The 60,948-nt window shown below is 34.8% G+C and overlaps 1 protein-coding gene across 1 annotated transcript; it reads left to right on the forward strand.

Moving 5' to 3' along the window:
- Positions 1 to 27,665: 27,665 nt before the first annotated feature.
- On the forward strand, positions 27,666 to 60,697 carry ATP6V0D2 (ATPase H+ transporting V0 subunit d2). Its single transcript, XM_031946949.1, has 8 exons — positions 27,666 to 27,795; positions 42,896 to 43,067; positions 50,235 to 50,413; positions 53,178 to 53,257; positions 54,976 to 55,053; positions 57,864 to 58,040; positions 60,052 to 60,129; positions 60,363 to 60,697. The coding sequence occupies exons 1-8, from the start codon at positions 27,666 to 27,668 to the stop codon at positions 60,522 to 60,524; spliced, it is 1,056 nt and encodes a 351-aa protein (XP_031802809.1). The 3' UTR covers positions 60,525 to 60,697.
- The last annotated feature ends 251 nt before the right edge of the window (positions 60,698 to 60,948 follow it).

A 60,948-nucleotide genomic window follows, 5' to 3' on the forward strand; every position in this document is an offset into this window, starting at 1 on the left:
TTTACCAATGCAAGTCAGCACCTTTTCTACAAGTTTTAGAATTTTTTACAGTAATGTCGAACATGGATCAGTAAGCCAAATGCAACCTGTAAGAATCTAGAGCAAAGCAGAACCAGATTAAAATTTTATTGGAAAATATTTTTTTAAATAAATTAAAAACATAATGGAAGACAGATAATGTTAAGAGGTTTTCTAAGTCAATATTCATGCCAAAGAAATCCTTATGCATGGTTTGGTAGCCCCCATTTTTATTTGAGTTTGACACCAATGACAGAATAGTGAGAGGCTATTGACTTGCCCAAGATAATAGTGTTGGTAAGGCATCAGGAATGGGACTTGAATCATATAACCGTATTCCTTGGCCAGCTCACTATGCCATATTGTCTCCATCAACATAAAATGTTTCAGTAAATTGTTTTTTTTTAAAAATATGATTTAAAAAATAAAAATAAAATGCATATTGACAAACTAGCGATTATTCAGAGATAAGCAACCAGCATCATGAGAGAACTCAAAATTATTATTTGTAAGGGAAAGTTAAAGGAGCTGGTATGAGTCAGCTTAGAAAATAAGACTCATGGCTAAGAAATAGATTAGTTGATCAGTGGAACAGGTTAGATTCACAAGACAGAATAGTCAACTATAGCAATTTAGTGTTTGACAAACCCAAAGATCCTAACTTTTGGGATAAGAATTCATTATTTGACAAAAACTGCTGGGATAACTGGAAATTAGTATGGCAGAAATTAGGCATGGACCCACACTTAACACCGTATACCAAGATAAGATCAAAATGGGTCCATGATTTAGACATAAAGAACGAGATTATAAACAAATTGGAGGAACATAGGATAGTTTATCTCTCAGACTTGTGGAAGAGGAAGAAATTTGTGACTAAAGACGAACTAGAGACCATTATTGATCACAAAATAGAAAATTTTGATTACATCAAATTAAAAAGCTTCTGTACAAACAAAACTAATGTAAACAAGATTAGAAGGGAAGCAACAAACTGGGAAAACATCTTCACAGTTAAAGGTTCTGATAAAGGCCTCATTTCCAAAATATATAGAGAACTGACTCTAATTTATAAGAAACCAAGCCATTCTCCAATTGATAAATGGTCAAAGGATATGAACAGACAATTTTCAGATGATGAAATTGAAATCATTACCACTCATATGAAAGAGTGTTCCAAATCATTATTAATCAGAGAAATGGAAATTAAGACAACTCTGAGATACCACTACACACCTGTCAGATTGGCTAAGATGACAGGAAAAAATAATGATGATGTTGGAGGGGATGTGGGAAAACTGGGACACTGATACATTGTTGGTAGAGCTGTGAACGAATCCAACCATTCTGGAGAGCAATCTGGAATTATGCCCAAAAAGTTATCAAACTGTGCATACCCTTTGATCCAGCAGTGTTACTACTGGGCTTATATCCCAAAGTGATACTAAAGAAGGGAAAGGGACCTGTATGTGCCAAAATGTTTGTAGCAGCCCTGTTTGTAGTGGCTAGAAGCTGGAAACTGAGTGGCTGCCCATCAATTGGAGAATGGTTGGGTAAATTGTGGTATATGAATGTTATGGAATATTATTGTTCTGTAAGAAATGACCAGCAAGATGAATACAGAGAATCTTGGAGAGAATTACATGAACTGATGCTAAGTGAAATGAGCAGAACCAAGAGATCATTATATACGTCAACAACGATACTGTATGAAGATGTAATCTGATGGAAGCGGATTTCTTTGACAAAGAGACCTAATTCAGTTTCAATTGATCAATGATGGACAGAAGCAGCTACACCCAAAGAAAAAAAAAACCACTGGGAAATGAATGTAAACTGTTTGCATTTTTGTTTTTCTTCCTGGGTTACTTCTACCTTCTGAATCCAATTCTCCCTGTGCAACAAGAAAACTGTTTGGATCTGCACACATACATTGTATCTAGGATATACTAGGACATATTCAACATATATAGGACTGCTTGCCATCTAGGGGAGGGGGTGGAGGGTGGGAGGGAAAAATCGGAACAGAAGTGAGTGCAAGGGATAATGTTGTAAAAAAAAATTACCCTGGCATGGATTCTGTCAATAAAAAGTTACTATAATAAAAAATAAAAATAAAAAAAATTAAAAAAAAGAAAAGACTCAGTATAATCATTATCTTTAAATATTATCTCATGAATCATAAATGAGGAAAGGATCCACATGTGCAAAAAATGTTTGTAGAAGTCCATTTTGTAGTGGCAAGGAACTGGAAATTAAATGAATGCTCAACAGTTGGATAATGGCTAAATAAGTAATGATATATGAAAGTAATGAAATAGTATTATTTTATAGGAAATTATGAGCAGGCTGATTTCAGAAAAGCCTGGAAAAATTTGTGCTGAATGAAGTGAGAAGAACCAAGAACATTGTGCATAGTAACAACAAGATTATGTGATGATCTACTATAATGGACTTGATTTTTTTCAAAAATGAGGTGATTCAAGATAGTTTCAATGGACTTGGGAAAAAGGGTGCCATCTGTATCCAGAGAACTATAGGGACTGAGTTTTGATCAAAGCATGATATTTTCACTTTTGTTATTGTTGTTTGTTTGGGTTTTTTTTTTTTTTCTTTCTCATGGTTTTTTTTACTTTGATCTGATTTTTCTTACACAGCATGATGAATATGTAAATATTTTTAGAAGAACTGAACAATTTAACCCATAACAGATAGTAAGCAAGAGGGGAGGAAGAAAAGGAGAAAATTTTTGAATGTTGATTCCCATTATTTTATTTTTTTCTAGTAAATTTATTTATTTTCAATGCACATTACTTTATGGATCATGTTGAGAAAGAAAAGTCAAAGCAAAAGGGAAAAACTGTGGGAGATATTAAAAAAAAATAAAAATATATAGTATGTGGTGACTTACATTCAGTCTCCTTAGTTCTGTGGATGTAGATGTCATTTTTCTGTCCAAAGTCTATTGGGATTGCTTTGGCTCACTGAACCACTGAGAAGAACCAAGTCTTCCATAGTTGATCATCACACATTCTTGCTATAATTGTATACAATGTATTCCCAGTTCTGCATCTTTCATTCAGCATCAGTTCATGTAAATCTTTTCAGGCCTTTTTAAAAACATCTTGTTCATCATTTTTTGTGGAACAATAATATTCCATTATATTCATATATATCACAACTTGTTCACTCATTCCCCAACCGATGCGCATTTATTCATTTTCCAGTTCTTTGCTACCACAAAAAAAAAAGAGCTGCTACAAACATTTATGCCCATGTGGATCCAAAAGTGAATGTTTAAAACTGTCTTCGTGTATTTGGAAAGATAAAATACTCCTGAAAAATAAATAAATAAATATTATCACATGGTCAATTGTCATGTGGAAGAAGATATAGTTAATTGTTCTATAGGATATATGTAGGATGGATAAATGAGTGTTACAACTAGTTTTCATTTAGTTTAGTATAACCAAGCATTAGTATATTAGTATAACCAAAACATTAAAAATATCCAATAATGTAGTAAGATCCCTTGCAAGATAATAGAACTGTGGCAGTGGGAAGCATTCAAGAAGTATCTGATTCAACAGGGAAACACAAGAAGAAGGGGAGAATGAAGCAAAAAGTAAAGTAAATTAAGGGAAGAATTAGTCCCAAACAAAACAAACTCTAAGGACTAACAGTATAAAAATACTTACAGCTTTTTAGAGTAGCAAAGAATTGGAAACTGTGGAATTACCCATCAAATGAGTAATGGCTAAAAAAAAATAATAATAATATATGAATGTGATGAAATACTATTGAGCTATAAAAAAAAATTAGGAAGGGAATGGCTTCAGAAAAACCTGGGAAGACTTGGATGAACTAATATGGAGTGAAGGAGGCATAACCAGGAAAACAATTTATAAAATGACAACAATTTTATAAAAACAAACAACTTTGAAAGACTTAAGAACTCTGGTCACAGTAATGACGAATCAACATTTCAGAGGATTCATGAAGAAATGTGCTACCCACCTCTGGATAAAGACAATGGACTTAGAATCTAAATTAAATACTTTCTTTTTTTTTTTTTTTGGGGGGGGGTGTTAATGCATAGACATGTGGAAATTTTCCCTCAACTGTATATGTTTATAAGACAGGTTTTGTTTTTCTTAATGTATCAAGTGGAAAGGTGCGGAGAGGGGGGGAAGGGGAGGAAGATAGCAGCTTTTTACTCATTGGAAAACAGAAATTTTAAAAATTAGATATTTAAAAGTCTAGATTAGAATATAATTGGGAAATATTTAACAAAATAAATAGAAATACATAGAATATAGATGATTTATTCAGCCTTCCAGAATCCTTTATATAAATTTAATGGCCCCTTTCTGTCCCTATGAGAAGATTAGTCTGACAAACCATTGGTTAGATCTGAAAGAGAATTTACAAAGTATTAGGAAAGAGTCTGCACAAGGTGATTTCTAAAATCATATGACTCTATCCAATTAAATGCAATATATATATGAAAATAAAGTATTTTCCTTTAAGATTTTTGTAGAATTATAGCCCTTTCCCCTGGAGTTGTTTTTTCTTGTATTTCTATTTTGTTCTAAATATAATTACTTTATGCTATGATATCATTAATATCCCCTCTTCCCTAGTTTTTTCCTCCTATCATTTGTAAGAATAATTAAGTGTAATTATCTTACCAGCTCATTGTCTTAATGAGTAATGTCCTGGGAATGTTGCCATTTTGATGAAGAAAATAAAATAACAGAAAATAATTCAAGAAGAAAAGTCCTTTTAAGACTATGATGTTTTATACTGGGTTATTTGACATCTAGGGGAGGGGGATTAGGGGGAGGAGAGAAAAACTTGGAACACAAGGTTTTGCAAAAGTGAATGTTGAAAAATTATCCATACATATGTTTTTAAAATATAAAGCTTTAACAAAAAGATTTAAAAAGACTGTGGTGTTTTTAAGACACATGAACTGAAGGCTAAATATTTTCTTTAAATAAATGAAATATTTAAATTTTTTGTTTTTTAGTATTGTATGTTTTTTTTAAGTGGTATCTAAATTTTATAGGAATTCCTTAAAAACAAAAGGTATTATTTTTCTAAATGGAAAGAGTAAATGATGAGTTGATATGAGATTATTAGAGAAAAAAAAGGTTATTGGGGCAGTTGTTTAAAAGGGAAGATTGTTCCTCACTACCTATGTCTCCAAGTTGTTTAATAATCTTATCTGTGGCTTGAATTGATGGCATAAACAAAGCATGTTTAGCAGAATTACAGATGACAACAACTCTGGGAGGAATAGTTGCCCCGTAATAATCAATATTCAAGAAGTTCTTGGCAGGTTAGAGCATATAGTTGAATCTACTAAGATTAAGTTATTTTTTTAAAAAAAAAATTTTATTAAAGCTTTTTATTTTCAAAACATATGCATGGATAATTTTCAATATTCGTGGTTGCAAAAACTTGTGTTCCAAAATTTTTTCCCTCCTCTTCCCCACTTCCTCCTCTAGACAGCAAGTAATCCAAAAATATGTTAAAAACACGTGCAATTCTTCTAAACATATTTACACAAACTTCATTCTACACAAAAAAAATCAGATCAAAAAGAAAAAAAATGAGAAAGAAAACAAAATGGAAGCAAAAACAACAAAAAGAGTGAAAATGCTATGTTGTGATTCACATTCAGTTCCCACAGTCCTCTCTCTGGATACAGATGGCTCTCTTCACCACAAGAACATTGGAATTGTCCCAAATAATCTCACTATTGAAAAGAGACACATCCCATCAGAATTGATCATAAGATTAAATTAAAAAAAAATAAATGTAAAGTCTTTCCCTGGGGCTCAAAAATTCAATTTCATGAGCAAAAGATGGATGAAGCAGTTTTTTCTAAAAAGCCTGACCATTTTAGTGACAAAAAGTCAGGCTTGACTGAACAATAGAAACAAACAATATAAGAAGTCAACGGGATGATGTGACATGAAAAAAAATTAATGTGAATTTGAATTTCATTAAAAGGAGCATAAATTCTGGGAATAAAGAGATTATATTTCCTCTGTACTCTGCCCTGCTCAGACCACATCTAAATTACGGTACTCTTGGCAAGATACCATAGTTTATTTAAAAAAAAATTTTAAAAGGGGATAAGGGGGGATCTAAAGAAAGCATCCAAAGAAAGGCAGCTAGAACAGTGAGATGCCTTGAGTCTAGTCCATACCTTATTAGGATGAGTTAAAGACTCAGGAAATGTTTAGTTTGGAAAAGAGAAAACCATCTTTGTATATTGGAAATGTTACCTGAAAGAGGGATTGGGCTTCTATTTGACTCTAAAAGCTAGAACCAGGAGCAATGGATGGGAAGATACAGATAATGAACTTGGGGTTAATGTCAAGAAAAAAACTTCCTCTGTGTAACACTGGACAAGTCACAACCCCAACTGCCTTGACCCCCTCCAAAAAAAAACAAAAACCAACAGTCATCTTTCTGACAATTTGAGCTGCTTTTAAGTAACATGACCTTCTTTAAGATGGGGTAGTTTCCCTGTTTTTTGGACATCTTCAAGAAGAAGCTATATGAGTGATATTATTGTTCAGTCATTCCAGTCATGTCCAACTCCATTTAGAGTTTTGTTGGCAGAAATACAGGAATGATTTGCCACTTCTTTCTCCAGTTCATTTTACAGATGAGGAAACTGAGGTAAACAGGATTCAGTGATTTGCTCAGGGTCACCCAGTTCGGCCAGATATGAATGCTGGAAGATGAATCTTCCTGACTCCAAGCCCAGCACTCTATCCACTCTGCTACCTAACTGTCATAGTTGAATATTTGACTGGTGTAATATCATGGGAATTTCTTTCTAATACAAGGGTTGAACTAGATGGCTACTAAGATTCCTTCCAACTTTGGAATTTTGTGATTCTGTCAAGTCATTGGTTATGAATCATATCAAGGAGACATCTAGGTGGTGTAGTGGATAGAGCACCAGCCCTGAGTTCAAATCTAATCTTAGACACCACTTCCTAGCTTTGTGACCCCAATTGCTTCAGAAAGAAAAAAAAAAAGACTTATACCAAGTTTTCTAGAACTAGTCAAATATCCAACAACAACAACAAAAAAAAAAAATCCTTACCAAAATCACATTAACTCTTAAAGGTAGCTTTTTCTAATTATCAGTTATATATTTATTAAGCAAGTAGATGAAAAGAGACAAAATAGTACAGAATTAGGGTACTAATCCTGTGGTTAAGAACTAAAAATATTACTTTGAGGCAAGGATTTATTTGGATGCTTTAATGATCACCTCTGTCATTCTGTGCCATTAGGTGACCCAGTAGATAAAGCATTGTACCTGGAATCAGGAAGCCCTGAGTTCAAATCAGCTGTCAGACACTTAATAGCTGTGTAACTCTGGGCAAGTCATTTAAGCTCTTACCTTCAAAATCCTTATTTTAAAATGGGGATAAATAATAAAATTTAGGATTATTGTAACAATAAAATGAAAGTGCTTTCTGAATGTTAAAGCATATATAAATGCTACTTATTATCATACATTGTATAATAAGAGTTCTGACATAACCACTTGTATATTTGAACTTTTGAGATAATTAACTATTACAGGATTTTGAACTCACCTTTGTCCCACAGAGTTATGTAAATTCATGAATAAATCTTGAAATGAAAAGCTGAATGGACAATCTGGATTGGATTTTTTTAAAAATTTATTCATAGTTCCAAGAATTATTTTAAGGGAGGCAATAAGCATTCATATTATTATTATTCCCCTTTTACAGTTGAAGAAATTGAGATAGAGAGCTTAAGTGTATTTCCCAGGGTCATACAGAAAAGAAGTGTGTACATTTAGTTAAATTTGAATTGATATCAATCCCAGCATTCTAACCACTACCTTGTATAGCGACCTTTAATAAAGATGCTGTGAAAAGAAACAGTGTCCAAACACTTGGACAGTGTTAAAGGAATCAGCTTTTTCAGGGAATACTTACTCTGAAAATAAAGGTGGGAGCAAAGGGAGAGGTGCCTTTTAAAGATGCAAGGAAGATACTACAGATTATGTTCATGTGTTCTCAGGATCCTGTGCCATATGCTAGTTTAAGACAAATCAAAAATGTGTGACTCTTTAGTTCTCAAAGTCCATTTAAGTCCAAGAAAATATTGCTAGAAAAAGCTCTTTTCTGTTTCAGGTATAAATTAATAGCTTTTAAAAATACTATTTTGTTAAAACCACAAAAGCATATGGTACATTATACCATGTGAAGATTTTAGATGTTTGATTAACTTGAAATATTTTTTAGTATCTTTCTAATTAATAATAACCAGTGTGGCTTAAAACACGCACTATAAGTAAAAAATTGTCCCAGATCATGAAAAAAGAAATAAATCATTATTGCACATGAGTAGGGCTAGAGAGTTAATGACTGAAAAAGGGAGAGCTAAAACTTGTGGTTTTCTATTGAAAACCAGGATAGCTATTGTGAATCCATGTTAAGAAATATTCTGCTTTGCCTGAAGTGCTCATATGCAGGGAACAAAGAGTCACATGTTTCTGATTTGTCTCAAACCAGCACAAGTAGGACATGAGCTCCTGAGAACACATGAGCATGAGCTGTGTTGTACAATTCTTGTATCTTTAAAAGACCTTCCCCCCTCGGCAGATTATTCACTGCAAAAAGATGGTTCCCTTGGGAATATCTAGATGCTAGTCACTTGGGAAAAGGAGGAGGAAAAGGGAAAGGCTGATTCCACCTTGATTAACTCCAATCAAATATAATTTAGAACCAAGGAGAACAAGATTTATGAATAACTGTGCTGCAGCTCTCTATACTATCCATTTACTGAAAAAGTCTATCTTCTTCAAGGTTGTCATATACAGTCATGATTTCTAGCTTCCAGTTAAATGCAGAGAGAGGTGTAACCAGTGCTATGCTGATAAATGTTTAACCACCAACTAGCTCTAAAGGAAAAACACACACACACACACATATATACACACACACACATACACACATTTGTTAAATACAACCCCAAGGATATGTTTCTGAGGCAAATTTTTAAGATTAATCTGCATTATTAACATTTCTCCAACATTTCCTGAGTCCACACAATGAACAAAACAATAAATAAAACTGATTTCCTACCCTCAGGTATTTAACTAGCTGTGTTTTCCTGACCTGTCACTTAAACATCTGACTGCTCCAACTGTAAACTGGGGATAATATTTCTTAGGACTCTTGTGAAGACCAAATGAGATATTTGTAAAGTACTTCTTGGCACATTCTAGGTGCTTAATAAATGCTTGTTTCCTTCCCTTCCTTAAATTTATGTCTTCTTGAACCAAGTACAAGATCCTACTACTGTACCACCTTGCTTCTCACTGTTTGCCAAATACTGTAAAATGGAAGAGACATAATATTGGGGGCGGGGGGGGGGGGGGGGGACGGGGAAGGAATCTGTTCTCATGGAATTTGCAACTTGTTTATTCCAAAACATTCTTGCACTTTTGTGGGCACTCCCCAGGTACTAAGATATACAGAGCACAGTATGTCCTGATTCAAAGAGATGTTTTTGTACTTTGCTTCTTTCTGTATGTCAATAAATAACCCTTTGTAAAATTGAATACATGCTAATTATATAAATTAATATCAAGGCATTAATAATTGATTAAATGATATTAAATTGATATGGAGGAACTTACCAGATGGGAGGCTTATGAGAAATAGTACTAAAGAAAGATAACCTTTATAAAATGGTGTTTGGACTAGAAGGTTTTCTAAAAATTTTCCCAGTTTTAAATCTATGATAATACAACTGAAAAGTTGTAGTAATGATTCCAAAGCTTCTCCTTGAAACAAAGGCTCGTGTTTGTACTATCAACATTGTTCCATTATTATTGTCTGTCTGTAAGTAATAGAACACTATGATCAATGAAGAATTTAAATAGAGATTCACCCAAAAAGTAATGGTGAGGTATATGATAGATATGAATATTCTGCAATATGTCACAAATAATAAATTAGGAAGGTAAAGGATGTCATTAAAAATATTTGATTGAAAAAGATTGGTTGAACATGTAGTGGATATAAAAGATAATTGATAGACAGCCCAACAAAGCTCCTGTCACATTAGATAGAACACTGTAGTGAACTGATGAAAAGACATGGACAAGAGCTAGATAGGGTAGATAGCCATGGCTGGTGGCATTGTTGGTGGAAATATTTACCTTAACAAGGTCAATATCCATCTGAATATGATAAAACTGTTCATAAATTTTATGCTTCTTATAGAGAAGGCAAATATGATCCAAAATGTTTTTTTAAACATCCCTTTATGATTCTGTCTCAATTCATTGTAAAACAGGTTTACAGACTGAATATTAAGATTTAATTGGATCTCCATTCTGAGACAGTTCTTATGTCAAAGTAATCTTTACTTACTTGAATCCATACTAGTGGAATGCAAGTTTTAGTAGGTCCTACACCAAGCGGGAAAGGCTTCAAGTATGAGTTAGTAATATACTATTTGTCCTTGCCTTGAGAAATGATCATGTATCAAGGGGCTCATGCCAACGGATGTTGCTGGAGCTTTAGCTGCTCCTGGTACCAACTATCCTGGGCAATGCTGACAATCCTTGGAGATTGGGGAAGCAGTACCAGAGAGAGTGACACATTAATAGCATATAAGACCTGTCTTGTTGGAACATCCAGAAGTCTTCCATTTCAGTGAAGACCAAAGTCACAGATATCCTTTGGCCATTTCTGCTTTTTTTAGAAAAGAGTCTATCCCAATAATAATATCAATAATAATAATAATAATAATATCCATCTACTTTGCTGGGGATGATCTTCTATGTCTCATCTCCTCCTAATAGAACATAAGACCTTGGAGAACAAAAATTTACTTTGCTTTTGTACATGTATTTCCTTTGCTTTGCACATAAATGATCAATAATTTTTTTTTTCATTAATCATCAAGGTAGTCACTGGTAATCATTTTGTGTGTATCAGCAACTCAAAAAAATGTTTGGAAGGAGTAGTCACACTATTTGTCTTCGAGCTTTTGAAATATTGTTGAAAGAAGAAAAATCACAAGAAGAAAAATAAATATTTAGCTTAATTAGTGTAGAAATAATAATTTTGGCATAAAAATATAAAATGTAAAAAGAAAAATGAGAATGTATTTCATTTGAAGTTGAACTTATTAAAATCTGCCAAACTCACTACCAAAACTTGCCATTTCATTTGAATAAACAATTGTTCAATTGCCTACAATGTGCAAGGCACTATATAAAACTAGCAGCATTATATGTAGGTAGGTGTGTGGCACAGTGATTAAAATGTTGGATCTAGAATCAGGAAGACCAGAATTCAAATCCAGTCACAGACACTTACTAGCTGTGTGACACTGGTTAAGTTACCTAAACTCTGTCTTTCTCAATTTCTTCAACTATAAAATGGGGATAGATTTACTAAATTTGAGGAATCCCTAAGATTTTGTCTTTGTTCTTCTGCTATTTTCTCTTTATACACCCCCTTTAAGACTTTGTTCAATTCATTGACTTTAAATATTAATATGTTTATGGATGACTTCACTACCTCTCTAAACTCTCTCCAAAGTTCTAACAGGCATCTCCAAATGCTTATCAGATGCTTTCATCTTCCTTTGTTCCATTTCTACCTCCAAGATATCAAAACCCATAATTATTTTAATTATTATTATATTAATTATATTATTCTATAATAGAATAAATAATATAAGTATCATTATATTAAATAACTCATCTTCCCTCTGAACTGTTTCTCCCTTTGACCTCCATATTTCAGTATATGGTAGCACTATTCTCTCAATCTCAATGGATCAAGATTGAGTCATTTTTAATCTCTTCTTTTAGAGATATTTCACCTATCTATTCTCCCCTCCCCATTCTCACTGCAGTATATGAAAAGGAAGCCACAAAAAATGAATTAATATTCATCTTTAGTGAGGACCAAGTTGAAAATAAATAGAATTTTTCTGAGGTTAAGTCATAGCTAGGAAGTAGTCCCTTTCGGTCACAAAGATAGGCACCCAACCAATATAAACTATAAAGTTTATAGCTTTCTGTAATAGAGTTCAGCAGTCCAGGAACTGGAGAGGATAAAAAAAAATTTGGTGAGAATGACTCTAGTTTGTATAATGACATTAGTTAAAGAATAGAAGGTCAGTTAGGTACCATTGTGAAGATAACCCTGGTTTATGGATAAAGGAGGCTCATGGATTGTAATTCTGCCTCAGATATTTGTTAGGTTTATAAACCTAGACAAATCTCATATACAGTAATTACTCAGTGCCAAACATTGTGCTAAGCACTTTACAATTAGTATCTCACTAGATCCTCACTACAAACCTGGCAAGTAGCTGCTGTTATTATCCACATTTTACAGATAAAGAAATTGAGGCATATTGAGATTAAGTGACTTGCCCAGAATCACACAGCTACTCAATGTCTGAAGCTAATTTAAATTCAAGTCTTCCTGAATCTAAACCCAGTATTCTATCCACTGCACCACCTAAATGCCCCTCATCTATAAAATGGGGACAATAGGAATACCTACCTCATAGGGCTATTGCCAGGATTGAATGAGACAATGCATGTTAAGTACCTTGTAAACTTTAAGATATTATATAAATGTTAGCCATTGTTTGAGAGATGAAAAGATTTAGGATGTTAGGATAGCTTTTGAAATGTCTGACCAAGGTCTAGTATGGTAAGTGAAATGAGATAAAGGTTCCTTAACAATTAGATCTGGTAAGTGAAATGAGATAAAGGTTCCTTAACAATTAGATTTTTAAAAACTAGAGTTGGATTGCCTTTATTAGATAATGGAATTATTCAGGCAGGGTAGTTCTGTGAGGAAATCATTGAGTTTGCAATTAGAGGGCCTGGAATCCTTGATCTGTTAACCTCTCTTCTAGCCTCCAATGTAATATCTGTAGCTGTCTTTTAGATATTTTGATTTGGATGTTCCATAGACATCTTAAGTTTAACATTTCCAAAATAAACTTAGTATTTTTCCCCAAAACTTTTCTTTCCTCTTAACTTTCCTATTATTGTCTAGAATACCATATCTCCTCAGTCACCCATGCTCAAAATTTAGGTATAATTTTCAACTCTTCATTATTTTATCACCCTCTAGATCCAACCAATGATTAAGTCTTGCCCTTTCTACCTTCATAATTTTTCTAATATATATCCTCTTACCACTTCATTCTTATACTGTTGTAATCAGCTTTCTCCTCCTGCCTTAAGTCTCCCACTCCAATTCATCTTTGACTCAATCGTCAATGTGATCTTCCCCAAATGTAGATCTGTTCATATCACCTCCTCTATGTAATAAACTCTAGTGGTTTCCTATTATCTCCAAGATCAAATATAAAATCCATGTCTGGTTCCCAATCCCAGTGATCTCCTATCACCTCCAAAACAGAACAGAAAACTCTGTTTGGCATTTAAATTTAAATCTCCATCCTCCATATTTCCATTTTTTTATACCCTATACTACCCATGGACTGTGGTGTAATGACATTAACCTATAGTGTTCCATGAACAGGACATTCTATCTCCCAACTCTGAGCATTTCCCTTGGCTGGTCCCTTGTCTAGAAAGCTTTCCTTTAGCAATGCTATTTCTGCTTTTTTTTTTTTTTTCAATTTTAATTTAAAGTATCATCTTCTCCAAGAAACCTTTCCCCATGTTCCTTGTTCTTAGTGCTTTTCCTCCAAGATTATCTCCAATTATCATTAAACTATAATTTGTTTTCATGTAGTTGTCTACCTCATTAAACCTTTGAGGGCAGGGAATGCTTTGTGCATTTCATCGTATCCTCAGAGCTTAGTACAATGCTGAGCACATAGTAGGCACTTAATTGTTTATTGACCAACTAGCTTTTTATGTCCTGTACTTTCTCAATGTCACATCTTAAAACCCTTGGCTTCTTTCAGATCTTGACCCCCTTATAGATGAGACTTTCCTTAATGCTCCCAGCAACCAGTGTTGTACTAATACTCAGCCAAAATATACTTGTATTTCTCATATATTTAAATGTGTACATTGTTGTCTGGCAGCTGGATAGCACAATAGAATGCTTAAAGAGTCAGAATGATTCTTCCTCCTCAATTCAAATCTGGCCTCATACATTTACTAGCTATATGATCCTGGGCAAATCACTTGCTATTTCCTCATATGTACAGTAAGCTAGAGAAGGAAATGATAAATCACTCCAGTATCTTTTGCAAGAAAACCCCAAATGGGGTCATGAAGAGTAGGATAGAATTTTAAAAGAACTGAACAACAACAAAACACATTGTCTTTCTCCAATAAATTATAAACTCCTTAGAGATAAAGACTGTCTTCTTTTAACCTACTTAGTGCAATTCTTGACACATTATTAAGAACATTTGTTCATAGATTTAGTCAGAAAAGGCCTCAAAGGCTAACTAGACTGCCTAATTTTATTGATGAGGAAATAAACTTACAGAGGGAAAGTGATTTATCCAAGATCACAAGGATAATAAATGACCAGTAGTAACTCAATATAACATTTTATTGATTGAATCTAACTTTCCAGGGCAAATATTTGTTCAACTGTTTGATTTTTTTCCCCCTGGAAATGCACTGATAGTCAAACATAAAATACAAAGAAGTCCCAGAATATCTATGGAGTTATGGCATCTGATTACATTTAGCACTGTGATTCACTACTTTTTCAAACTAATGATCTATCTGGAGAGAACAAGAGGTTCTGTTGGGTCAGTAGCCAACAAATCAATCTTCTGGCCACTCTGCTAAAGCCAAACAGTCCTAATTCTGAAGCTGAAGCAGAAATTTCAAATATATTTTCAAAAATAGTTGAGAACTTTTGAAAAGATTTGCTATTTTGAACTGTTGTAAAGTTATAAAGAAACTTTTCAAAATATTTTTATGCTTTGGACTTTATCCATCAAGCTTATGCTTTATCTTGTCCAGAGTCAGACCTTCCCTGGCTATCTCCACATTAGGCTACCTGCTCTCCAGACATCATCCCCATTCCCCTCCCACTGGAAGCATGGACTCTGCTCTTGGGATCCTTTATTCTTATATGTGAGCTTTTGCCTAATTTTATTTAGAACTAGGTTTTTATATCATCTCTTCTTTTTCTCTCCTGCTTCCTAATCATATATATTCCTAATATGTTATCTTAAAGAGGCTTTTATTAAAGATACTTGATATAAAGATTGTTTCACAGTTTTCTGCTTTCCTTGGTTGCATTTTTTGTTTGTGTAAAACCTTATTAATTTATTAAAATCAAAATTATCTATTTTACATTTCATCATGCTCTCTATTTCTGATTCGATCATGAACTTATAATTGACAACTTCTTCAAGAATTTGGATACTACACTACTTGGTGCATATTTGTTTAGTTTTGATAGTACTTCTTTGTCTATCATACTTTTTAGTAAGATGTAGTTTCCTTCCTTATCTCTTTTAATTAGATCTATTTTTGCTTTTACTTTGTCTGAGATCAGGATTGCTTCCCCCACTTATTTTTTTTATCTTCAACTGAAGCATAATAGCTGGAAGCAACTTCCAACCTCTTACATTTACTCTGTGTGTCTCTCTGCATCAAGTATGTTTCTTATAAATAACAGGTTGTATAATTGTTTTTTTTTTAATCTACTCTGCTGTCCATTTCTTTTTTATGGGATATTTCATCCTAATCACATTCACAATTATAATTACTATTTCCCACCATCCTATTTTTTTTCCTGTTTATTTTATCTTTTCTTTCACCCTTTCTTTCCATGACACGGTTTTGTTTCTGTTTACCACCTTCCTCTGTTTGCTCTCTCTTCATCAGTTTCCTTCACCACTCAAAACTCTGGCACCTTTACTTAATCTCCTCCCTTCCTACTTTGCAGTCCAGCAAGATAGACATTGTTCCTCTTCTGAGTTTGTCTTGATCTTCTCTGTCAACAGAATGACTTTCTAGGGTTAGATTTTTTTTTTTATTCTTTTTCGTTCTTTTTTTTTTTTTCTGGTCTTTTTCCTTTCTTTTAAATTTAATTTTGCTCTCAGGATGGAAGAGACACTGTGTCAGTGGCTGCAGCCCCTGACTGTTTACCTGATTTTGTTCTCAGGCCCATAGGGTTCTCTTGTATATGATGCTCAGGGGATGGGGTGGTCGGTGCTGTAGGAGGTCATGAGGCAGTTTATATGGTGCAGAAGTGGAGTCCTAGTGAGGTATCTGATATAGACTGAGGCCAGTGAAGTGTTTATGCATTTCCTGGGCCTACACTAAAGCTCAGTGGAAGATGTCTATTTTCTAGGGCTCATTGTGGCTCTTGAAGCCAAAATCTGCCATCACCCCTGGGTCTGCTGATGCACATAGGGGATCCTGGTGTTGGTATTTATTTGCTTTACTACACTGGGGTTCAGGATCTCCTGTTGGTTTGCTGAGGTGGGGCTTGCTGTCCTGGACTGCACTGTAGCTTTTACCGGAGTGAGATAGACCTTTCTTGCCAATATTCAAAATTTCTTGGACTAAAAGAATTACATTGCATTACAACCTATATTTCTACAGCACCTCCAACATTTATTTTTTTTTTCATCAACTTTGCCAGAATCTCAGTTGTTTTAATTTGCAATTTTATTAGTTATTTAGAATATTTTTATGACTATTGATAGTTTCAGTTTTGTCTCTTGAAAACTGTCTATATCCTTTGACCATTTGTTAATTGGGGAATGCCTCTTATTCTTATAAATTTGAATTAGTTATTTATATAGCATGGATATGAGATCTTTACTAGAGAAATTTGCTTCAAGGATTTTTTTCCCCCTGTAACTAATTTCTCTTCTAATATTAGCATGTTTTAATCTATCTTTTTGCTGGTTCTGCCGTTTCAGAATTTTTTCTGGAACTCTCTTTTATGGTTGCTTAGATTTGAAGATGGAAGCGTTATAGCAGTTTATTGCCTTTCTGTTAATCTTTTAAAAATAGAGATGCAAGGAGTTTTATAGTAATGGAATATTGCATGATTTTTCAGATGAAGTCACTGCTTAATTATTTTACTTGGCTAAAAGCGACCTCTCATGGAGGGAGGATAATCTGTAAATGTTTGCAATATAAAAACAAAACACATCAGTAAAATTCTAAAATGTCAAAACAAAATACTTGGAACAAAAATGCAAATACATAGTAAAACAAAACAAATGTTCATATTAACAATTCCCAAAAATGAATGTTTCATTTAAACCTGGGCTACTCTTTGGTGATCTGAGCATTTGGTGATACCTTTTTATCATCTGAAGTCATAGTTGATCACTGCACTGATCAGAGTTCTATCTTTCAAAATTTATCTTATATATATAATGTTGCTATTTTATATATTGTCCTTTTGGTTTTTTCCTTTTTTTACTTCATATTACTCCATACAAATCTTTCCAGGTTGGGGCATCTAGGTAGTACAGTGGATAATCTACCAGTCCTGAAGTCAGGAGGACCTGAGTTCAAATCTGGTCTTGGACATTTATCACTTCCTTGCTGTGTGATCCTGAGTAAGTCACTTAACCCCAATTGCCTCAGGGGGGGGGGAAAAAACTTTCCAGATTTCTCTGAATCTTTTTCTTTCATCATTTGTTACAATGCAATGGTATATTCCATTAAAATCATATGCCATAAATTTGTCCAGCTATTTCCCAATTGATTTTCACCTTCTAAGGTGCCAGTTTTTTTCACTACAAAAGGAGCCAATATAAATATTTCTTACTTTCTTTGATCTCTTTTGATCTAGTAGTAGCATTTCTGGGTCAAAAAGTATAACCAGGGCAGCGAGGTAGATAAAGTAACAGCCCTGAAGTCAGGAGTACCTGAGTTCAAATCTGACCTCAGACACTTAACATGTCCTAGCTGTGTGACCCTGGGCAAATCACTGAACCCCAAGTGCCTCAGAAAAAAAAAAGAATAACCAGTTTAGTTACTTTGAGAGCATAGTTCCAAATTGCTTTCTAGAATAAAAAGACCGACTCACAGAGCTACCAACAGAATACTAGTGTATTTATTCACTTGTTGTTGTTTTTCAGTCTTTTTCAGTAGTATCTGACTCTTCATGACCCCATTTGGGGTTTTCTTGTCAGATACTGGAGGAGTTGACCATTTCTTTCTCCAATTCATTGTACAGGTGAGGAAACTGAGGCAACAGGGACCAGTGATTTGCTCAGGATCACATGGCTGTCTGAGGCCAGATTTGAATTTGAAAAAAAAGTCTTCCTGTTTCCAGCTTCAGCACTCTATCTACTCTATGTCATATCTATGTCAGCCAATGATAAATAATGTGACTAGTATAATCCCAGACTCACTCCCCATTTTTAGGCTCTAGATAGAATGGTGTTGTTAGGAGTAATTTTCCTACTTCTCTATTCCTTATTCCCAGTTCCATGTTCCTCATTCCTCTTCCTTATTAGGTAATCTAGAAAATATCTGCATTTTATTAATCCTATAGATAACAGAACAGTCTCATCATAATCATACTCTCTCTGTCTCAAATGACACATAAGGTAAAGCCTTGAGCTGTCTGAGCTTTTATTGGAGTATGGATCTCCTACCCCTCTGCTAATAGCAGCTGTTTTCTATTTTCCTTTGTAAGTAGCAATAAAGATTGTTAAAGCTACCTCTATGTTTTTTATCTAGACTTTTCATCCGGACTGTTTCTGCATTACAACCTATATTTCTACAGCACCTCCCACATTTGTTATTTTTTTTCCATCAACTTTGCCAGAATCTCAGTTGTTTTAATTTGCAATTTTATTAGTTATTTAGAATATTTTTATGACTATTGATAGTTTCAGTTTTGTCTCTTGAAAACTGTCTATATCCTTTGACTATTTGTTAATTGGGGAATGACTCTTATTCTTATAAATTTGAATTAGTTATTTATATAGCATGGATCTGAGATTTTTACTAGAGAAATTTGCTTCAAAGATTTTTTTTCCCCCTGTAACTAATTTCTCTTCTAATATTAGCATGCAGTTCTAAGCTTAAGTGGCTTCCTACATTTGATTTTGAAGTGCTGATAAAAGGTCTGACTACCCCAAATCTACCCCATCATCATAGAATTTAATTAGCTCATAGAAATCCTTTTTAAAAATGCAAATACCCATGAGACTACCAGAGCCCCATTAAGTCATTTAGTCAGTTACCTCAAAATCCCAAAGGAATGACACCAACAAGAAGCAGTGGCTTAGTGGGGAAAATAAAAAGGGGGGAGGAAAAGTCAGGAAATTATGGTAAAGAGTGAACAATGATTTGAAAGATGGAAACCTAGAGTCTAAAAGAAAACATGATGGCATCAACAGATATAAGAAAGTCAGGCGGAGGGTTTAGCAAGAAAGAGAGTTATAAGGATCAAATGAGATAACATGAACACACAATGCTTTGCAATCTTAAAGCATTAAATACATCCTAGCTATTTTAATACTTATTTTTATTTTAAGTTCATTTAGAGGCATGTTGAATTGACATGCCTGTGGAACATTCAGGTAATGATGTCCAGCAGCCAACTGAGAATACAGGACAGGAGCTCAGAGAGAAGACCTGAACATAGATTTTTAGTCTTACATACAGAAAATAGTTGAAATCAGAGGCAATCCTGTTATCTGAATCACATATCAGGATGCATGGTATGACTCTGAGAATTATTATTTAAAGAGGCAGAGTTTATATGTCTCATCATAGATTTAGAGCTGGAAGTGACTTTAGAGAAAATTGACAAACATTTTTTTCTTTTGGACAAATCAGTTGGGGTTCAGTGACTTGCCTAGAATCACACAACTAGTTAGTGTCAAATGTCTGAGGGTAGATTTGAACTCATTCATCTATTGCACCACCTAACTCCCCCAATAAGCATTTCTAAATCTTTTACTATCTGCTATTCCTTGAGTTGACTTGAGAATATAATAACAATGGTGAACAATCCACAATGAGCTTATATTTTAATGGTAAAGGCAAATATATGTGTGTGTGTGTATGTATATATGTGTGTCTGTGTCTGTGTGTGTATGTGTGTGCATGTAGGCTGAAATGTCTCCTCCTTTCTTAAAGAAGGATAGTGGGAGTAGCTAGAGGGTGCAGTGGATCACTGGCCCTGGAATCAGGAGGACCTGAATTCAAATTTGACCTCAGATATTTAGCACTAGCTATGTGATCTTGGGCAAATCAACCCCAATTGCCTTGCAAAAAACAACAGTAACAAGGATTTCCCAGAGTCAGGTTGAAAGAAATCCAGATTAGCCAGTGAAAAGTTTCAGAGATAGAAATGTAATGTGGTCTCTAAGGAAGAATACATAGGCCAGTATAGCTCTATGGGGACAGTATGGGGAGGAAAATAAAATGTAAAAAAAGTTGGAAGGGTAGAAAGAGTCTTACTTATGAAGAGCTTTAAATGAGAAAGGAATTTATATTTAATCCCAGAGTATATCAAGAATAACTGGAGTTTAATGAGTAAAGAGAGTGTGACATGGTTAGACCTGTTTAAAAAAAAATCATGTCAGCTGCTGAGTGGAGGAATAAAATGGGAATAGCTTTGAGACAGGTCGACTCCCCAGATCTCCCTTTGAGATCTTGGAAGGCTATTGTAATAGTCCAAGTATGAATTGATGAGGGTAGTGGTCTAATGAGTGGAAAGACAGTAATATATGGAAAAAGTGTTTTAGAAGAAATTGTAATTTCTGTATTTGACAGCTGATTGGATATTGGAATGAGCAAGAGAGACTGTCAAGGGGTAGCTAGTTGTAGTGGATAAAGCCCCAGCCCTGAAGTCAGGAGGACCCAAGTTCAAATCTGGCATCAGAAAATTAACACTTCCTAGCTGTATGACCCTGGGCAAGTCACTTAACCCCAATTGCATATGAGAGAGAGAGAGAGAGAGAGAGAGAGAGAGAGAAGGCAAAAATGACTCGGGTTATAAACCTGGGTGACTGAAAGAGTGGCTACTTCTTTGATAATATTAGGGAGGTTCAGAAAAGGGTTGAAATTAGGGGAAAGAATGAGTTCTGCTTTGACTATGTTGAGTTTAAGATGCCTATGAAATATTCAACAGGTGATTGAAGACTACTGCTCAAAAGAAAACTTAGCTCTATGTGAATATATCTGTGAATCAGCTGCAAAGATAATTGACCCCGTTAAGCCACAGTCAGGCGGCACAGTGCATAGAGTGCCAGGCTGGAATGAAGAAGACTGATCTTCCCAAATTAAAATCTAGCCTCAGAGACTTACTAGGTATGTGTCACAGAGCAAGCCACTTAATCCTGTTTGCCTCAATTTCCTTCTCTGTAAAATGAATTTGAAAAGGAAACAGCAAACTATTCCAGTATTTTTGCCAAGAAAACCCCCAATGAGGTCATGGAGAGTCAGATGTGACTGACTGAACAACAACAGACCATATAGTTCAATCCACTTTTCTTCTAACTGAAAAAAATGGGGCACAGAGAAGAAAAAGGATTTAGTACAGGGAATGTAGGGCAGAAAAGACAGCACTAGGATTCAAACTCCAGCATCAAATATAAAATACTGTTTCACATTTAAAGCCCTTAACAACTAGGCCCCTTCCTTCCTTTTCCAGTCTTAGACTGTGTTTCCCTCTGCTTACACTAAGATGGGGCTAAACTGGCCTACTTCCTGTTCTTCTCTTCCCTTCTTGTAGTCCATTTCCAGATTTTATAATTTTTCACTTGTCTGCCCCAAACACCTGGAACATGTTCCCTCTTCATCTCCATCTCCTGGCTTTAGTGACTGCCTTCAAATCTGACCTGCAAGAAGCCTTTCTACACTCCTCCTCCCCCTAATTAGCAGTATCTGCTTTTGTTTTTCTGAAATTAACTTTCATTTACATTGTATCTTTTGTTGATCAGTAAAAAATCGTTAAGTTCCTGCTACTGCCAGACTCTGTGCTAAGTACTGGGGAATTCAAAAAAAGGTCCCCCACATCAAGAAGCTAACAAGCTAATGGGAGAGATACTTGTTCACAAAGATATGTACAAAACAAACCATATACATGACAAACAGCATATAATTCACAGAGGCAAGGCACTGGAATTAAGAAGGATTGGAGAAAGCTTCCAGTAGAATAGGGGTGGGGAACTTTTTTTTCTGCCAAGGTCCATTTGTATATTTATAACATCATTCATCAACCACGCAAAATTATCAACTTAAAAACTCAAGCAGCAGGAGGTTGTTGTTGACAGAGCCAAACCAAATGATTTCCTGGGCCTTACACAGCCCATGGGCGGAACATTACCCACCCTTGCTGTAGAAGATGGGATTTTAATCAGGATTTAAGAAAGCCAAGGAGGTCATTAGTCAGAAGGAGAACATTTTAGCCATGGAGGACACCAGAGAAAATGTCCAGAGCTCAGAGATGGAGTGTCTTGTTTGTGGCACAGTCAGGAAGCCAGTATTACTGGATCAAAGAGTATATGTCAGGAAGTAAGGCCAGATTATAAAGGGCTTTGAATACCAAACAACATTTTCTGTTTGATCATGAAGGTAACAAGGAATCACTTTATTGATTTTACAGGGAGGGTAGGGTGAGGGGGATGCAGTGAGATGATCAGACTTACATTTTAGGAAAATTACTTTAGTGCCCGGATGAAGGATGGATTGTAGTGGGGAGAAACCTGAGACAGGCAGACCCACCAGCAGACTCTTGCTGAGTGTGAGGTGATGAGGAGAATCAGATATCAGAGGAGAGAAGAGATTTTTAGGAGAGAGGTTGCAAAGAATTAATCAACAGACCTTGGCAACAGATTGCATATGAGAGGTGAGAGATAATGAGGAATCCAGAATCACTTCTAGGTTTTTTGTCCAAGCCTGGAAGGATGGTAATACCTTCTATAGTAATAGATAAGGCGGAGGGGTGGAGGATGAGTAATGGTTTAGGAGAAAAGCTCCATTTTAGACAAAATGAGTTTAAGATGTCTCCTGGACATCCACTTCAAGATGTCTAAAATGCAGTTGGAGATGTAAGATCAGAAATTAACAAAGAGATCAGGTGTACATAGTTATTTATGTTATCTCCCCATTAGAAAATCAACTCTACAAGTGCAGGGATCATGTTTTTGCCTTTTTGTGTGTCTTCAATACTAAGTCAAAGCCTAGCTTAATTACTTAATAAATGCTTGTTGAGTGACTAACACTGATACCACAATAACAGTTTTGCCATATTACCATAATGCCTCTTTAATTGCTAACATATCTGGAAAGTAGGCTATATCAGACAAAAAAAAAAAAATCCCTAACACAGTAGGTGATTACAGTAGGTATATCTAGAGAAGACAGGTATATCTAGAGAAGGCAACACCTAGCTGCCCCTGTATTCAAAATTTTAAAATGAAAGTTATAAATTCCAGTTATTATTTTCTTCATCTCAGCCTAATAGAATCCATCTGCTTTCAAAATTCAACAATTCAACTTTAAATGCCAACTAAACTAAGCCTGTCCTGGTCTCCCTTCCCTCTCTCCCTTCTTGTTAACATCATCCCTCTCTCTCTTGATTTGTATTTATTTTATTTATATATTTATAGTTCTTTTTTCCTTTATATGTTGTTTTCTTCTTCTCTAAGAATTTGATTTGCATTTATTTTATATATATTTTAAGGCTCCTTTTTTTCTTAAGTGTTGTTTTTCCTTCTTGAGAAGGTGAATTTCTTCAGGGCAGAAACAATTTTTATACGTAATGGTTTGTATGTTATCTGTCTTACTAGATTTAGAGCTCCTTGAAATCAGGGATTGTGTTTTTACCTTTCTTTCTATCTTCAGTGCTTAACATGGTGATTGGAACACAGTAGGTGCATAATTCTTGACTTGCATAATGACTGGCAAGAAGTATATGCTTTATAAATGTGTATTGAAGTTATGGATGATTGTTTTGTATAATTTCCCCTGTGGTTTCTTAATGGGGCCTTGGAGTGGAGTTAAGGGAGAGAATCTGGAATTCAAAGGTTAAAAAAAAAAATGTAACAAAACTTTTAAATGTTTTAAAGTTTAACTGAGGGAAAATATTAAATAAACTTAAAAGAATACTTGAAAAAATTAAAAAAAAAAAGAAATTATGAATGATTGAATGAATGTCAAGAGAGATAAGTGGAGGTAAGAAAGCAAAAAGGAGAAATGAAAATCTATCCTAAGAATTGGTTCTACTGACGCACTAAAGAAGAGCTGAAAATGAAGTATCTGTGAGTTTTAAAGACCTGACAGAATTGGTTGACAATGACCCGGGCAATGAACCTGTAATGTTTATTGCTATTGTTCAGTTGTATCCAAATCTTCATGATCCCATTTAGGGTTTTCTTGGCTGAGATACTGGAGTGGTTTGCCATTTCCTTCTCTATCTCATTTTACAGATGAGGAAACTGAGGCAAACAGTGAATTGCTCAGGATCACCAGATAGTAAGTGTCTGAAGCTATATTTGAATTCAGAAAGATGAGTCTTCTTAATTCCAAGCCTGGCACTTTAGCCACTGCCCCTCCAAACCAGGAGGAACCAGGGCTGTCTGGCTCCATCTTATTTTTCTAGACAAGTTATATTATCTCCCTTTACTTAAGCAAGCTCTCATACATGCTCTTCCCCAAACTCAACATTCCATCTGTATCTTCAGTCCCATTGTATCATATATTGTTCCCATGCTGGAACATAAGATCATGAGATTGAGAAAGCAGAAGTCAGTGGGCGAGATTCAGAGCCAGGATTCAGAGAGAGTTGGAGGCTGAAGCTGGAAGAGACAAAAGACTAGCAGCAAGAAGTATCAGAACTAAGGAGAGAGATAGGTCTCAAAGAAAGCTAACTGGGCTATTTTGAAGGAGACAATAAAGGATCTGAACTTTTAATAGCTGGCTGCATTTGAAGTGATTATTGAACTGAACTGAAACTAAGGCTGGCTCCAGAAGCTCCCCAAGAAACCTGCTCCCAGAGAATTATTATATTTTAGAAAAGAAGAACATTACATTTTGCCCTTCCATCAAGACTAAGCTCCTGCCCTATCTCCCGCCTAAGCTCTCTCTCCCATTGTCAAATAGGAATGTTCCCTTTAGGAGAGAGAGAATGAAATTGATAAATTTGTGCAACTCTGCCTCACTTAACTCTAATTCACGTGCAATTGGTCCACTTTGAAAATGAAAGACAAAACCAAGAGACAGAGAAGTTCCATTTAAAATAACTGTAGAAAATATAAAATACCTGGGAGTGTACTTGCCAAAAAAACCCAGGAACTCTATGACAATTATAAAATGCTTTTCACACAAATAAAGTTATAGCTAAAGAATTAGAAAAATAACAATTGCTTATTGGCTGATTCTAATCTAACAAAAATATCAATCTACATAAATTAATTTACTTATTTAGTGTCATATTAATGAAACTAATAAAAATTATTTTATAGAGCTAGAAAAAAATAACAAAAAATGCATGGGGAAAAACAAAAAATCAAGAATATCAAGGGAACTAATAGAAAAAGAAAAAAGCCCACCCATACCAGATATCAAACTATATTATAGAGCAGCAGTCATCAAAACTATTTGATACTGGTTAAGAAGTAAGGTGATAAATAAATAAGTAGAATAGATTAGGTACCCAAGACACAGAGACACAGTAGTAAATGATCATAGGGTTTATTTGGTAAATCCAAAGAACTCAACTTCTGAGACAAAAATTCACTATTTGACAAAAAACTGCTTGAAAAACTGGAAAACAGTATGGCAGAAACTAGGTATAGAATAATATTTATACTGTATACTAAAACAAGGCAAAAATAGATGCATGATTTACACATGAAGGTGATGCCATAAGTAAATTAGAAGAGTATGGAATAGTTTATCTTTTAGATCTATAGAGAAGGGAAGAATTTAAGATCAAACAAAAGAGAGTTTTATGGGATATAAAATATATAATTTTGATTATATTAAATTTTAAAAAGTTCTTACACAAACAAAACCAATGCAATCAAAATTAGAAGGAAAGTAGAAAGCTGGAAAATAATTTTTACAGCCAATGTCTCTGATAAAGGCTTCATTTCTCAAATATATATAGAACTAAGTCAATTTAATTGATAAATGGTGAAAGGAAGCAAACAGACAATTTTCAGATGAAGAAATCAAAGCTATCCATAATAAGATTTAAAAAAATGCTCTAAATCCCTGTACATTAGAGAAATGCAAATTAAAACAACTCTGAACTACCACCTCATACCTATCAGATTGGCCAATATGACATAAAAGGCAAATGATGAATGATAAAAAGAACATGGGAAAATTAGGACACTAGAACATTGTTGGAAAGCAATTTGGAACTATGCCCAAATAGCTATATAACTGCATACCCTTTGATCAGATAATATCATTATTAAGAGGCAAGAAAAGATCATAATAAAACAGAAAAGACCTATTTGTGCAAAAATATTTCTAATAACTTTTTGTGGTGGCAAAGAATTGGAAATTGAGGTGCTGCCCATCGGTTGAGAAATGGCTAAAGAAATATATGAATGTAATAGAATACTATTTGTGCTATAAGAAATAATGAACAGACAGATTTCAGGAAAAAAAAAAAAACTGGACTTACACACATTGATTCAAAGTGAAGTGAGCAGAACAAGAAGGATTTTGTACACACTATCAGCAACATTGTGTGATGATCAATTACGGACTAATTTAGCTCTTCTCAGCAAAACAATGATCCAAGTCAAGTCCAAAAGACTCATAATGGAAAATCAAAGCATATTATTTTCACCTTTTTTTGCGGGGGAGGGGTGTTTTTTCCCTTTCCTTCTGTTTCTTCTTTTATAACTTGACTGATATGGGTATTTATTTTACATGATTGTACATACATGACCTATATCAGATTATTTGCCATCCTGGGGAGAAGGGAAAAATTTGGACTTTAAATTTTATTTTTTTAAAAGAATCTTAAAATATATAATAAAGTTATATAAAAAAATTTTAAAAGAAAGGAAGGGGAAAACCAGGACAAAAAAACTAGCAGCAAGATTTGGGAGAAATAATTTATTTAATCTCTCAGTTTTCTCTGGGAATTCTCCAGGACAATAAATTGCAAAGCATATGTAGAGTGGATACTCTCTTTACTAATTCCTTACATTAGAGGTGGGACAAGATAACCTCAACTTTAGAAGGTACTAAGATTGGATTAATTTAAAAAGAACAAAAACAAAAAACAGATTAGAAAATGCTCAACATAGTGCTTTGAACATAGTAGGAGCTTAGTAAATATTTGATGAACTGAGAAGTCAAGGAAGGGGGCAGTCAGAATTAGTTATATGTGATGTGGATTGGTATAAGAGTATGAAATTATTCTCCCAAAGAAGGACTCTACTGCCTAATAGGAGGCTAGGTTTGTAAATCTGACTGATTAGCTATTGTTGTGTAAGCAGGATTGAGCTGTAGGCAATAGGAGCTGGGGGAAACTAGTCAGTGAAACCCTTACCATCAGCTGACCATCTTTAGTTCCTCCATCTCGTCTATCACCTTTCCTACAGGAGTAGAACGCTTCTGTGGCTGGCAAAAAAAGGATTAGAGGTCTGCTTCTGCTTTAATCAACTCAATTATTTCCTCCATGCTACAACTTGCCGAATTTTATTTCAATGTGGACCATGGCTACCTGGAGGGTCTGGTCCGAGGACACAAAGCCTGCCTCCTGACCCAGGATGACTACAATAACTTGGTGCAGTGTGAAACTCTCGAAGGTAAGTGCTGTCATTTTCAAACTTTTGGGAAAATAAACAGGAGAAGATAGAGCTCTCTGTAAATTAAAACAAAACAAAACAAAACCTGCTTCTAATGGCATGAGAGCCTGAAGAACTTTGTACTAAGTCTAGCCTTAGGTCTGATTTTCTGAATAGTCTCTTCTCTCAAAAGTATAAGAAAAAAAAAAATTAGAATTTGCCTCTCCACCCTCCCTGGTAGTGAGTTCACATTTTGAAGTTCTCCTGAGATACTGCTAAAATTTTTGCAAAAAGTACATTAATGTGCAGGACTGGCTCTAGAGTAAGGTCTGGCTTCTAATACTGGTCTTTTACTAGTTTTGACCTTGGGCCTCTTGGAGCATCAGTTTCTTTTCTATAAAATAGGGTTGATTATGATTAATTAGCCACAATCACTGTGTTTTCTTGAGAAAAGTGACTTGCCAAATTTTAGGCAAAATAAATGTGTTTATTCTCATTTTACAGATGAGTAATTCAGGCCGAGAGAGGACCAAATGACTTACTCATAATCATGTGCTCAAACCTAGCTCTTTTGACTGTAACCACTACTTTTTACACAATGCCAGACTACCTTTTAATTTCAGCATAATTTTGATATTAGCCTATATAAAATCGATCACTGTGGATAAAGCATACTAGAATCATAAAGACGTGGTTTCAAATCCAGCCTCAGACACTTAATTGTGTGACTACGGCAAATAAATCATTTAACTTCTATCTTGCCTCCGTTTCCACATCTGTAAAAAGGGAATAATAATAGTATCTACTTTTAAAGGTTGTGAGGGCCAAGTGAGTTCATATTTGTAAAAAGTCCCTGGCACGTAGTAGTCTCTATATAACGCGTATTCCCTTCCTTTTCCATTCTTTCCTAGCCAATCCCCACTTCCCTGCAATTTGGGCTAATTCAAGAAACTGACCTATGCTGTAAGGAGAGGAATGAAAGTTAAGAAAAAAAGCTCTTTGAAGGTGACTTTGTGAACTGCTTGAGTGAAAGTAGTAACTGCCAAGCCATGGCCCAGACTGGTTAAATCCTGAACCTGCAGAACAGCAGTAACAACAGAAAATCTGCAGGTGCTTTCATTTGAAATAGGAACAGAAACTATAATGATAAACCCAATTCCATTTTCCATAAATTCATTGCAATAGTAGCAAATAATCCGAACTGAAGATTGTTAATTACCTTTATGCTACTAATGTGCTTCAATGGTGGCAAATTGTAGTATTTCTGAGAAGGGGGAGCTAAGTGAATTCCTTTTTAATCTGTGACTAGTTTTTGAAGTGAACCAAGATTGGAGAAAGTTAATGAGATCAGGGTTTGCACCAAAATTCAGAAAGCTGACTGGCTGCCTTCCTAGGTTTCTAGGTAAAGAGATAAGTATCTAGAGATAAGTTTTTGCAGAAGCCGTCCCTCCCTCCCTTTCTTGCTATTTGGTTAATTTTTATGCCTTTAGGGTAGTAGTTTAAAGCCAGTTGTTCTGTTTCAAAGGTAGGTGTGGAAGGGGAGTAATCATCATTGTTATCATCTTCAAAGTCTTGTGGTGTCCACCACTTAGTGGGTACTATAAAATAAAGACGATAACGATGATTAATCACTGAGCTAAGTCCTTTATAATTATTTTATTTGAACTTTACAGCCCTTAGGAAGTAGGTTCTATTATTATCCCCATTTAACAAATGAGGAAACTGAGGTAAACCGGTCAAATTACTTGTTCAGCGTCACATAGCTAGTGTCTGAGGTCAGGTTTGAACATGAATTCCTGATTCTAGGATCTTTTCAATTGGGAGCAACACCAGCTGCAATATAATGGGGGTAGGCAGGTATTACTTCCTTCCTCTTATGCTTTACAGATAGAAAAAGATATAGGCTCTCTCATGACACTTGTAAAGAATAATAAGACAGCCAGAGTGCTCTCTTCACACCCTTTCAAGAGAAAAAAAAAAAACCTCTGGATGGCATCTTGGGTTGGAGAGACCTCCTGGGAAAAACTTAGTGTGACATATGGAAATAGCATCACAAGATGGGGAAGAATGAATGGATTCTGACTTACCATTTGGGATGAGAATGCTGAAGAGGAGGGCTTCTTTTCTTTCTTTTAAAAATACATTTTATTTTTATTTCATTAAATGTTTCCCAATTGCATGTAAAAACAATTTTTATCATTCATTTTTAATTTGAGTTCTAAATTCCTTCTTGCCCCTTTTCACCCCTTGATAAAGTATATCTTATTAGCTATATTGCAAAAGAATACATACCTACAAAGAAAAGTAGTTTAAAAGTATGATTTAATCTGTCCTAAGAATTCATTAGTTCTCTCTCTCTGGAAGCAGATAATATTGTCACCTTAGATCCTTTGGAATTGTCTTGTATTATTGTCTTGATCAGAGTAATTAAGTCTTTTCATAGTTGATCATCCAAAAGAGGGCTTTCTTAACCATTTTTGAGGCCCAGACCCCTTTAATAACAGTAGAGAACTCTGCTCAGAATGTTTTTAAAATGTTTAAAATACATAGAATGACAGAGAAAATCTATCTTATTGAAAAAGAACGACCAATTAAAAAAAAAAATTTTGCAGAGACCAGATTCAGAATTTTTACTTAAAGCATTGTTTTATATCTATTAACACCAGGTCCCAGGATTTTTTTCCTCAACTTCACTTTTTTTCTTTCCAATTTTCAACAGATAATTCCTACTCTGTTCTCTCTTATTTACTTGGTCACTAAACTGCTTTCCATAACATTTTCTTTATTTTATTTGTTCCAATTACATATAAAGATAGAATTCAACATTCATTTTTATAAAAGATAGTTTTCAGCATTAATTTTTTTAAATAAGATTGAGTTCCAGATGTTTCTCTCTTCCTACCCTTCCCACTCCCCAAGACAGGAAGCAAACTAATACAGGTTATACATGTACAAAATAATCACATTTTCATAGTATTTAAGGCTAAAAATAGTATTTTAAAATACAATTTGTAAATGAGGAATTTTCAAAAAGTAAATTCTAGATCGGTAGAATCTGGAGCACAAAGAAGCCTCACTGTTACCTAGTCCAACCCAATCATTTTACTTACCGGGAACCAATAATCCAGAGAATTAGCCCAAGTCTCAAAGTCCATGGTAGAACCTAGGCCTCCTCCCTGGTTTCTAATCCCATGATCCTTTACCAGTGTTACTCAATTGGTAATTTAGTAATTTAGTACTCACAATTAGTAATTTAGGACACATAAATACTTTTCCAGGTTCTGTGTAGATTTCAGCCTCATCATCATTCTAGGAATCATAATAATGGCTCTTCTCTTGACAGCTCTCCCAACAGCTATGTTGGGAGATAACTTGAAAAAAATGATAGGCAAATTATGTGCGAGAGAATAGATCTCCCAAACCATTTTAGCCCAGTATGTAAAATCGGACACTTTTTGGTAATTTATTGCCATGTCAGAAAAGAACTTTTAATCCTAAAAGAACATCTTCCCCTGTGATTCCAAGCTTTTAAGTATTATTTTAGAAACAACTTCATGGACAGATGTAAATATCAAAAAATAAATCTACAAAGATAAAATATAAGGTCACACCACCAAAATAAATATTTTAGGAACGATTATTCACAAACTGTCTGGTCTGAGATATTCCAAGACTTGCTACTGATTGACTCATTCAGTAACCACCACTAAACGCTTAGTTTTCCTACCTCTAAAATAGGGGAACTGGTTCATGCTGTTTTTGTCACTGGGGACAATCTTGTTACTGGGATTAATAAAAGCTTGGGCTAGATAAAGGCTGATCCATTTTGCAGTATTCTCTTATCCTTAATCCAAAAGGTGTCTTTGATCTTATAGAATTCCATATCTAAGGGCAGGTAGATGGCTCTATGGGTACAACACCAGCTTTGAAGACAAGAGAACCTGAGTTCATATGTGACCTCAGACACATAGACTCTAAAGAAGGTCAATTGTTTTTATTACACCCCCCTCCTCCCCCCCCCCCCAAAAAAAAAAGATCCTATATCTACAGCTCAAAAGAGAACTTGGAAAACATTTTGTCCAGCCCACTCACTCCTCATTTTACAGTAAACTGAAGTTCCAAGATTTCAGTTAAGTGACTTGCCTGAGGTCATACAATCATTAAGTGACCTAACTGGAATTCCAAGGCTAGTCCTACAGATTATAGAGCTAAATTTCTTTAATCCAACCTGCTCATTTTATAGAAGAAATAGCCCTAAGGAAGTGACATAAACTTTCATTTGAATCTAGAACTGCAGGTGTTGAGGTTTAGATTTGGGGTACCTAAATGAAATTAGGGTTTAGTTGAGGTCTAGTGGCAGGTTTGGGGAACAGGAAGTCAAGCAAAGCTCCCCTGCAACCCCCTTGGATTCGGCGCAAGGATACGGCGGTAAATGAGGTCTAGTAGCGGCTCAAGTCCCCAATAAAAGCATTTATTAGCCCGAGAGCTAGATTGATAGAAGAGGTTTATTATTGGGTTTGGAAGTAAGAGATAGGGAAGGTAGAGATAAGGAGGGCACTGGACAGAGGGTCCAGTGGACAGAGGGTCTTCACATGCCTGGCATGTTTGGAATCTCTGCAAAGAAGGAGTCCCAGCATCTCCCTTTTATAATGAGAGACTTAGCTCGAGGGGCTTTTGGGTGTAGCCCCAAATTGGCTCAGATCCGGATGGGGCTGGGACAGGTCCTGATCTATTGGAATTCCAGGATCTGTGAGTTAAAGCTCAATTACATTCACTAGAGGGGTTTGGGAATCATAGATAGGAATCTTTTCCACATCACAGGGCCAATTCTTTATATCATACCATACTGTCTCTAGTCCAGGCCTTCCCACCACCATATCTCAGGAAGCTGAGGCCCAGAAAATTTGTGATTTCCCCCAAAGTCACACAAGTAGCAAGTTGCTTTCTTGGTCCAAATCTATTACTCTTTCAATTATACCAAGTCCTTAAAATGATTTAATTAATGAAAGTAGTAATTTCTTTCTGCTATTGTTAAAAATATTATGACCTTTCTTATTCATGATCCTCCTTAATGTCTGTCCTGTGACAGTCTGGATCCACATAGTGTCACTTTCCTGTTTAGATGGTACTGCTTCTCTTGGTTCTCCTTCTTTCTACCCAACAACTCTTCAGCTGACTTTACTGATTTTTTCCCCCTTGGTCCTTTTGTTGCTTCTACCCTGCAAAAGCTTTCTAACTGGTCCTCATTTCTCAGGTGCATCCTTATTACCCAACCCCCAACCATTCTCCACTTGACTGCCGTCGAGGTTTTTTTTTTTTTTTTAATAAATTTTAAAAAATAATTAAAAAAATTTTTTTTGATAATGGCTTTTTATTTTTTCTAAATACATGCAAAGGTAGTTTTGAACATTCATCCTTGCAAGTTTTTCTTCCTCCCTCTCACCTCGCCTAGACATCAAGTAATCCAATATAGGTTAAATATGTGTAATTCTAAACATATTTCCACATTTATCATACTGCACAAGAAAAATCAAATCAAAAAAGAAAAAAAAAAACAAGCTAGCAAACAAAAATAACAACAACAAAGGTGAAAATGTTGTGATCCACATTTAATCAAGGTCATTTTCTAAAACTTAGGTCTGACCATATCACAGACACCCCCACTGCCTTCAGTGGACTCCATTGACTCCTTATTTCTAGGATCAAATCACCTCTAGACTTAGCTTAAATCCCACCTTCTTTGTGAGATCTTTTCCTTTTCTTTTAGATGTCTCCCTCCTCTCAGACTATTTACTTTCATTTACTTGTTTGAATTTATTAATTAGATTCTCTTCTCCAGCAGTGTGTCTGTCTGACCTTAGGCAGATACCTATTTACTTCGGTTCCATAACAACAGCATCTATCTCCCTAAAAGAGTTGTGAGGATCAAATGAGAAAATTGTAAATGTATTTAGCACGTGCCTGGCACATAATCACTATAAAACTGTTAACTACCATTGTGATGGTGAGGATGAGCTTCTTGTGGCAGAAACTTTCCCCCTCTTCCTTAGAGTTGAGGAGTGGTCTGGTAAGCACTCCTTTATTGAATTCTATGGCTTGGATTGTTTTAGAAACTTTGTTATTACTGACCAACAAATTGTTATTTGGCAACCAGCATTGTTTGTGGGATTATAGCACTCCCAAGGCCAGGTAGCCTTAGGGTTATTGCTACATTTTCTCTGGGACCTACACTACTTCAGTCTGAGGCACATAGAAAGTGTTTAATGTTTTGACTATTGTAATAATAAACATTTCTTCAGTAATAACATCATTTTTAAATTTTGCATATGCATCCATTTCTCTTTCTCCAGAACAGTTAGACAAGGTAGCAAAAGAAACATAAAAACTGGTATTGCTCAACTCTCCATTTGTCCATCTCACATCCTTGGGAATTTTTATTAGTATCCAACATATTTTTTCAGTAAGGAAGAGGCTTCATAGTGTGCAGGGTGAGAGTGGACCCAGGTTCCCTTAGCTAAAATCCAATCTCTTTTCTTTTCTTTCTTCCAGTAGGTTTTTAAGTAATGAAAGCATCACAGCCCTAAAATTCTCACATCTTATCTACAGCTAATTTTTGTGTTGACTCTTTCCCTTTTCTTGTTGTTCCTCTAAATTCTCTGGGTAGAAAGCCAAAATGTCCTTCCCCTACTTAGCTTCTATCAAATAAATAAAATACCTCCACCCATTTCATTGTTGTGCCAACTGCTTGGGACTGGATTTCTGGATTTTAAACATGCATTTCCTTTTGGGTGGAGTGAAATGGGTTTGTTCTAATGACTTTTAGTTCCATGCAAATAAATCTAGATAAAAAAAATTAATACCCAGGAGACTTGAAAATATGGTACATGATTAACTATACATTTGTTGCAGGTCCATATGGTTTTTATTCAAGTAACAATTTTTATTTGAGCTCCCTTGACAACTCACCAATCCCTTATTTTTCACCAAAGTGATTTTCTAAAAGCTTTAGTCATGATGTCTCTATTTTCCTCAACAAATTCCTGTAGCTCACTATTACCTGTCAAATATAAATATCAAATATAACTGGAATTTAAAGATCTTCACAATCTAATCTGTTCCTACCAGATCTTTTATACATGACTCCTATTCTTATACTATGTTTCCACCATGTCTGTACCCTTGCACTTTTGTGGTTCCTTTCCCTAATCCTTCAATGTACTTTCTCCTCTCCCCTTCTAGGAATTACTGGTTTAAGGCTCCACACCAGTGTTACCTTCTAAGCAAAACCTTGCTAGATAGAATACATAAACTGCAAGTGACTTCTACTTATAAACTTCTTTACATTACTTTTATTTAAATATCTCCCATATTCCAATGTAAAATTCTTGAGGGCAGGAACTGTCTCATATTTTATCTTGGTTGTCACATTATTGAATTTATCCCACTTAGAACTCTTCTTTTGTGTTATCTTTGACCATTATGAACTTTATTATAAACAAGAAACTTTTGGAGAGCTAACACCCTTGCTCCCTTATATTTGTATCTTTAATATTTAGAATTTTGTGACAGATAGCTAATACTTAATATTTTATATTCTGCCTGTACCTTACAAGGACATCTGGGTGATTAATAACTGCTTGTTTTTTTTTTTTTTAATTGAAACTTTTTATTTTCAAAGCATATGCATAGATGATTTTTCAACATTCACCCTTGCAAAACCTTGTGCTTCAAATTTTCCTTTCCTTCCCCCCACCTCCTCCCCTAGATGGCAAGTAATCCAATATGTGTTAAACATGTTAAAATATGTTAAATTCAATATATGTATACATATTTATACAATTATCTTACTGCACAAGATAAATCAGATCAGAAAGAAAACAAAATGCAAGCAAACAACAACAAAAAGAGTGAACAAAATGCTGTGCTGTGGTCCACACTTGGTTTCCCACAGTCCTCTCTCTGGATGCAGATGGCTCTCTTCATCCTAAAATCATTGGACTGGCCTCAATCATCTCATTGTTGGAAAGTCACATCCATCAGAATTGATCATGGTATAATCTTGTTGCTGTGTATATTCTCCTGGTTTTTCCCATTTCACTCAGCATCAATTCATGTAAATCTCTCCAGGCCTCTTTAAAATCATCCTGCTGATCATTTCTTAGAGAATATTAATATTCCATAACATTCATATACCATAACTTGTTCAGCTATTCTCCAACTGATGAGCAGTCACTCAATATCTACTACTAAGTGATTGTTTCTGAATGGTATCATTTTAGTCTAAGGGAATAAAGAAATTCAGTGGAATGTTCCTTAAGGCTCTGAGGATTTTTCTGTCTTCATTTTTTCCTTAGAAAGCTATTCTTAGAAGTTGACATAATGCCTGGCACATGGTGCTTAATGAACGTTTGTTTATGTTGTTAATGATGATGGTGCTGGTATTTGCTGAATTGTTTAGTTGACTACTGTGGGAAGAATGTACAAGGTCACCTGAGTCACTTTCCCCTCCCAAGCCATCTGGGTGCAGTGGAAAGATAAAGATCTGGACAAGTGGATGCAATGGGAGACTGATCTTTTTTAAACTAAGTTCTTCCACAGGTTTAGGTTTGACTGGAGCGGCACCCATTTAGTTATTTAGACTAGATAGCAATTGAGGCAAAGAATCTCCCCTTTTACCTGATCCATAAACAAAACAAAATTTTAAAAATCCCAAACAAACCCATAAATAAATAAATAAGTCAGGGAGGGGAAGATCCTCAGGGTTTCTGACTTTAGCAGAAACAATTGCTATTTACATTCAATCTGAGTCTATCAGGACTCAAACTATAACCAAATAGGACTTGGCCTGGGACCTATTGATGGTCAATTAATGAGAATCTAAGTGGTTTTGGTTTAAGACATGATCCTTATGAAGAAATCCAGTCTGAAAACCCCAAAATATCTTGGGAGGGTTCAGAAATCCAAAAAGAAAAAAAAAAAAAAAAGGCATCTTTTAACAGCATCTGTAGGTAAGGGCATAATACCTTCTGTGGACAGAGGGAGGGGAGGGGAGAAGAAAGGAAGGAGAAGAGAAGAACAGAAGCTGGGGAGGAGGGGGGAGGAAGGAAAGGGGGTTTTTCAACTAACTGTTCCAGTTTGTAGGCCAGCTCTACTCACAGAAGTTGCTGTATTTAGAAATAAAGCAGAGGAATCAGAAGAGATAGGAAATAAGAATATACACAGAGGTTGCTGAGGTTGTTATTTGTCCTTCATTCTCAGAGGACCTGACATCAGGAAGGGGATGCCATGACATGTGAGTGAATTGAATTTAAGGGAGGGAGGGCAGTGCAAGGGCACCTGCCTCACTTTCCCCTCCAGGGTCACCTGAGTCCAGTGGCAGGATATAGATCCAATTCATTTTCATGTCATGGCGAGAAGGAAGGATGAACAACAAGTTCTGTGAGTAGAGTTGGCCCACAAACTGGAACTGGTCAGTTGGAAAACTCCTTCCTTCCTTTCTTCTTTCCTTTCCTCTTTCCCTTCCTTCTCTCTGCCCACATAGGGTATTATACTCCTGATGAGAGATGAGAAAGTGGCAAGGCCTGAGAAACCCTAAGTCCAGCTGACCTTGTGGGCTTCCTGAGAAGCTCTGAGACTACCTGACCTTGAGGGTCACAATTAATGCTGGCCAATAGCAGTAATTCAATACTAATTCTGTTGGTCAGTGAGCTGTAGAACTCAATGATGGGAACTGCCCCACTCTGAGGATTTGTACCATTACACCACAATATTAGCACATCAACCTAATCTTTGCTTCTCTTTCCCATAAAGTTGGGAATCCCTTGTTTCTGCCCCTTTGCTAAACTTTGGAACTTTAGCCTGCTGTCCAACAGCATATAAATCTTTGCTCCTTAACTTGGGACTGAGTATGTGAATTCTTTCACCAAAGTCACACTGATTTGAGATATAACCTAAATTGTATTGAAAAAATGCTCTTGGGGTAGCATTCTAGATCCCTTGGATGGAATCTATTTGGAGCAAAGGAATACATAAATGTGTTCAGGGGAAATTGTCCAAAGTGTTGTCTGATATAATGGTTCTGAATTTGGAATCAGTAACTAATATGACCTTGGTTGTTGAGTTGTTGTTGAGTTGTGACTAACTTTTATGCCCCCATTTGAGGTTTTCTTGACAATGATACTAGAGTCCTTTGCCATTTCCTTCTCTATGTCATTTTCCAGATGAGGAAATTGAGGTAAACAGTGTTAAATGATTTGCCAGGGTCACACAGTGACCCAGTGTCTGAGGCCAGATTTGCACTCAGGAAGAGGAATCTTCTTGACTTCAAGCCCTACAATATGCATTGTGACACCTATTGACTTTAGACAGTTCACTTTATGAACATGAGTTACTTTATAAAACAAGGGAGTTGGACTAGACAACCTCGAAGTTCCTTTCAGTTATACCAACCTGTTTATACTCCGGGAATTTTCTCTAGTTGTCCCTCCTACCTGAAATGTTACCCCTCCTACTCCAACAAATTACCTCCTTGGTTTCTTTGTGTTCTCAACCGAACACTTTCTACTGGAAGCCATCTTTAGCCCTTCTTTCAAAGCTATCCTTTTAATTACTCTCTTTTAATCCTGTACATAACTTATTTTGTATTTATCTGTTTGCATATTGTTTCCCTTCTTATTATGTAAACTTTTTTCTTTTGCCCCTTTTTGTATTACCACCTTTTTGTATTTTGTATCTTAGAATAGTACCTGACACATAGTAGGCCTTTAATAAATATTGATTGATTGATGCTTTGATCTCCAGAACAATGTAGGAAACATGTTTACAACTGAGGACTAAACACCTGTCCCGTTAATGTTTAGGCCATGGTCACTTTTCCTCTGTAATGCCAGAGAAACTGAGGCAAGATAGAGATTAGAGAGTTTTTAATATTTAATATTTTATTTGGATTTCTGAGAGGGAGAGATTGTGCTGGGGGCATGATGCCCCCAGGGCTGATGACCAAAGCATCCGGCTATGAATGTCCATTTACCATGAAATATACACCCTTGGCTCTAAGCTCTGGTAGCTAAACAAAGGCAGGGGGTGGAGTCCAAACTCTGGTGATCAGGAATTTCCAGGTAGGGACCATCAATCCAGTTCCAACAGACTGGAGGTAGGGGGTTAGGACCATATATTTTTACTAATTGGGAGTTAAGGAGGTGTTCAGCTACAGCCAGAAAGTCTGAAACTTAAGCCTTATAAACAGTACCAATTAGGTACCTGAGATAGGACATCTGGAGTTTTATCTTTTGGAATGTCAGATCTCCACAGCCCTAATTATCTCAGTTCTAATAAACAGAAAAGGGGGTTGCAACCAGGTAAACTGAGGCAGAACAATTTAGGGAAACTGAGGCAGGACAATTTAGGGAACTGTGGTACAACACTCCAGACCAATAATGACAAACTTACATAGAAATAAGGATCACTAAATTATATATAAGGATGCCTGTTGACAGAATATTGACTTAGATCCTATATTAACAATTATCTATGTTCTATTGTATTTTATTTATTTTTGCTAAATATTTCCCAATTATATTTTAATCTGCTTTTGATCCCATTGGCCCAAGGACCCAACCGTTTAACACTGCTACTCTGGACTATTGTAATAATTTCTTGAATAGTCTCCTTTCCTCCTGTCTGCTGCCCAATCCATTCTTCACACAACTGCCAAAATAATTTTCCTAATGCATTGTTGTTGTACAGTCATTTTCAGTCATGTCCAACTCTTTGTGACCTCATTTGAGGTTTTCTTGGCAAAAAAACTAAAATGGTTTGCCATTTCCTTCTCCAGCTCATTTTACAGATGAAGAAATTGAGACAAACAGGATTAAGTGGCTTGCTCAAGGTTACAAAGCTTGTAATTGTCTGAGGCCAGATTTGAACTCAGGCAGAAGAATCTTCCTGATTCCAGGCCCAGCATTCTGTCAACTTTATCACTTAGCTATTTGTCTTAATGCACAGAACTTATTATTTCACTCCTCCCTTATCCACCAAAAACCTTTAAGTGTGTACCTAGCTCTCTAGGATAGGGTTACAAACTACCTTCCCAACTTGCCTTCAAAGCACAGTTCAGGTGTCACGTCACCTACAAGAAACTTTTTTCTTGATTTCTCCTTCACCTGCTTCCTATTATCCTGTTTACTCCAATTACAATGTATTTATTCTATAAATTTTATATAGGCTTTTGTGCACTGTTTTCACTCAGTAGAATGTAACTTCCCGGAGGTCAGGAACTATTCTTGTTTTTTACTTGAAATCAACCTGCTAATCATTGCATACAGTGCAATAATGTGTCATTACATTCATGTATTATAACATACTCTGGGCTAAATATAAATATATATAAATATAAATCAACATGGTGTTGTAAAAGATCGCCAGAAGTCCTAGAAGGAGGGTATGTAAACAACAGTCACACATATGCCTCCTTCAGCAGTCAAGAGATAGTCCAAAACCAATCTATTGTCCATTGCTTCACATGTCAGGGGATCCAATGATCCCCACAAGTTTTTGAAGTCTTGCAACAGTCTTATCAGGTCTCAGAGAATCCAATGATTCCTGAGGGTTTTGAATTCCAACAATTTTTGATGTCTATGATTCAAACGCCATAACTGCCATATTCATTAAGTGGTGGACACAGTCAGCAATGGAACCACCTGATGTTTCTTGGGTCTTCTCCTTCCTTTCAAGGGTCTGCTCTGTCTCTCTGCGATGGACAAGGCGAATATGGCTCGTTGGCACCCATCTGATTCTTTCTCCACCTGTAGAGATACAAGCAAACCCTCTCCCCCAAGAAGTTAACCTATCTTGTCCCTTCCATTCACCACTTTCTGGGTCTCTCCACATCACCTGGCGATTATCTAAAGATAGTGGAACTGCTCGCACTGGACACCGGACACTTTGAAAAAAAAAATCAGAATATTTGTAGGAAGAATAAGGAGTATGGGTTAAGGTTTTGGATAGTTTATGAAATGGAATAACTTCAAATTTCTGAAAGACTCATGTGGAACAACAAGCACTTAAAATTAAACAGTGAAACTAGAGAGCACAAAACTCAAACCATTGCTACATGTATTTGTGGAGTATCTACAAGAACAAGAAGATATTTGAAAACTTGAAGTAAGAACAATAAAAAGCTTGGTAATTTTCTTAAAAAAAAAAAACATAAAATAGAAAACATTTTTAGAGCTAGAAGAGGCCTTAGAGATCTAAATTTCAGTCATACTGTTCACTTTACAAATAAGAAAATAACCCGAAAGAAGTCAAATAACTTCCTTGAGAGCATTGTTTGTGATTTATTTGGAAACTTCAGCATGAAAATTTTGGTAGACTATTATAGTCCCCAAACGATGAAATATATAGTAAAACAATTGAGCAAGTCATTTAAATTTTGCATTTCAATATTCTTTATCTGCAAAATGAGGATGTATTCCTGTCCTGCCTATCTCAATTCAATTCAACCAGTATTTTTTAAGCCCCTGTTATGTGAAAGACAATGGAGATACAAAGATTAAAAAAAAATTTTTAATGTTTTATAAATTATAAAGCATTAATACATATGAGCTGTTTTTTTCTCCTTTTTTTTTTACATTCAGAAGAGAAATATTGAGATTATAACTGAGAACCAGGTTCTCCTTTTTAGCTTCCAGAACTTTTTCTGTTTCTCATCTTCTACTAGCTAAAATATTTTTCTCTTGTCTCACTTGTTTCTTCTCCTTAAATCCTACATCTTCAGGAAATCTACCCAGACAATAGTTATATTTAAGATAAAACCAAATATTCAGCTAGAACTAAGAAAAATTCCATGTTTGAATCTAGGTATTAATACATTCTCAAAATTTGTATAAATAATCAAATTCTGAGGGTTTGCACTAGAATGATGATCATTTGAGTGAAATGAAGAGAATGGACGTGTAAGATGTATTATGAAGATAGAATTTATAAAACTTGGCAGCTGATTAGATATAAAAGATGATACAAAAAGTTGCAAATATGGGTGATGGACGAATGGTGATGCCATCAACAAAAAATAAGGAGACTAAAAAGAAACAAAAGTTTTTTTGGGAAAAGGTAATAAGTTTTGTTTTGGACATTTTGACTTTGAGATACCAGTAGAACACCAGTGAGAAAAATCTTATAGAGTTAGTAATACTCTAGTAGAGAGTTCAGGAGACAGACTGGGGTTGCACATATGGGAGTGGAAATCATTAAAAGATATGATACCTTTGTTATAAACTAATAAGATCACCAAAATAGAAAGAGTCCTTTTTATCTGATATGTTTCCTAAAACTAATTTTCTCAAACTGCTCCTTCTCTATTCATTTTAAAGATATTGCTTTTTGTTGTTGTATTAAACACAGTACTTTCTTGTTTGCAAAATTGTTTCATTTTTCTGTAATCAAACTAATTGACTTTGCCTCTAAGGATGTTTTTGATTTGTTTGATTAAAATGTCACTCTTTTCTTAATTTAAATAAATAATCACATTCTTGATTTTTGATCCACATGTCAAAGTATGTTATAAAAATATAATCTCTATCATGTAGACATGTAGACAATATAACGGATATTGAAGATCATCGATGGAAGTATAGCACTAGGTTTTGGGCTTATGTTAATATTAGTAATTTCTTTTCTGGGATTATATTTTATTTATTCTTTTTATATTATGTACATACATAGTTATTTTCATATTTGTTTCTCACATTTGAATGTGAGCTTCTTTTTTATTTATTTATTTAATAGCCTTTTATTTACAGATTATGTGTATGGATAACTTTACAGCATTGACAATTGCCAAACCTCTTGTTCCAATTTTTCCCCTCTTTGTTCCAATTTTTCCCCTCTTGAATGTGAGCTTCTTGAAAGCGGCAACTGTTTTAACTTCTCTTTGCATTCTTGGCCCATAACAGTATCTAGCATAGAGTAAACACTTAATAAATGCTTTTTGATTGCTTATAATAAATATTATGCTTATAATAATAATCAATTGAATGAACATATACAAGTTAAGTAAAATGAAGATATAAATGAGCAATCTTCTAGGGACTAATGCACATTTTATTGTTTTGTGTTTCAGACCTGAAAATTCATCTTCAGACTACAGATTATGGCAACTTTTTGAATGAAGAAACTGTCCCACTCACAGTTTCTACCATTGACAACAAAATGAGGAAAAAATTATGTAGAGATTTTGAGCATTTAAGAAACAATTCCCTGGAGCCGCTCAGCACATTTTTCACATATATGACGTAAGTAAAAGTTAGCTCTATATAGATCTTAAGCTGCCGTTTTCTTAACTGATCCCTCCTGGCTATTTAAAATGTGAGACAACAGAATAAATTCTATTACCTTTTCCACTGTTTATACATTTTAATATATAAATGTTAGGGACAATCTGAGTTAGCAAAAAAAGCCTTGGATTTGGAGTCCTGGTCAGACAACTTATTAAGTTTCCTTATCTGTAAAATGAAACTACATGACATCATTATAAGTGTATTGATATAAAGAAGATGGACTTTTATGGTATATGAATGTTATGAAATATTACTGTTCTATAAAAAAACAATCAGCAGGATGATTTCAGAAAAGGACTAGAGACACTAACATGAACCTATGTCAAGTGAAGTGAGCAGAACCAAAAGAATACTACACATAGCAACAACAAGATTATGTGATCAATTCTTTTTTTAAAAATCAATTAATACTTTTTTTTTAATTAAAGCTTTTTATTTTTCAAAACATATGTGTGGACAATTCTTCAACATTAGCCCATACAAAATCTTGTGTTCCAATTTTGCCCCCCTTTCCCTACATCCTCCTCTAGATGGCAAGTAGTCCAGTATATGTTAAATATGGTAGAAATATATGTTAAATCCAATATATGCATATATATTTATGCAATTATTGTGACGCGCAAGAGGAAAAAGTAAAGCAAAATAAAATGCAAGCAAATAATAAAAAGAGTGAAAATGCTATGTTGTGAACCACACTCTGGTATGGCTCTCTCTGGGTGTAGATGGCTCTCTTCATCACTGAACAACTGGAACTGGTTTGAATCATCTCATTGTTGAAGAGAACCACTTCCATCAGAATTGATCATCGTATAATTTTGTTGTTAAATCTCCTGGTTCTGCTCATTTCATTTAGCATCAGTTCATGTAAGTCTCTCCAGGTCTTTCTGAAATCATCCTGCTGGTTATTTCTTACAGAAAAATAATATTCCATAACATTCATATACCATAACTTATTCAGCCATTCTCCAACTGATGGGCATCCACTCAGTTTCCAGTTTCTAGCCACTACAAAAAGGGCTGCCACAAACATTTTTGCACATGTGGGTCCCTTTCCCTCCTTTAAGATCTCTGTGGGATAAAAGTCCAGTAGAAACATTGCTGGATCAAAAGGTATGCACAGTTTGATAACTTTTTGAGCATAATTCCAGATTGCTCTCCAGAATGGCTAGATCCAGTCACAGTTCCACCAACAATATATCAGTGCCCAGTTTTCCCACATTCCCCCCCAAGATTCATCATTATCTTTTCCTGTCATCTTAGCCAATCTGACAGATATCTAGTGGTATCCCAGAGTTGTCTTAATTTGCATTTCTCTGATCAATAGTGATTTAGAGTACTTTTTCATATGATTAGAAATAGTTTCAATTTTTTCATCTGAAAATTGTCCATTACCTTTGACCATTTATCAATTGGAGAAGGGCTTGAATTCTAATAAATTTCAGTCAATTCTCTATATATTTTAGAATTGAGGCCTTTATCGAACCTTTGAGTGTAAAAATGTTTTCCCAATTTACTGCTTCCCTTCTAATTTTATGTACCCTTGCCTCATTTTTTACTGAAGAGAATGCAACCATTAATCAATAGTTCTCTCTTCTCCTTTCTCAGCTCAAATCACTTAGATGTCTTCTACTTTCTCACAAGATAATGTGGCTCTTCCCCTTGCTAAGGCAAACTTTTCCACATGTACAAATGACTGCATCTCATTCTGTTTTCTCCAGCAAATTACTACCTTTACCATCATGACTAATTTATATTCAATCTATTCTTGTCTACTGATTGTTTCCCTGCTGCCTACAATGTCTTCTCAGCCTCCAAGAAACCCTCACTTGATCCCTCTAACCCTGCTTGTTATTGCCATATAGCTGTTCTCTCTTTTGTGGCTAAATTCCATTAGAAGGCTTTTTTATAATTTGACACCTCTTCTTAAATCTCTGCAATCTGGCTTCAAAGTTCATCATTCCACTGAAACAACTTCCTTCAAAGTTATCCATTTTAATCACCAAATCTAATGGCCTTTTCTTAATCCTTATCTTTGACCTCTTCTGTGCCTTTTACACTGTCAATCATCCTTTTTTCTTTGTTATTGTTTTCTTTCTAGGTTTCTATGACTTAGCCCTCTCCTGAAACACATGCTACCTATCTGTACTTGTCAGCCTCTTTTGCTGAATCTTCATTCAAGTTCTACCCACTCACCATGGGTGCTCCCCAAGATGTTGCTCTGGATCCTTTTCTCTCTCCTATTTTACTTGGTGATTTTATCAGCTCCCATGAATAAAATTGAATTTTTTATATAGATGGTTTGCAGATCTATTTGTCCAGCTCAAATCTCTTTGCTGACTTCCAATTTCGCATTTCCAACTGCCTATTGGAAATCTCAATCTAGTTATTTTGTGAACATACTAAATTCAACATTTCTAAGACTGAGCTCATTATCTATTCTACACATTTTCTCTTCTTCTAAAAGTTCCCTTTTACTGTCAAGGATACCACTATTCTTCCAGACAATGCGAAACTTAGATGTCACCCTCAACTCATCATGTCTCTCTCACTTCTCATAACCAATCACTTTCCAAGACTTGTTATTTCTACTTTTGTAACATCTCGATGTTATATTCCTGAGTTGAGGACCTTCATTACATTCCCCTTTACAGCTTCCTTTTGTATGTTGTCTTTGCTCCTTTGATAAGTTCCTTGAAGGAGGGTATTATCTTTTTGCTTTTATTTGTATGCTCAGCACTTAATACAGTGCCTAACACACTGTAAGCATTTAATAAATATTTGTTTTCCCAATAAACGCTTTTTAATTATGCTATGTTATTTCTCTCCTTATAACACTAACACCCTGGTACAGGTCCTCATCACTCTTTTCCTAGACTAATCCAAAATCCTGCTGCTAGGTTTCCCTGCCTCAAGTCTTTCTCCTCTCCTAGTCTATCTTCCACTTCACTTTTTGTTTTGTTTTGTTAAATTTTTAAAGCTTTTTATTTTCAAAACATATGCACAGATAATTTGACGACATTGACCCTTGCATAGCCTTATGTTTCGGATTTTCTCCTCCTTTCTTCCACCCCCTTCCCTAGTTGGCAAGAAATCTAATATATGTTATACATGTTAAAATATATGTTAAATCCAATTTGTATAAACATTTATACAATTCTCTTGCTGCACAAGAAAAATCAGATCCAAAAAAGAAAATAAATGAATAAGAAAACAAAAGGCAAGTGAACTACAACAAAAAGAGTGAGGATGTTATGTTGTGATCCACACTCAGTTCCCACAGTTTTCTCTGTGGGTATAGATGGCTGTCATCATCACAAGATCATTGGAACTGGCATCAGTCATCTCATTTCTGGGAAAAGTCACCTTCATTAGAATTGATTGTAGTTTAATATTGATATTGCCATGTACAATGATATGATTCTGCTCATTTCATTCAGCAATCAGTTCATGCAAGTCTCTCCAGGCCTCTCTAAAATCATCCAGCTGATCATTTCCTATAGAACAATAATATTCCATAACATTCATATACCACAATTTATCCAACCATTCTCCAATTGATGGGCATCCACTCATTTTCCAGTTTCTTGCCATTACGAAAAGAGCTGCCACAAACATTTTTGCACATCCTCTGCTCCACTTTTAAATTGATCTTCCAAAAGTTCAAGTCTGACCATGGCACACCCTCATTGAATAAACTCCAATGTCTCCTTACTGCATCCAGGGTTAAATACAAAATCTTCTGTTTTGACTTTTAAAGCCCTCCATAATCTGACCCCCTTCCACCTTTCTGTCTTTCTACCTTGCTTTGCTTTGTGTTCTTTGTGGTCTAGTAGTACTGATTTCTTGGATGTTCCTTGCACATGATACTTCATCTTTTGATTCAGGGCATTTTCATTGGCTATTCCCCATTTCTGGAACTCTTTGCTCATCTCCATCTACTGGATTCCCTGGCTTCCTAAGTCTCAATTAAAGTCCCACCTTTTACAAAAAGCCTTTATCAGTCTCCTTAATCTAAGTATCTTTCTTCTAATTTTACCTCCTGCTTACCTTGTACATAACCTCTTTTTGTAAAGCTATTTGCAGCACAAGACTATGATCTTCTGGAGAGCAGGTAGTATCTCTCTCCACTTTTTTTTTTGGGGGGGTATCTAAATATATAGCAGAGTGACTAACACAGAGAAGATACTAAATGTTTGTTAGTTATTATACTAGTGGAATCATAAATCCAGTTTATATCCCTATCCAAGATCTCTTTACAAAAAGAAGCTATCAATTAATTAACAAGTATATATCAAGTACTTGATTGTATGTGAGTTACTTTGCTGGAGTCTGGGGACATAAAAGACAGAAGTAAAAATCATCCTTGCCTTCAAGAAGTTTAGAGTCTTTTTTTTTTTTTAAATTTATTTTATTTTATTTTTTAATTTAATAGCCTTTTATTTACAGGTTATATGTATGAGTAACTTTACAGCATTAACAATGCCAAACCTCTTGTTCCAATTTTTCACCTCTTACTCCCCACCCCCTCCCCCAGATGGCAGGATGTCCAGTAGATGTTAAATATATTAAAATATAAATTAGATACACAATGAGTATACATGACCAAACTGTTATTTTGCTGTACAAAAAGAATCAGACTCTGAAATATTGTACAATTAGCTTGTGAAGGAAATCAAAAATGCAGGTGGGCATAAATATAGGGATTGGGAATTCAATGTAATGGTTTTTAGTCATCACCCAGAGTTCTTTCTGTGGGGAAGTTTAGAGTCTTACAGAGGAAACAATATAGATAGATATAGATATATGTACACATATGAGAAAGAGAGAGAGAGACAGGGAGGGCATTTTACAAAATATATACAAGGTGATGATGTAAGAGAGGTACATAGGAGACATCAGATAAGGTCTCCGCTAACTGTATTATATATTTTAAAGGATTAGCAAGTTGTACATAATAGTCATGCAGTTTTTTTATTATACTATGTTATGGAAATGTTTTATTACATAAATTAAAAATTGACTAACCAAATGAATATATAAATACATAAATACACATGGATTTGGAGAGTTGGAAAAGAGGCAGGAATATGTTCTAAGTATAGGTGACAACCAGTATAAAAAGAAGAAATAATGAATGTCAAGAATGAGGAATAATAAGAAAGCCTATTTGGATGTACTACAATGTTCCTGGAGAATAGTAAAAGTGTTACAGGTCTGGAAAGATAGGATATGGCTATTGTGAAAGACTTTAAAAGCCAAATAGGAGTTTATATATTTATATTTGGTCTTAGAGATAATAAGGAGCTTAGAGTTTACTAAGCAGTAAAGTAACATGGTCAGATTTATGTTTTAGGAATATAAGTTTGGTAGCTTTGTGAAGAATATATTGGAGAAAGAAGAGATTTGAAAGTAGAAAGATCAATTTTAAAGCTAATAAAATAGTTCAGACCAAAGGGTGATAAATGGCTTAAACTAGGGTAAGTAAATGTAAAAAGAGAGAAGAATACAGATATGAGGAAGGAAATAATATTTTACAAGAGATGGGATATGTGAAGTAAATAAGAATGAGGAATCTACATTGTACATAGCAATAGCAAGATTATACGATGATCAATTCTGATGGACATGGCTCTCTTCAATAATGAGATGATTCAGACCAGTTAGTTCTAATGGTCTTGTGAGGAAGAGAGCCATTTATACCTAGAGAGAGAACTGTGGAAACTGAGTGGTTCACAACGTAGCATTTTCACTCTTTTTGTTGTTGTTTGTTTGCATTTTATTTTCTTTCTCATTTTTTTCTGGTTTGATTTGATTTTTCTTGTGCAGCAAATATGTATGTATATATTGGGTTTAACATATATTGCTACTATATCTAATAAATTTGCCATCTGGGGAGGGGGTGGGGGAAGGGGGGAAATTGGAACACAAGGTTTTGCAAGGATTACTATTGAAGAATTATCCATGCATATGTTTTGAAAAATAAGCTTTAATTAAAAAAAAAAAAAAAAAAAGACAGAGGAATCTAGAATAATGTCAAGGTTTCAAACCTTATTTGGTTGACAAAGAGGATGGTGCCCCTTGACAGGAATAAGGAAATTTTGAAGAAGAGTAGATTTGGGAGAAAGATAATGAGTTCTCTTTTGGACATGTTGAATTTGAGATATTTCTGGAGACATCCAACTGAAAATGCCCAATAGTCACTTGGCTAAATGGAATTAGGGCTCAGAAATTAAAAGACTTTCTAAAGACTGGCTTTCTAAAATATAAATCTGGGAGCCATCACCATAGAGCTCTTAATTAATGAAACTCATGTGAGTTGATGAAGGCACTGAGAGAGCATAAAGAGAGAAGAAAAGAGGGCCCAGGACAGAGCTTTTGTATATACATAACTAGTTATGTTCTCAATAATGATTCAGCAAAGGAGATTACCATGGAACTATCTAACAGATAGAAAGAGAACCAAGAAAGAACAGGATTAAGAAAACCAAAAGAGGAAAGAGCACTTGGAGGACAACAGGGTCAACAACTTTAAATGTTACAAATAAGTGAAGAACTGAATAAAAAACAGCAAATGGTAAATCAGAAAATCCTTGGTCACTTTGGAGTGGGCTATTTCAATTGAATGATGAAATTGAAAATCAGATTACAGATGATTTAGGAGTGGAAGGAGAGAAAGAGAGAATGCTATAGAGATAGCTTTTCCAAGGAATTTGGCTGAAAAAAGTGAGGAGAAATGTAAATTACAAAGATGTTAGGACCTAATGGGCTTTTTCAGGATAGGGAAGACTTGAGTGAGTTTACAGGTAGCAGCAAAGGACAATATTAGAGATTAATAATAGTCTTCTCTTAGACAACTATTTGGGAGATTTTCCTTATATCAAGCAAATTCTCCCTCTAATTTTGCCTTCTGAGGTAGGTGAGGGCTTTTTAAACACCCAAAGACAGCTCTCCTATTGCCTCTTTTCTTCACCAAGGTGAACATCCCGTGTTCATCATCCTGACTGAGCTCCTTGGGACTTTCCAGTTTATCCATGTCAGTGAACTTAATTCTTTCAGGGATAGTTTTATGGATCTTTGGAAGTCATTATTATGCATATATTTAACATTCACTCTCCAACTCAGGTGCAGTTATATGATTGATAATGTGATTCTGCTGATCAATGGTGTGCTACAAAAGAAATCTGTCAAGGATATTCTTAAGAAGTGTCACCCCCTGGGAAGTTTTTTGCAAATGGAAGCTATCAACATCGTGGAGACACCCTCAGATCTGTTCAATGCTGTTCTGGTTGAAACACCTTTGGGTATGCAAGTGTATACAATGCTTGATTTCGCTATAGATTTCATTTTTTTTTTATACAGACAACATCATTGAAATCCATACCTTACTTTTCCATATTTGATTAGTTCATGAATTAGACTGCATAGCAGGTGAATTCCAGTATTTTCCATTTTTAGGGAGGACTTTATATCACTGGTTTCTTAACCTTTTATTAAAGCTTTATGTCTATAAAAATCACAAACAAAGCATTATAAGTATATATAATATACAATATAAGTATATAATAAAGTATAGATATGTATATGTCTGTGTCTGTATGTATATAATATGTAGCCTTTCGGAATGAGAACCTTAGAGTTTCTAAAAAATAACCTGAAAGAATATTTTTGTCATATTTTGCATTGGGTTATAATTAATGTTGCTAAAAGCAGTTTTAATCAATTCAGTGCTAAAGGGATACTTTTGTAAGTATTATCCATTTAATATTTGTTAGGAAAAGTGAACAGTGATAGTTTGCTATGAAGATTGCTCACCAGTGTGGCCAATTTCTATTACAAAAACTAAAAGAGAGTAATTATTATAACAATTAATCATCACTTAATTTCATAGTGCACTATAGATTATTCCTTTAGTGTCCCATCCTTCCTCTGAATTAGAGTTATAGAATCATGGAGTCGAAAGCAATATTTAAGATCAAAACCTTTTCAATAGTCTTAGGAAAATCTTGTCTTCTCCTCCCCCCAAAGCACAAGATAAGACAAATTATATTCTTGCTTTTATTCTACAATCTTTCAATATAGTCTTTGCTTCAAAACCTCTAGCGACAGGGAACCTATTCTCTCCAGAGACAGCCCTTTCCACTTTGTGATAGCTCTAATTGTAGGGAATGTTTTTCTTACATTAAACTCAGATCTATAATTTCTATCCATTACCCCTAATTCTACTCTAAGAGTCAAGAATAAATTTAATCCCTTTTCCATAAAACAGTTCTTTATATGCTTAAAGATAGCTTTCATGTCTTCATCATTCATCTCTTTTCTGGGCTAAACATTTCCATTTTCCTCAAACCATCCTCATGTCATGTGCCCTAAACCTTTCATCATCCTATTTTGCAAGTGCTCCAGTTTGGCCTGGAGAAGGAATGGGCAGAGGAATGCCATAGTAGCTAGAGTGCAGGGCCTGGAGTCAGGAAGACTCATTTCCCTTAGTTCAAATCTAGCCTCAGATCCATACTAGCTGTGTAACCCTGCGTAAGTCACTTAACCCTGCTTGCCTCAGTTTCTTCATCTATAAAATGAACTTGAAAAGGAAATGGCAAATCACACCAGTGCCTTTGCCAAGAATACCCCAAATGGGATCAGAAAGAATCAGGCACAATTGAAATAACAATCCATTTTATAGATGTGTAGGAAAAGGGTTGACAAACCCTAAGTGCCTTTTTACCTTAAGAATAGCCTAACTTTCCCTTCTCACAGAAGCTGAGGTTGAAAAAAGACAGTATCATTGTAGCATGTCTTTTATAATGTATATTTTTAATATAATATAATTTTTTATAATATAATAATCTTTATTATAGAGGATTCCTGGGTGACAAAGCTCCTATTAATACAGCTTTTTCATTGTAATTAATAGTCTTAGAGTATTGCCTAGGACAACAATAAGCAACTTGTGAAAGATCAAATAGCCACTATTTATCAAACTTGTCTAAGTTTTCCTAGTTTTGAGGCCAGATCTCATCTGCTCATGTATATAGAATATGAAAGATTCACAATAGACTCTTGCAGAAACTGCAAGACATGATTTCTGATCTCCAAGAGTTTATTGTGATTGTGAGATAAAATATGCATTGGAAATTAAATAACAGCCAAAGAAAGTATAATTGTCAAATGAGTACACAAATTATAAAGACTTTAGAACTTCAGAGGAGGAAGGACATTACTATGGGCTGAAGTGATTAAGAAAAGCCTCATGGGAGAGAAAGAATTGTATATACAACACCTTCTATATGCCAGACACTGTACTAAATGCTGATTACAAATATGCCATTTGATTATTTTTCTTTTCTTTTTTTTGCTGAGGCAATTGGGGTTAAGTGACTTGCCCAGGGTCACATAACTAGGAAGTGTTAGGTGTCTGAGGCTGGATTTGAACTCAGGTCCTCCTAATAGTTCAGGATTTGGTGCTCTATCCCCTGCACCACCTAGATGCCCCTCCATTTGATTCTTACAATGACTGAGAAATGATTGCTATTGTGATATACATTTACAATTGAGGAAAGTGAGATAGAGCTTAAGTGACTTTCCTACTGTTACATAGCTAGTTGTTATCTGAGGTCACATTTGAACTCGGATCTTTTTGACTCTAACCACTATCCTCCCTAGCTGCTTTATGAAGAAATGGGACTTAGTTATACTTTGAAAGCATGGGTACAATTGTGCAAGAGCAGCACTGAATAAGGAGCCAAAAGACATGGGTTTCAATTCTCTTAATCAACATGTCCTTAAGCAAATCCCACTGTCTCTCCATTTCATTTTCAAATAAGAGCCCTGCACAAGGCAACCTCTAACATTCCTTATGTCTCTGAAGACTCATTGGTCTGTGACTATTGCTTTAGGAAAGGGTAATGCATTCCGGTAGCATTCAGCATGAGCAAATGGCCTAGGATTAGCATCAGAAATAAGTGAGATATGTTTGATCAATACTAAGTCAGTATCAGTCACATTTATCAATAAAAGCACGGTCAGATGTGTAGCATGAATTAATCCTGTGACCCTCTCTGTTTTCAGCTCCTTTCTTTCAAGACTGCATGTCTGAAAATACCCTTAATGAAGTGAATATTGAAATAATGCGTAATAAACTCTACAAGGTAAATACTTCTATAACATACTATGTTTTGTAGTAGAGAACACCTAAAAAATTGTTTAAGTGTAAGCTATAAAGAGAAAAGTTACCATGATGCTGAGTCAATCAATCCCCACAACTACATATATCATGCCCCTTTATACCACAGTTGTAAGGTATAAACCACAAACATTTCAATTCAGGGAGTATTAATCATTGACATAGGTAGGTTTATACTGCTGTTCTAGATTGTTGGATGATTCAAAGGAGTCATGAACCATAATCTCTTGCCTTCAAAATGTTTATCAGTTTGAATCGTCTTGCTCATACAGTTCCCATATATGGCTGACAACACATAGCTGGAAATCTATGACTATCAATCCTGTGTTTCCTTCAGCTTGTGCCATATTCTGTAGAAGCACATATTCATCCTCCCAAATCCTAGTGTTCTTCTCCCCCCACCCCAATCTAGTTTTTTTTAATACATGTTTTCTCTCAATATATTATAAGCTCCTTTCATTTTTGACTTTGTACTTCAGGAGAGGCAATGTGGTATATAGGCTAGAAGTGGCTTTGTAGACAGAAAGACCTCTCACACTTAGTGTCTATCTGACCTTAAACAAGTCACTGAACCTAACTTCTAATCAATTCTTTAAAGCCAAGCTGCTATATTGATATCAGGAGTTTCCTCATCCAGAAGTTCCCTGTACTAATAAAATTACAAATCAGCCTGCCATCTAGGGGAAGGGTGGGGGGAAGGAGGGGAAAATTTGGAACAATAGGTTTTGCAAGGGTCAATGTTGAAAAATTACCCATGCATATGTTTTGTCAATAAAAAGCTTTAATTAAAAAAAATTACAAGTCAAGTCCCTTTATTATCAAATTAGGAATGGCACTTTTTATAGGCTGAGCAAAAGATATTTTGTCTTGTCTAGTCAATAGGAATAATGGATCTCTCACATCACAGTTTTCTAAAATTTAGTTTTTTTATTAAATCTTTTTATTTTCAAAATATATGCATAGATAATTTTTCAATATTGACTCTTGTAAAATCTTGTGTTTCGAATTTCCCCATTTTCTCCCCCTTTCCCTAAATGGCAAATAATCCAATATATGTTAAACATGTTAAAATATATGTTAAATCCAGTATATCACATCACAATTTAATACATTCCAAAATATACATTTCAAAGTACAGGGAGACATATATATAGCCCTTGCTTTTGTGGAAATCTGAGTATCTGAATTTCCCCTGACAAGTTTCTCCTCTACAAAGATACACAAAGGAAACATCCCAGAGGCTATAGCTCCCATTGGAATATTCTCCTAATAGTATAGAAACATTCTCCTTTTGTCTCTGCTAGATACATGGAACATTTTAAATATTATCAATATATGGTCAGGCCAAATCAACTTGTTCAGCTCCTATGGACCTGCTGCACAGGAGACTACGATTTGGGGGGTTGACAAATGCTTACCTAAGGGAACCAGAATGATTCGCTATATCATAAACCTAAGTTATGTGACATAGATGATGAGTATAGATTGTATTTAATTTTGCCTTCTCTTTGCTATTGTCTTTACTAATATTGTATGAGTTATTCTCAGAATATAATCTATACAAAATTTCCCCAGGGTAAAAGGATGTAATTCCCATTGCAACATTTAGTAACTAATGGTAAGTTAAGCATTTAATTTTTTAAAAGGAAAGAATATTTTATTGTCATACAATTTTTTTTTTAGTCATACCTTGAGGCTTTCTACAAATTTTGTAAAGAACATGGTGATGTCACAGCAGAAGTAATGTGCCCCATTCTTGAGGTAAGAAAGAGGTCATTTTAAAAAATACTATATGTGCCTAGTTATTTTTCAGTTATTTTAAAGAATTTTTTTCTTATCTATTTCTACATTACCTAATCTAGATGATTTCTTTTTTTATAATTTAAGCCACCACTAGGCAGTTATTCGTTTACATAGCATAAAACAGGATAGTATACTAGAAAAGCTATTGGAACGTTTCCCTTCCTTTCTCATCAAATCTTGTTGTAGACTTTGATTCACTTTATGGCATAATTACCTTGTTGCCTCAGAATGTAATAAAGTTATTCTTTGGAGGTTATCTATCTTAAATATTTCCTTCTTTCTTTCCATCTTTCCGTCTTTTCTCCTTCCCTTTTTTCCTTCTTCCCTTCTAATGTGTACACACACACACACACACACACACCATAATTGTATATGTATATATTCTTTTCTATATATGGTTTATGTGCAGGACAATTCACATGCATGTGTACTTATAGGCATGTATATATTTTATGAATACATGAGAATGCATATAATAATAGATGCCTATACATGTATCCATATACATGTGGAAATAGATATGTGAATACAATTATAGGACTTGTTAATCTTGGCCCATAATTCCAGACTGATTCCTAGTTCTGTCATTAATATATTAGTTATACCAAATACTTCACTATCTTTAGGATTTGGGCAATCACTTAATAACTCTATCATTCAACTAACTCATTTGCAAAATGTGACTTAATTCAAATCTCATCTTTGCAGGTGGTCACCTTTCCTAATGGCCCTCCTCCTGCCCTCAAAACATGCACAATCAGAGCATTCCCTCTCAGATAACCTTCCATTTATACTGTGTAAATCTGACACATAAATAAGTTGCTGCATATTATCTCCTTCATTATAATATGTTTGCCAAAGAGGCTTTTGCCTTTTCTTGCATTCTTAGTTCTTGGCATATAGAAAATGGCTAATAAATACTTATTAACTGAATGGCCATTGTCTCATTTAAACAATAAATAAACATGCAGTGTTGTCAACATATAACTAGAGATGAATGAATTGATATAGCATCCAATAAACTGAATATGATACTAGTGTTAACATAGTTTTATATTATTAGATTTCACAATTGTAACTTTAATTTAAACAAATGTTTTAATATGCAAAGATATGATCAAGTTTATCTTAGGCAAGTACCTTCAAGGATACTATGCTATTCACCCTTATAGAACCTCTTTCTTACAGTTGGAATTGTGCATGTGGTTTATAAGGAAATGGTAATAAAACAAATACGTGGCTTCAGGAAGTGTTTTTAACATATTTTCATTGGACTATTTTGCTAACAGTAGTAAGGCTAAGGTTCTGGAATAAACCTTGTTTGTTTTGCTTTGTTTATGGCCTTAGACTTTACCCTTCTACATCTATTATATAGGTGCTCTTAAATAGTTACAAGGGATCTTGATATGAGAGCAGACCTGTATTTACACAAATTGATAATGACTTCACAAAAATAACTGATTCTTGAGTTAGAAATTTTCTCTTCATAAATGTAGAATAGTTTGTTGCTATTGCATTTGTAGAATTCATATGGTGCACCATAAAATTACTTAAGTCAGTGGTTTTTAAGCACTGCTATTTCTAAGTAGAAGGATGCTGTCAGGGGGGAATAATATCATTAGCTTTATACAGGCCTATGGAGGTGTCCATGGTCTTTCTCCCTGATCTCATTACGTTTTAGAATTTTAAAGAACACTGGGTATCATCTAATAAGAGACAGTCTCCCAACTGCTGCGCAAATCAGATAAAAATGAAATTGTTTGACCATAGAATAACAACACAAATAAAAATACAACATAAATAATATCAATTTGTGGTTTTCTAAATCATTATGAAGTCCCTGGGATTCATTTCTATTTGAATTTGATACCACTACTCTAGTGCATGTGTATCATTTGCCTATCAACATATCCTAGATTTTTTCCAATGCTCCCATGTAGATAATTTCCAATTCATGGTGTTTTCATGATTTCATGAAAGCTATCACAGAGCTCCTTCAGCAATACCATGAATTAGGAGCCATATCTATTTTATTATGTATAGGAAACTGTGCTAACTCATACAAAGACAAAACTAAAGCTCATACAAGGGATTTGCAATCTTACATTTATGCAAAACCTTATTGATAAAGCCTTAAACTGTGTGGAAAACAATCTGTAGTTACATAGAGGGTGGAAATAAATTGCAAATTACAATGGGGGAGCGGGAAAACAGACAAAGAGAGATCAGTGTTGAGAGTTGATTCTGTGAAATCTATCACTTAAATTTATTATTCTCTATGCTGGTCCTCCCAACATAGGGCAATTGCTTTGGGAAGGGAAGAGAATGAAATAAGCATTTTTTAAAGTGTCAGGTACTGTGCTAAGCACTTTATAATAATATCATAATATTATCTTCTTAGTTTATAGTTGAGAAAACTGACAGACAGAGGTTAAGTGACTTAATCAAAAGTCACATAGTTAGTAAATATCTAAGTCCAAATATGAACTCAGATCCTCCAGAGCACTCTATCCACTATATCACCTTGCTACTTTGGTACAGAAAAAGGTTAAAGAAATTCAAAATGATAATATGTACTATAATTAGCATGCATATAGTGCTTTAAGGTTTATAATTTGTAAAGATGTGGATACATCTTAATCAAATGCAGATAAGAAAGGTAATCAGATTGCTTCAGAAATGGATTTGACTCATTTTAATCCCAACATCTGCCAGAGTATTTAGCAGATGATTAGCTCTCTCTGTAATCTTGTGTTTTATAAATTCAGTTTGAGGCTGACAGACGTGCTTTTATCATCACACTTAATTCCTTCGGCACGGAGTTGAGCAAAGAAGACCGAGAGACACTGTATCCAACCTGTGGTAAACTGTATCCAGAAGGATTGCGCCTGTTAGCTCAAGTAGAAGATTATGAGCAAATGAAGATGGTGGCTGAAAACTATTTAGTAAGTGACATTGGGCTTTTTTTCCCAGAGTGGGATGCATTATTGCTATTAATTATTGTTTAAAAACATATTCATGTGTAATGGAAACTGATGAACAGGGCATCAGGATAGTTGGCTGATGCAGTTGTCCATGTGGAAGAGTCTGAAGAGACGGCTTCCAGAGGAGAATGCCTTGGAAAGATTTGGAGCATACACAGACTTTCTGTAGCTTTCAGGAAGCTATGCTTGTCATATATTCCATTCGTAATCTGCTGGCTTGGTCTCTTAGCCTTTCAAAGTTCATGAGGTCTTAGACATTTTCTTTCTCTTTTACTTCAAATGAAAGAAAGAACAAATGCTGAGATGAATGCTGAGACCATATTCTTGATGGACATGATCTGAGACCTCTATCTTCAGAGCATTGTCCTTCTCTCACCAGAATTCAGTAATATGGGAAGGAGTCAGAACAAGAAACCTGATTATGGTTGACAGGTGGCTTTTTGAAAGTCCCCAATCCTAACTAGGAGCTAATGAAGAGGTTCCTCTTCATCATATGATTAGTGGACCAGAATATTAATCCATATTCTGAAGTCCTCTCTGTGCATGCTCATAAGGACTAGACTTACTGGTCATTCCTCCATCATACATGAAATATACTTGTCCTAAGCTACAACAATCACATTCTACAATCTTTTTAGGGAAACCAAAAATAGTCAGAGTTACCAATGCTGTTGCTCCCTGGTACAATGTAAGATTATTACTTTTTGTAGTGTCAAGGAACTGGAAATTGAATAGATGTCCATCTGTTGGAATGGCTGAATATGGTATGTGAATGTAATGGGATATTACTATTCTATAAGAAAAGATGAGCACATTGTTTTCAGAAAAGTCGGAAAAGACTTACATGAACTCTTGCTAAGCAAAGCAAGTAGAACCAAGAGAACATTATACACAGCAAAAACAAGATTATGTGATGATCAACTGTGACGCACTTGGCTCTTTTCAACAATAAGATGATTCAAAGCAATTCCAACAGGCTTGTGATAGAAAGAACCATCAACATTCAGAGAGAGGACCATGGAGACTAAAAGTGGGTTACGGCATAGTATTTCCTTTTTTTTTTTTTTAAGTTTTTTTTAATAATAGCTTTTTGTTTTCAAAATACATACAAAGATAGTTTTCAACATTCACCCTTGCAAAATCCGTGATCCAAATTTTTCCCCCTCCCTTTCCCAATCCTCCTCCCCAAGATAGCAAGTAATCCAATATATGTTAAATACGTGCAATTCTTCTATACATATTTCTACATTTATAAAGTTGTACAAGAAAAATCAGATGAAAAATGGAGAAAAAAATGAGAAAGAAAAAAAGCAAACAAATAACAACAAAAAAAAGTGAAAATGCTATGTTGTGATCCACATTGGGTTCCCATATTCCTCTTTCTGGATGTAGATGGTTCTCTCTATCACAAATCTACTGGAATTGTTCTGAATCACTTCATTGTTGAAAAGAGCCGCGTCCATCAGAATTGATCATCACATAATCTTGTTGTTACAACATAGTATTTTTACCTTTTTGTTGTTTGTTTACTTGTTTTTTTTCCTTTATTGTGTTTTTCCTCCTTTTGATCTGATTTTTCTTGCTCAGCATGATGAATATGGAAATCTATAGTGGATTAATTGTTGTCTAGAGGAGGGGGAAGGAGATGAGGGAGAGAGAAAAAATTGGAACACAAGATTTTGCAAGGATGAAAACTATCTTTGCATGTATTTTAAAAAATAAAAAGCTATTATGTAAAAAAAAAAAATTATATGCTTCGAAAAAAAAATTTTCCAATGGTACCCAAAATACTTTTGGTTTGTGATTGGGTTGTGGATAGTATATTCTCTGTTAGTTACAAGTTAGAACATAATTCCTCCTTTCTTCCTCTTCCACATGATTTTTGTCCATACCCTTTCATAAATCACCTATGTACTTAGGAGTCTACCTTTTTGAGAATTCCTCACCAATATTTCTCTCTGTGCTTTTTAAGGAGTACAAGCTATTATTTGAAGCTGTTAATGACAATCCTGAAGGAAAGTCATTGGAAGATGTATTTTATGAACATGAGGTAAGAGACTATAAATCAGAAGTTATTCTAATATAACTCAAGATTTAAACTTATATCTTTTAATTCAAGGAACATCAATTTAACTTTTTCAATATCACACACTTTGGTTATCATCAGTTTAAATGCACATGGGCAGAAAATATATATATTTTATATCCAATTTATCTCTTAGTATGTTATGAATGTAAAGTTTTTCCCAATGATTTTCTTTATTTTTCTCTCCCCTTTGCCAGGTAAAATTGAATGTACTAACCTTCAACAGGCAGTTCCACTATGGAGTATTTTATGCTTACATAAAGCTGAAGGAACAAGAGATGAGAAATATTGTATGGATTGCTGAATGCATTTCACAAAGACATCGAACAAAAATTAACAATTATGTTCCTATTTTGTAACTGAGTGGGACAAACAAGGTTAGAAAATCAACTAAGACAAATGTGGCTCTTGTGAAAAATGATAATGGGTATTTTGCTATATGCTCTGGGCTACACAAAAATAAACAAAACTTTATCTTACCATGTAATCAGATCTGTTATTAAACCTTATAAATTAACACTACAATAATAGGTCTATTATTTCTCTAGTAGAATTAAATCATTATTTATATATTTATAGCTCATCGTACAATAGGCATGAGGCACTAATTTTAAATTATTCTAAAATCAATTATAATTTATTATGCTTATTTTATATACTAAATGTCTTATTTTTTAAATGTTTCTTATATTCTATTCTTCTCATCCTCCCAGTTATTCATAGAAAGAATTTTTGATCCTGACTTTACCCCTCCCTTCCTACTCCCCCATGCTCCAGATCTCT

The sequence above is a fragment of the Sarcophilus harrisii genome, chromosome 1, assembly GCF_902635505.1.
Source record: "Sarcophilus harrisii chromosome 1, mSarHar1.11, whole genome shotgun sequence".
In the NCBI taxonomy this organism is placed as follows: Eukaryota; Metazoa; Chordata; class Mammalia; order Dasyuromorphia; family Dasyuridae; genus Sarcophilus; species Sarcophilus harrisii.

Excerpts from the sequence above, each read along its gene's own strand:
- ATP6V0D2 (XM_031946949.1), top strand. The coding sequence starts at position 27,666 with ATGCTACAACTTGCCGAATTTTATTTCAATGTGGACCATGGCTACCTG. Across the intron at positions 27,796-42,895 it reads GCAGTGTGAAACTCTCGAAG|ACCTGAAAATTCATCTTCAG; the intron begins GTAAGTGCTGTC and ends TTTGTGTTTCAG. Across the intron at positions 55,054-57,863 it reads TAATGTGCCCCATTCTTGAG|TTTGAGGCTGACAGACGTGC; the intron begins GTAAGAAAGAGG and ends TTATAAATTCAG.